At 38.9% G+C, this 72,089-nt stretch overlaps 2 protein-coding genes across 2 annotated transcripts; both read right to left on the bottom strand.

The window, feature by feature from the left end:
• Positions 1 to 1,274: 1,274 nt before the first annotated feature.
• LOC139732691 (uncharacterized) lies at positions 1,275 to 8,842 on the bottom strand. Its single transcript, XM_071643546.1, has 4 exons — positions 8,740 to 8,842; positions 5,100 to 5,280; positions 3,334 to 3,563; positions 1,275 to 1,348 (listed from the first exon to the last, which is right to left on the bottom strand). Exons 1-4 carry the CDS (start codon positions 8,840 to 8,842, stop codon positions 1,275 to 1,277), a joined length of 588 nt encoding a protein of 195 aa, XP_071499647.1.
• Positions 8,843 to 44,290: 35,448 nt separating this feature from the next.
• On the bottom strand, positions 44,291 to 71,795 carry LOC139732675 (membrane progestin receptor beta-like). The gene is made up of 3 exons (XM_071643530.1): positions 71,655 to 71,795; positions 60,961 to 61,131; positions 44,291 to 46,342 (listed from the first exon to the last, which is right to left on the bottom strand). Exons 2-3 carry the CDS (start codon positions 61,087 to 61,089, stop codon positions 45,437 to 45,439), a joined length of 1,035 nt encoding a protein of 344 aa, XP_071499631.1. The 5' UTR covers positions 61,090 to 61,131; positions 71,655 to 71,795; the 3' UTR covers positions 44,291 to 45,436.
• Between the last annotated feature and the right edge of the window lie 294 nt (positions 71,796 to 72,089).

The raw sequence follows: 72,089 nt of genomic DNA, 5'->3' as shown, positions 1-72,089 counted from the left end.
TGCGTGACCACATACGAAATAATCGCTAAAATAAATGATCACTGTATTAATAATTACGTGACCATCAGGACTTTTTTTACGAATCTCGTTCGTGATGGACGCAAACAATGACACGACGGGAATGAGAAATATCAAATAACGTAAATAATCTGCAATCACAGAACTATTTTGCGGATCATTTATAACATCGGCAATTAAAATTATTTGTGAATGCGCACAGAAAATGGATCTGTGGGAAGATCGCGTCAGTGATCAACTTAGTAATCCAGACCAGGCGTTCTTCAGGGTATCGGCGACTCTTTGGTACCATCGACTGCAATCTTTTCTTTCATCTGACTTCTTGAGGTGATCTGGGTAAAAATAATACCAGATGTATTACAATCATCATTAGAAGCAGTAAAAGCCGCATCAAGACTATGTGCCAGCATTACAGATGAAGGTATCATTATTACTGCCCTACAATATGTACAGTGTAACTGTATTTTTTTTCCTTTCAAAGTGAAAATTCATCGAACAAACAGTTTTGTGCTTAAATATAGAATTCATTGAAGCGGCGGTTGGTTGGTGCTGAAGAGTTTGACAATTAGACCAGCTAAATAATTTACCGCTTCGAAATAATCATGTACTTCCTATAGTATTTCTTCTGATACTTCTGCCACTGCCAGCATTTTGTCGAACTTTTCTTAAAGATGAATATGAACAAACACGTTACACATTGACAGGAGATGTACAAGGTAAGCAAAATTGACAATTCAATGACGTTACAAATGTTGTCCCTAACAAAATAGACGAATCTAGTGTGCTTTAATATGCTTTGTGATATCTTGTGAGTTACCAAAATAATTTCGTTGGAGAAACGTCCGAACCAAAGCATAGTGTATAGTAATGTATGATAGGCTCACCAAATTGTTCTCTCTAGCCAAGTTGGTGAAGATTTGAACATTCATTTTGGACAACGCTACAGAGTTCAATTTATAACAGCACACTAACCGCATATTAGTATTGATAATAGTTCAAGTTCAAGTTGTTTTATTTCATCTCCAACAAATTGAGGATGCATAAGATCCATATGCATTGTTGACAAATTTTGAGAAGAGCAAAATTTTTACAGCGTATTCTCATGATAACTGAAAACACCTCTTTCTCTTCTGTCCTTCTTGGGAGTGGTCACAGCCTCTCGTTGGTTGCTTGATCCAGCTGTCTTCCTGATAAAGATGTCCACACTTGAACGCGAGTGGCACGAAATATACTGGAAGCATGAGGAGTCTCCTACGTCACTTCTTGATATCCTCGGCTTGACTGCCGCTGCTGTAGATTGTGTCTCCTGATTCACTACAAACTAGAACAACTTCAAAATGGTAGACACAAAGAAAAAAAAACAAGCAAAAAGCGATTTCTCTCCTTTTGGCAGGAGGAACTTCAAATGTTAACGCGCATCAAGCAGCTCTGCGCGCTTCTTTGAGCAATGGTGACCAATTTCGAGTGCAGCTAGCATGCCGCTATGCACGACCACGTGAAATAGGAAAATAGAACAGACAAAACATAGTCACGACATATTATTATATAAAGACACCTGACAACATCTAAATCATCACAAATACCGACCTGACGCGAACGTAATAACCTCTGCAGGAAGTGTCGTTCGAGAATCCGTCGTGGTGATCGGCATGCTCGTTGTTGCCGTGGTGTAGCTCTCTGTATGCTGGGCAGTCGTAACTTGTGTTGTTGTTATGCCGGCAGGCGAGTAGTCTGTGGTTTCAGATTCCATGCTGATAGTAGAAGCTAGATGATTAGTTGTCTGTGTAGTAACTGGTTGCATGGACATCTCTTCCGTGGGACTGCTTTGTGACGTCAGATCATTCGTGATAGTCATCTCACCGGCTATCGTCGTCGAGATGCTGGTTGTGCTTTTTGTTAAAGTCGTTTCTAGGCTCTTTCCTCTGTTGATGCAGGCATATTTGAGGTAACGGGTGGTGTACTCGTTGAAACCACAGTGAAAACGTTGGAAGTGCCGTCAATGGAGGTTGTCAGAAACGGAGTTGTGGTGGTGGAAGCCATTATTGTAGTAGATGTGGTGGTTAATGGACTATATCCTGTGGTCGGAGTGGTTGCTGACGTGCTCGCTTAAAAGATAATAGTATTAATTTTAAGCCAGTGTATACAGTATCGGGTGTCACTTCATTTGTAGTCTTTGCTCAAAGTTCTCGGTATCTAATTAGCACATAATGATAGCTTTCAAACACTTTAGTAATTCTAATGTTCGCTATAACTAAAATCATTTTATGAGACCAGTAAAATTTCCGCAGTCTTTGGTCTTATTTTGGCCTATTTGGCTGAGGTGCCCTTTCAGACTCAACTGCCCTGAATAAACACCAATGATGGGGAGCAGCAAACCTGAAAACTTTTTTCTTGTCTCAAGTTTGCTAACTACTGAAATGGACAATTGTGGACACTTAACTAACATTGCTGAATCTTGATACATGCATGTTATCTTCGCTTACTGTCCATGTTTACTCCGGGGGAAAAAAATGTTCGAAAAGGGAAAAATTAGATTACAAATCACAATCAACCTGCCAAAACATGTGCTTTCTTCTATAAAGTCTATGTGCATGTCGCAAATATATTGCTTGAACGATGATTCTCCAAATACACTACAAGTGCACATGATTTTTGTTTTTTGATTTAAGAGAGGTACTATCTTCTGCGCAAGTAGTTTTTAGATTTCTTTAAGCGCCAACTCCATCCAACCTGGCCGTCGGTGGTGATGACGAGATCAAAGCGAGGAAGCATGTCTAAAATGTTTTTTGTTGGTTTGTTTGTTCGTTGAACTTTCGAAAGTTTTGACAGAAGCAGGTGCATTAATAGATAAATACCCACGTGTGATGTAGGTCTATGCTGTCATAATCTCAATCTTCAGCACTGATTATTAATTATACAATTGTACTGTATTTTTTCTCTCGCTGTATACGTATGTATGTGTATGTGTGTTCATTTTATTATGCAAATTCTCGTATGTGGTCATGTAAAGGAACGCACGACAGCTATAATTGCATATCGTGGGTAACTATATTTTACTTCACGTTATTACACAGAAGACTCGCGTTTGAAACTTTATATTCTTCGCAACAACTCTGATATCAAGATGAGCGAGCCAAAATCAGTGCAAATCTTGCCATCAACACCTGTGAGGGATAATTCTGAAAAGCTACAAAGTGATGATGTCCTTTGCACTTCTTTCTTCTATGTAGTGAAGTGTTACAATTACATGTATTTTGATTACAAAGTCACAAGAACATTGACGAGTAGGCATACAAGTCCCAAACCGTTACTTACTTGCGTTGTAGTGACATATATAGTAGCGTGTGGAGCTGTCGCATTCATCATGATGCCACTGGCCAGAATCATCCCTGTCCATGTAAACGCACACGGGATTTTCAGTACCACTGTAGGTGTCCATAAAATTGGTATAGTACACGCTGCTTACACCGCCAAATTTCACCGAAGTGTAGGCTGTGCCAGTTCCATCGAGAATCTGCTGGACCCCGATCCAAGCCTTCTCTGCTCTAATGAGTGCAGTTATATGGAAAGTTAAAACAAACAAACAAACGAATAAACAAACAAAACAAAACAAAACATAGATGATTGGTAACATAATTCTAGAAGCTGATGTCACACGTCAACAAATGTACACACAAACAAACGGCTACATCTTGGGTATTGCTTTTCTTTTGTTTTGTAGATTGAAAACCTATTCGCATTTCTAACAAAAACACTGTCATCTTGACTCAGCCCTACACTTTGCAAGAACATTTTTATATTTCATATAGGTTTATATAAACCCCCTTCCATTAGATATCACCATAAAATGTTAGGGCAAAGATACACTTTAACTACCTCCCAAACAGTGTAGCCCTATATGCATTTACACACATAACATAAACTACCTTTCTTATAATACTCAAATGACTTTTTCATTATAGTCCAAAGAGTCACGGCGTCTTTTTCCCAAACTTAACACTCAGTTATCATTATTGATGTTTGTTCCTTCCGGAGAGAACTCTCTAAAATTGAGGCCATGACTGCACGTCGTGCATCATTACGATACGATGACGTTCGTTTATCACAATAAATAAAAGGTACAAGGAGATTATCTCACTTGAGTATTTTTAGGTGTTTTGCTCCAAAGCATATAACTTATGTTTGATTGATTTATTTGGTTGATTTGCCTCCTTATTTGAGGAGGGATTTTATTCAAGCGCTTTCAGTAATTAATACATTAATCAAAATTTCACAACATTTTACAACATAAAGTTCATTAACTGCAGAAGGAGGAAAAAAAATGATATAAGGTTACAGAGAGAAATGACAAACTATGACTCAAATTACAAATAGGCCTACATGAATATCATGGGGGAACATAGACATCGGTATAGTTTAACAGCTAGAAAGTGCAGATAGTTGCCAGTGCTAGACAAGAGGGCGTATATGATTCATACACGCTGTTTAAGGTTTAGTAAAGTGCATGTGTTGCTATAGTGTGTGCACGTGCTATAGTGAGGATACAATCTGTGACAAACTGAGCTAACTCACCGCCCTAGTCATAATAAATCAATCAATCAAATTATACTGCGACAAAATATATTTAGTTAAGACTGGTTTAAACGACAATAAAGAGGCACAAGATTTTACGTGCTCAAAGAGGGTATTATCTATATCATAATGTCGAATCGCCCTTTTAGCACATCTTTAAGCTTAGGTGAATTTCTTATAGATGATAATCATGAGAACAACTTGCTGGCTGTGAAGGAATATGTTCATTAGGAAACAAGATATTTGGAAAAGGGAGTAAAGTAATGATGAACACGTTTGTACATGGATATAGCCGTTTGGTACAAGTTAGTACCATGAGCCTTGCGAATATTTAAACCATGGACAAGATTGTACCACCTTCATGAATTCGGGCCGTTATGTCGAAGAATAGAATGAGATTGAATGATGTGAAAATTTGTGTTCTTTCCTTTCACTGAAATAATCGTTATTGTCTTCATCCTTGTCACCACTTTCCAGACGATGACATAAAAGGTTTAATTATCACATACCCTATGGTCGGCAGATATGAATTTAAAAAATCGTTGTGATTCTCGTCAATGACCACGGCCAATTCAGCTCCCATGGCGATGCAGTCAGAACTCGCTGACAGCGCAGTCTCTCTGTCGAACGAAAACCAGAAGCACTCCGTTGTAGTTGATGTCTGGTAGGGAACCATGTTGGCTGGACATTCTGTAATAAAGAAAAAAAAACCAACAGTGACAACAAAATTAATGTTTAGGTGATTACGGCGTTGGGATTAAACGATTTTGAAAGCTGGATGCTAGTTATGAAACTGCCTTCAGACGGCCAAGGTCGAAGGTTGCTCTCTAGCGTAACCTGGGCCAAGAGTAATAGAGCTTAGTAGCTGATGGGCTACGGAGGATGCTCTTGCAGAAGCAATATACTCAAATCTCACCGGGCTTGAAACTAGTTCGCGACTAGTTCGCGACTCTAGATTTTGCTAGTTGCAGAGACGTCTGAAAATTACAGAGTCTCCGATTAGTCGCCAGTTAGTCGCAAGAAATTTGAACATGTTCGATTTTTCGCGAAGTCTCCGCAACGTCTCCATCAGTCGCGGAGAAGTCGCAGAGACTAATCATATCCGCGACTGCTGAGACGTCTCCGCGACGTCTCCGCGATGTCTCAGAGACGTCTCAGAGACGTCGCCGAGACCTGCCGGAGACCAGAAAAACTGGTGAGAGGTCTCCGCGACGTCTCCGCGACTCAAAGACCCCGTTTACAGTGCGAAGCTCGGCCGCGGCTCGGGCCAGCCCCGCTTCAGTGTAAACGCGCAAAAGGCCAAGTGCGAGGCCAAAATTGGCCTCGCATTTGGCCTCGCTCTGGAGGTGGTCTCGGCCGCGGCCGAGCCCGGCCTTTTTTTTTGTGTAAACGTAAACTGGGCCAAATGCGCGGCCAATTTTAGTCTGCCTTCCAAACCCTCTGCCTGTACTATTTCGCTGTTCAGGATGTTAACCCCCTCAACGTCGAAAACTAGTATAGTTTACGGTGGTTTTGTCCTGGAAAGGATTTTTTCCTTCGGCAAAGGCCTTTGCCAGAACGGCGACTTCGTCGCCACGGAATTCAGTTGGCAAAGGGTCTGAAAACCAGACAATACAAAATTGCGTTTGTTTACAAGCAGAGCGCCACTACGACAAAATATTGAAAGGTTTGAATCAAAAGCGCGGCCGAGCCTAGCAGTGTAAAAGGACAAAATTGCGAGGCTCGGCCGCGCAATTGAGGCCGGGCTGTAAACGGGGTCTAGACGCTGTTTGACCCACTTAAAAACCACGTGACCTATCTGCGTGCTGACATCCTGTCTAGATCAAGTCAGGTGATCCTGCAACGGCTCCCTCATATTTGAAATTTGTTGGCACCTGCCATAACTCGTGTCAGAGACGTCTCCTTGGTGAGACCGCAAGACATTCTTATGTTGGAGACGTCTCCGCGACTGCTGCGACTGATAAGTTGGAGACGTCGCGGAGAAGTCTCCGTTGGTGAGATACTAGCTTTAGGAAAGACTCTAAAAATGAGATTTGATTAACTCATTATCATCCTGTCGTCTGCCTTTGCGGTCGAATCTCCTTTAAAAAAGTAACAACAAACACTAGAATATTGAAGATCCTACATAGAGCATTGACGTGTTGGAGTATTAACGGTTTAATGGCAAGAAAGGCAGTGAAATAACTGAACGCCGAGCTGAACACGTAAAACACAAATCCCCTGTCGCTAACAACAGCATGACTGCCCTACGCTGAACAGACTGCAAAAGAAAACGGAAATCATCGAGGCTGACGGTGGGTAAAGGCCCTACACATATCCTATATAGTCAGGGAAGTCAGCAAATGAGCCAAGGGAGGTGGAACTGACCATACCCTATATGCGCCTCCCTGAAGAACCTAATTGTGTCCCTCCTCAGGGGAATCAATGATCGCCTTTTGGTTAATGACGCTGACCATGAAAATGAAGACACAGCATAGCTCATCAGCACATGCAATACCCCCACTCCATAATCTGCAGCCATGAGCAAAAACGAAAAATGGCTCGCAAGAGTCTCATACACATGATACGCTCAGTTCCAAAAGACGACAAAATAATATGTGTTGCTCGCAGTCTTATTGCCCTCGTTTAAAGGGGCTGTACTTTCGTGGCCACTTACGTTATCGGACCTTATGGGGCTGGACAGTGGTATAATTTGCCGTTACAACAATGACATTGTAAGCCAACTGAAAGAGAAACAGGAATTCCAGCTCCACTAGACTGCCAGACTTGACGGTCTCTTTCAACAATTAGTCTTTCATCTAATGACACTCTGTCTGTATTTTGGTCCTGAGAGGAGGACTGCAACAAAATGAAGACGAAGACAATCGAAAAATACAGATATCTGACTGGGGGAATATATGCCTCAATGCCATGACACCTGTTCACTATGAAGAATAGATTACTATTGGCCGTGGAATCACTTTAGTCTGTTATTAAACTGACCGTCCAATATTGAAAGTAGGATACTGACGATATTATGCCTCAGCTAGCTATTTATCTCCAGCCCTGGATCCAAAGAAACGCTGGAAACTATTACTACTCCAGGAAAGGAAGACCCGGACATCGAGGGGATACCCCTGAGATTTTCAAGAAGGGATGGCAACATACTGTAATATGGCATACGACTAAGGATGGACCAGCTCATCAGGATCACAAGGGTGCTAACAATGCGATAGACAGAGCATCCTGTGACACCTGTGGCGCCTATTCACACTATCTAAGTTTGCATTATACCAGTGGTGTTTAGACTTCCAACCATTTCGTAGCGGGATCACTGTCCGTTAATGTGAAGGTTGCTTCTTGCGTTTGTGATGTCTGAAGACGAGAAACAAAGTCCTTGAAGTGATGCAGTGTCTCTACTTTTCAGGGGGACATTTCATGAAGCATTTTGTCCGATTTTTTTTCTAGTAAATTGTGACAAGCTACTGAAATCCTTGCATCTGATTGGTTGAGAGCAAATCTGTTCGACAAATTTGTCTGACAAAACGCTTCATGAAATGCCCCCAGATGGCTGCTAACTCGCAACTTTTAATGTACCAGACATATTACGATAATCTCTTCAGCTACCAAAGCTTTCAGACTGACCATCAGCGTGCGAAAAGAGAAGGTGATGTTCCAGCCTGTTTCTTGCATTGCTCCCCCTCTGCCCTGCATCTAAATCGAGGGCACTGTACAACATTATATACCCCTTGCACGCCAAGTGAGTGTGTACAGGGATTTCTTAGGAAAGGCGTGTTTGCCCCTGATCGTAAGTGCTGAGCGTGAAAAGAAAGAAGACCAATCCCACCGTCTGCAACAATCTGGTAGATTGAATGAGCAAGCGTCACCCCTTTGATGAGTTGTCATTTCAGAATTTTCCACATCAGCAGCATCAGCGCTAAGAAGTGGATTAGCTCCATTCTACATTGATTCAGAATTGAAACACAAATATTACAAAACGCATTGTAACATTTTATAAACATGGCAGAGTGAGTTTCAAGAGATATTGTAAATGCGTGTCTTCCCATCATTAACTTTAAAGCTCTAAATAGTCCGATTATTACAGGTTTGACGATATCATGTGGTGGTAATTAATCTATTTGTTACTTTCTTTATTCCCTACTTCCTCACCAGTGAAGGTATTGAATCCTTGTGGAGGTTCCTGGCACACCACGCCGACGGGGAGAAAGGTCGAACACCAGTTATCACTCCACTCTCCAGTCGATGTGGTCATCCTCACACAGTCTTCATTTCCGTAGCGCTCATCGGGATCGGACCCTCCCCAAGCTGAAAATGAGATCGGTTGGTTGTTCATTATGGTCCGGTGGTCGTCTTCCACTGCAGAGTCACTTACACCGAGCCAGAAGACGCTATAAATGACCAATTGATTAATAGATTTATACGTAAGTACATGACAATGCATACACACAGGCACACATAGACCTACATACACAAATAGTATACGTGAATAAATTAAGAAATATGGAGAACTAAAAATATTGCATTTGGCATCAGAATTTTTGGTACACACCTCTTCTTGTTTGCCTATCAATTCTCGAAATTTTGTGGTATTTCCTGAAGATCAGATACCATACTTCATCTATTAATTTCCAATTACACATCTATCCTCCTGCTAAGTAACTAAGAATGAATAAAAACATACGATTATTGTCGGTGTGATAAATGCTCACGATAATGTACCAGTACATGGTCGATATCCACGTTTAAATTTGATGCTCCTGGAGGGTTTTTTCTAGAGCGGAGAGTTATTCTTATCTACATATTTTCTTTCTGACTATGTAACTCTTAAACAATATGGTGATATGAATTATATCACATCAGATAAACTCATGAAAGAAAGACAAAACGTCTGTGCTGGCATTCCATGATTAATGGGTGCGTGGAACTTTGTCTGTTATAATCTCCTAAACTAAAATTGATTAAATAGTTTTAATATGGTAGTTGTTGCATTGAATTACAAATTAAGAGGAGCTATATCTCTTTTGATATATATGATGAAACTAAACATACTCGTAGCTGGAGGATGATATAACACTTTGTACAAAGGCATTTTCATCGGTGTCGAAAATGGATGGGACGTCTCCATCATACTGTGATCGGCATATCCGCCTGGCGTCCACAAACTTTCCCTCCTTTTCGCCGTGGAGATGATAGCAGTATCCAGTATAGGGACTTAGTAAGCCGTTAGAGCAGAATTGGGACTCTGATGCAGATAAAGGGGGAAATGGGCATGTGATGGATAGAAAGTAAGTCATGAGTACACACCAATTGAGAAGGAACATTACATAAAGAATTTATGTAATGATATGTGAATTAATGGACGTGGTTTTATCATGATTCAAAGTATTGATTATGAACACACACTACTTTATGTGAAAGGTTTGCTGTACCTCGAAAGCAACAATTTTGGATGGCATTTTCTGTATTCTAAGTCAGAGAAAAAAAACCGCTCACAACTGATGAATATTGTCGAACAAACTATCATTATCAGATCATTAAAAGTAATTGAAGACGGACACGCGGTGAACAAGCACCGAATCAAGTTGACTTAGGACTGATGCACAGAATAATAAAACAAAATATTCATACACTCTATACAAATGCTGCGAAAATCAGCAGCATTGTCACATCTACATGCAATATTTTGTTATGTGTCCTAAAAAAGTTGCATTGAGCGTTTGTTCTTTATTTTCTTTAAATGCGTGAAAGGATGGTCAAGGTCTCTCGGGATTACCAGTCTAACACAATCAACAAACGTTGATGAGCACACACACACACACACACACACACACACACTAAGTCACATGGATGGCCATCAGCACCTGTGATATTGAAATCCAAATTGCTTTTGAGTATAAATGGTTATCATGCCCTGATGTCTTTCCGTACTTACCCACTATAGGAAACAAAATGACTGTCAGTTGCCATAAAACAACAGTAGCTGAAGCTGTAGCCATATCCCAAGTGTAGCAGCGTAGTCCTTCTTCAACGAAAAAGGCCTAATAGACCACTAGTCTTCTAACAGCGAGCGGTATCTTTCTGCCCTCCTCTTTGATAACGATCTCTTTCACAACACAGATAAATACCTTCATATTTACATCTAACATCTAGCGTTAAGATAAAGTGGCAGAGGAGACATGCGTGCGACCTCATTGTCTCTAGGACAATAATCAGTCATCCGTGTTTCATCGATTGCAGGAGTCTTTGGTAATACAAAACTTTAGATTCCAGTGAGTAGACGGAAGGGCAAGGACTGCACATCGGTTGAGCAGTTTCAATTAAGCGCATGACTACGGATGACTAGAAGTTGATCTAACAATGTCAGGACAATAGAAACTTTCGCAATCTCTACGGTTCTAAGAACTATTAAAACAACTTTAAAACAAGGGTTGTTGTTGGTAATGAAATAAGTTTGTGTGTACTTCAGGAATGACGCATCTATTCGCTAATCAACGAAAAGATTCGATAAGGAGAGTTCTCTCGGAACAGCGAACAATGTGATACTGCCTGATACCGGTTGAATGCCTCATCATCTCATTATAAGTTACTCTTATAGGACTATTTTGTCTGAATAATCAAGTGCATCTACGTGTGTGGGTGTTGTTGGTGTGAATGTATGTTTGTGTGTATGATCGTGCGTGTCTTATGTGTTTATTTCAACTACTGCAGACAAAATAACAAATCACAGTTTTTATATGACATTTTCAACATTTTCAACGGCATTTTCCACAGCTAAAAAAAGAAAGACCAAAAGCAGAATGTACTTGTTTTAACCTGTCCTGATATTGCCTTTACAGCATAATAAGGACAGACAGATTCACTCATTTTTACATATCTGATTAAAATTTATTACTAAGATGAATAAGTGTACATTATAGTCTGTATATAATTGAGACACAGTATTGATTATGCAGCTTTGTTTCTTTGTGTCCATGGCGACTGGGAAACGAACAGCTGTGGGTACGAACCCTTCAATTAAATTTCCCACTTGAAACGAAGGAGGAAAGCCGAAAACAGAAGTAGTAGCCCAATCAATGGAAAGGTGAAGAGAACATGTCCATTCGTGTGACTTGTCACCCTGCAGCAAGTGTGCTTTATCGCAGGTCACGTGCATGCTTCAACTTATCGAGGTGTTTGCATTCGCGAACAAAAAAAAGAAGAAGAAACAAATGGCTATTTCATCCATCTTTTCACACAAATAAAGACTATTTTCACGGAGTCTTTGGATATCATAGCAACAACATCCGTACGTGTTCATTGTTAAACGCAAAATACCGAACCCTGTATAGGCCTACATTATATATTCATCGATCAGTCAATATGCCCGTCTTCATAAATATGAATGACTTGTCTATACACAGGAGAAATAATGGGAAAGTGCGGCAGTTTGTCTATAAAGGTACAGCATCAGCTAATCACAAGCCAGTTCAGCAAAGGAATCTGGACAGATATTGCACCTTTTTACAGAGCCTCGATATAGAATGGTGTTGACGATTAGACATGATGGTAAGGACATCCTTTTATTTGAACGTCGTCGTCGTGTCAGTGGCTGTACATTGCATAACTGGTAAGTTCTCTGTTAACTTCTGCTGCCTAACTTTAATATAGTGACGTAATCAAAGCAGCGAATAATCTTGAGAGCCACGCATTTTGTTTCTGATCGTGATCAACCTTAACATTCTGCAGATATTACGAAAATCAAGTTGTTAAAAAAACATTTTTAAAATGTATAGTCCCCTGCTGCAAAAATATGTAGACTAATCTCACCCTCCCCCTCCCCCCCTCTCTCTTGTGTTTAGCAATTACAACTTGTGTCACAAATGTTGTCTTTAGCTAAACCATCTGTTATCACACTTCTAACTTCTTCAAAATATTCCTTCAGTACTCTAACCGTGATTTCCAGTGATTCTCCTTATCATTTATTGTTGCTGTCATTTCCTATTACTGACTCTCATCTTCCGGCACCAAGAGTGTCATGTGCAGCAATTTCTGAAAGAAGAGCTATCTAAAATTTAGAATGATAGGAAGAACATTGTGGAATGTACAGTCTTCAAAAATATCCATAACACCTATCAGAATGATGAATTGATGAACTCCTTTGTGGAGACAATTATGAGCTCCCTCGTGGAGACTTAATGAGCTCCTTTGTGGAGACAATATGAGCTCCCTCGTGATGGAGACGATATGAGCTCCCTCGTGGAGACTTGGTATATCTAATATTCTTGTTTATATCTCCCTAAGATTTATAATATTTGTGTGGGGCAAAATATTTGTATAGGGCCTCATTTTTTTTCTCTCTCTCTTCTTTCCTTCTTTAAAACAACAACAACAACTATCTGAATCAGCGTGGTCAATATTCGGCAACGTATTGATTATCATTTTCCCTTTGGAAAAGACAATCCTGCAGTTAAACCATTGTCAACAAGAAGTTCGAGCAATAATGACAATTGGACATTCCGTAGAAGATCTCCAAATTCGCAACAGACCTTGTCACAATATCTTCGTTATTTTGTTGAGAGAGGAAAATCCATGTATTTGCATCGAAAAAGATCTCTACATGAAATTTACGATATACTGTGTTATATAATCCTACCATATAGCAAAAACGATAGAACCAGAACGACCGACTTCTTCCACGTTGTTTATGCTCTGCCGAACGACGGACTTCTACGCTGTTTACGCTTCGCTGTAGATCATGGAACAACGTGTTGTAGCTCTATGGCTAGCTAGATAAGGGATGACCACATTAAGTAACGAGTCTGTATGTGACCAGTAATTTTTTGTATGTTTCTTTATCATTATCTTGTACCTGCATCATTCTTCTCCGTTATTGAGATGCCGCATTTTGTGCCGGCGGGTCGAGAAGTCCTCACACAGGCTATTGCTACTACATGCATTCAGAGATAGAGAGCAACTTTGTGGCGGGACGTGCAACGTGTTGGTCGCACTACGGCGGCGATATTCCCTCCATATTTACGGCCGATGAGAATGAGTTTCTTCAAAACTTGATAGCTTCCCGTGGTACCTATGAGTGAGTTGACTGCATAGTCAGTATAGTTCATATAACTGCAACTAAATTAAGCAGGGTTCCCATTTGGCCGAGATGGAGTGGCGAGTTATGACGAGTTGTGGCGAGTTGTGGCGAGTTGTGGCGAGTTGCACTTATAGTAAGTCGCGTAGAGCTCTTCATGTTATAGGAACTCGGGGTAACTTGCGACAACTCGACACGGCTCGGCGTTACTCGGCGCAACTTTTATTGTGCATAAAGTCGTGGGCAATCCCTCAATTTTTGAACATGTTTAAAAATGTTACCAACTCGTTGCAACTCGTGCTAAACTCGTACTACACTCGCATTGCTCGTAACAAGCTCGATATGAACTCTGTATAACTCGCCTCCTTCAAGTATATCCGAGTGCTACGCGAGTTTCAAAGAGTGGAGTACGAGCACTACGAGTGTGTAAATGCCAGTAGGGGCTTAGTGTTCTATGAGATTAGTGCGAGTTTAGAAAATGAAAGTCATCATACATTTCACAGGCCAGCTGACATGTCAGGATACTCTCGCTCTGCATATAGGCTCACACGAATTCGCTGTAAGTCGCCGAACTCGTTCTAAACTCGCACGAATCTCATGGTCAACTGAGCCTGACTCGCAGCACAGTCTATAGTGCTCGTAATCCAGTCTTGGAAACTCGTATAGCACTCGGGTATACTTGAAGGAGGTGAGTTATCACGAGTTATATAAAGTTCATCTTCAGCTTGCTACGAGTATATGCGATTGTCTTACGAGTTTAGCACGGGTTGGTAAACTTTTGAACGTGTCTAGAAATTTAGGACTTGCTCGCGACTTCAAGCAGAGTTGCGCCGAGTTACACCGAGCCGCGTTGAGTTGTCGCGAGTTTTCCCGAATTACATGAAGAGCTTTAAGCGAATTATCACGAGTGCCTCCCCTTTAGGCAACTCGCCATGACTCGCCACTACAATTCGGCTAGTGAGAAGCAATTTTCACGTTAGTTTAAGCGAGTTGAAGCTCGCGCTAGATCGCCATCACTTGAGACTATAAAACTCGACTAAGTGAGAACGTAGCTTGGATCATGTTAATCATTTGTTGAAATTTTGTAGTTGAATGAATCATATTATATCTTCTGCAAAATACAACCACTCTATGCGTATTCAAATGGAAAGGATTGTAATGACCAAGCCTATATTCGGATTTTGTTCAATGTTGATACCAATCGTGATTTTTGGAGTTACAGACTGATGTATGGCTTCATTCAACATTTGTTTTGTGGTCTTTCTAATCTCTCTTACTTTCAAAGTCAGGAGTAGTTATACTAGTCTCTATAGGTAGGGAGAATTAATTAACACCTACTAATTAGCGTTAATTAGGAGTTCCGGTGATGAGTAAAAGTGACTTCCGTTATGAATTAGTCATTTTCCTGTTTATGACGATGTGACTCAAACCCGTTTCCGGAGGGGGAAGCGTGTTGTTTATGAAATGAAATCATGAATATGCGTCGGTACTTTGTTGGTGAATATTGCTGCACTAATTGTATAGTGCAGTTTAGCTTGATGAGGAATGCGGTATAATGGTCATTGTTAACTTACACGATGTGTCCAGCCACGATAAATGGTAATGCACGGCGGTCAAGTGTATCCAGGCACAAGCTTGCAATTCCAGTGTATATTCCACACATGAGCAGAATGGAAGTGTACATCATTCAGGATGGTATAAAGAGAGATCAAGTTCATATAGAGATAGCCTCAACCAAAAAGCTATGTAAGGAATGAAGAAACCACATGATGAAGATATCAGCAGTGAGTGACTATCCCTTTATAGTGCAAGACTGTAAAATAGCATAGTTTATACAAAGTATGACTAGATGATGATGCACGGTGATGATGCCAGAAAGAGAGGGAAATAGTTCTTATCCATGTATTTTCTCCTTGATCAAAAAATGGTTGGCTAAGACAATTCCAGGTGGGATGATGAGGAATCAGTATAATGCAGTATAACGGTCAATGGTCACTGATGTGTCCAGCCACGATAAATGGTAATGCACGGTGGGTATCCGAACAGTGATCAAACGTGTATCCAGGCACAAGCTTGCAATTCCGATGTATATTCTACGCATGGACAGAATGCAAGTGAACATCATTCAGGATGGTATAAAGAGAGATCAAGTTCATATAGCGATAGCCTACAAGAGAATGTCGAGGCGATCAGAGTTTCACTTTACCTCGCTGTGCACATTGTATAGGAAGAACAAGCCTGGTTCAGGACAGGAGACCAAGAAAAATTTCCAAGTAGCCACGATGAAGAAGTTCTTTGTGAGAGTTTAAAACAAGAGTCCAAGACAGGAAGGTCTTGTCAGAGAGAGAGAAAGAGAGATGATGAAGGTGTGGGTGAAGGGGACCAAAGGCTATGCCTAATTTCAATGACCAGTTGTGGTGGAAATAACGATGATGTCTGGTTGGTCGGAAGTATCACCAAGAGCTGACCAATTGGAACGAAGAAAAGGTCTACTTCAACATACCCGTTACAAGATGCCACTATGTTATTGGTCAAATGTCTTCAAAGTTTTATATTCGTGTTGTCGAATCGACTCCAAGGCAATTCTACGAACAGAATGTGTATAAAGGGGGTGCGCGAAGGGCGCACTTCTCAAGATTTGGTGAGTGTGAGACATGTTAAGTGAGGGACATGTTATTCATTTAAAAAGGGAAAAGTATGGGACTGGATTGAGGTGAAATAGGGCTGTAAATAAGATATCGTGGCTGTGAGTAATGATTATACATGAATTTGCACGAACAAATATTGTGTATTGGTCTTTCCATTAATCAGACAGGACAACATTTTTTTTTTTAATTGGAAATTTGGCAGGAAAGGGGAAAAAAGGTAATTTTTTGTTTTGTTTTGTTTCATGGTAATTGAAGACGTTAACAGGTGGTAGCAACGTTTCACATGTGAAAGAATGGACACATGATGTGCATGCATGTATAGTAAAAATAACATACTATACAATGATACCTGTTGAATATATATTAGTACAAAGGGATCCAAAGCCCGACCAGGACTTGTACTCATATGAGCATGTCATGATGTGCCTGTTATCAGATGAAATATGTTTATGAGACACCTTGTGAACATTCAAATATGAATCTCTGCACACAGGGGCCCTTACCCCCCCCCCCCCCCCCCGATACTACTAGTATTAAACCGTGCATACCACCACGACTTGTATCTTGAATGTAGATATTTTCGGCAATGTTGACAGCATGGGTCATGCGGGATAGACGGTTTGCATTGGCTTCTATTGGTTTTGATATCAATCACCATATTCTTTGGCAGAGTCTAGTATATGTTTTGTATCATAGGCTCCAAGGAAGACTGCAGATTTTGTAACCGTAACTACCGAAGACTCTCTTACATAATTACGTGTGTGTGTAAAGAAGTGAGTGGAGCATTTCTCATAGATGATTATACGTGCCAATTGTATGTTTAGGCTTATACTTTGCATGGATAGCTTGATGTGTTCGGGATTCTTGAGAATGGACTTAGCACGGCTATCTCCAATTTCAATTTTATTTCATTTTTTTCGTTCTCCAGTTCGTCATTAACTTTGAACGTATAATCATGACACCACGTACCCAACCAAATGCCCATCATTAGCGCATCAAAGCTTCCAAGCTCATGAAATTATTTACATCTTAGGATTTTAAAAATGCAATAAAACGTCATGGGTATGACATGCCTGGTGAAAATACTGTAATGTTTACTTGTTACTGTTTTTTTTTTCTAAATTGACATGATGATAAGGTCATACTTGCAAAAAAGAAAAGAAAAAGAGAGTCATTCATAACTAATTATGCTTTATCTCTTTTCTCTTCTATTTTTTTCATATCTCTCATGTATGCCTGTATGATAATTATTGTTATCCACATGTTTTTGAAATAAAAAAAGAAATACATCAAGGAAAAAAATATATAGTTTGAAGATACGACAGCCTTGAAAGGGAAGAGGGAAAATGGGCAAAAGAAAACCGAAAAAAATGTGAGTGAATATAATATGGCGGGCAATACAAACTTGTGGAGGAGATTGCTATGGTTAAGGAACCTGATATACAGAGCGTATATACATGTGACAAGAGGAAGATAAAAACATCTTCAGGATTATTTTATACGATCGCTGAAGTGTTGGCTCTGAGAGACGAACTCTTCGAAGAGTTGGAACGACAACTCCGCTGATTGATCTTCACGAGGACAATGTCAGGAAGATTCCTGGCAGAATTTCCACAATCACCCGAGCGCAGGTACGTTTACATTGTTTATTCTATCTTTTTGTAGGGTCGTTATTTTAGTTTTTATTTCACGTGTATTACGTGTGTAAGACTGTCAAAACGAGAGTACAAGGTTGCAACACGCAAATGGCGTGTATGCTCGACGCGACTTTTCTCTTCCAAGTGAGTATCAGTCATAGTGTTGATGCTAACACTGTCTGTAGCATATTATAACGACAGTTGGGGGAATATCGAACCTGGTACGAGTATACGAGTCATGTCGGAGGAGCGCGGAGCAATGAATGCCGGCTTAACACTGGTAGCAGCAACGACGCGACGCTTCGAAATCGGAGAATGCCCTTATTAATGTGATAATCCCTGACGTAGCAGGCTATATCATCATCCGTCTTACACATCTATTACCATCCATGCTCCGGTAAAAAGATGTAAAGTCAATGTACCGGATCTTCTCACCTTTTTAAGTTTAGACTCGTTATATAAACTAATAGATTTTGTGCTTGTACATCCCAATGGTATGCTTCACAGGGGTTTGGAGGTACGAGACATGGTTTGGCGAACTTCCTTTCAGTACAGTTGTACAATAATATCGTTGTATGCAAACTCCATCACACCCTTGAAGTTGTGCGCGATGACTGTACTGCCTCTATTTTCTTCATTACCGAACAGCCACTACCGACTGGCAAAATTCGTTGCCAGTGTCTTCTACCTCGAATACCTCTTTTTCTTCTACTTCTTATTTTTTTCTTCTTCCTCTGTGGTTCCAAGGGGTAAGGACTCCGGAGCAACAATTCGGAGCTCGCTTTCTCTGCAACATAGTAATTTAGGATGTGCATTCCGCATTCTTGCGTGCATTCAAAGTCAAATTATACAAACTTGGAAGCACCTTTCGTTTTGGTGCAGCGTTTCTTTCTGTTCTTCTTTATGCTTTTCATTTTTCTTTTCCTTCCTGTGCTGTATATGAGGCTGGTCCATTTCATCGCTCACAACTCCAACATCATTGACTTCATCTGTGTACGTGCGGTTCTCTCCCCTCCCCAAATACACTATCTCCTCGGACTTGATATTATCTAACTTCCACGTAGCGTCAAAGGGCTGCATATATTTTTATATTTTTTATATCTTTTTAAAATTTTACAAACCATACACAGAATCCGACCACACTCGTGAACCGTTTAGTATTTCCTCAGCAGATTGAAATTACGTAATAATACTGTTATAAATGTGGAAATTCGTCATATTTCCAACAGACTCTCGTTTCTTTTGGGGTGCGAAAACAATGATCGTTCTCTACATTTCAGCTGCTCTTATTGCAATGTCGCAATGTTACTTCTTGCGTGCCGAACAGTGTTTACCGTGGTAAAAGTTGCAAACATTCTCACGCTTGTGCTCAAACTTTGCATCGTACCACTTCACACACTTCTAATAGAAGTAAGATCTGCGATAAAATGCGTTGAGGGGGGTAACCAAGTCGAAGTGTTCGTTATGCCAATAGAGGTATATGGCATGATATAGGTCTTTAAAATATACAATCATGCTCAAATCGGCTTCCGAAATGACAATTACTCTGTAGTTTCTCGTTTTGGGAGTGTTTTCATAAGATTGGACCTCTTTTGGACCGCATTTCCCACACGGGACATTTACTTCTCTATGCAAATCTCTCGCGAAGTCCGCTAGTTGTTCATAACTTTGCCTTAATGAATACCAGTCTTGGGTCATTTCTTTTTGTATAATGTGAGCGATTCACATCACTATCGCTCTCCACTCCCCGATTTTATTTGGATGATGCTACGCATTTTCAGCAACTCTTAATTGAGGTTCAGAACCCATTGATTTGATTTCTTTCTCTCATCAGGCAGGGCAAAATGACATTGGTGTGACATTAAACGTCCAAATTTCATCGAGTGACATCTCATCTTGTGATTTGAGCGATGACTGAAATTTGGTACTGATTGCATCGCGCCTCAAATGGTTCTTCCCAACGAAAGACATGCTGATTGGCTTATCCAGTTCAGAAATATTAAAGACAACTCTTACGAAATCTCTGTCCCGAGCACCACTCAACCACGTCATCTATAATATTGTCGAACAGCCTATTCACACGAGGCAGCATGGCAATCATGGGACCGTTTCTCCCGACCTGATAAAAAACAAACAAACAAACAAAACCAAAACCAAAAACAAAAACAAAAACAAAAGCAAAAACAAAAACAAAAACAAAAACAAAAACAAAAACAAAACAAAAACAAACTATACAATCAGTCATGGTGGCATTTTACCCATTACTATGTCTTTGACTGACCTTTCTCACATTGCAAATTGGCATTAGACTTTGTAGTTCCTCAGCTTGCCGCTTCCTGCCTACGGTGGATGATGCACTCTCTCCATTTCCCGATGTTTGAGGTTTCGAAGCGGCTGCTACCAGTGTTAAGCCGGCATTCGTTGCTCCGCGCTCCCCCGACATGACTCGTATTCTCGGACCAGTTTCGATATTCCCCCAACTGTCATTATCTATGAAATGGAATATGCTACAGCCAGTGTTAGCATCAACACTATGACTTACTCACTTCGAAGAGAAAAGTCGCAAACGACCCTAAAATAACGACCCTACAAAAAGATAGAATAAACAATGTAAACGTACCTGCACTCGGGTGATTGTGGAAATTCTGCCAGGAATCTTCTTGACATTGTCCTCGTGAAGATCAATCAGCGGAGTTGTGGTTCCAACTCTTCGTAGAGTTCGTATCTCAGAGCCAACACTTAAGCGATCATATAAAATAATCCTGAAGATGTTTTTATTTTCCTCTTGTCACATGTATATACGCTCTGTAGGTTCCTTAACAATACCAATCTTCTCCACAAGTTTGTATTGCCCTCCATATATTCACTCACATTTTTCCGTTTTCTTTTGCCCATTTTCTGTTTTTTTCCCCTTCCCTATCAAGGCTGTCGTATCTTCAAACTATATGCTTTTTTGACGACAGTCTTCTGCTTTCACACTCCCAATGCATGCGCCATAATTCAGTCAGATCATTTGATCCGTTTTATCCCGAGTGGTTCCCAATTGACGTGTTCTCTTATTCTTTTTTTTTAAACTTTGATTTGTACACGTATATCTCAGTTATATTTGGATGTACACACTGTATGTTTTATTGTCCTGAAAACTAAAAGAAATGACTGTATTTCATTTGTACTATGTTCTATGCAAGAAATTCCCAATGAACTCATTTGAATTGAATTGAATTGAATCACAACTCACCGAGATCCCCAGAGGGCTGACCACTGTCACCTCCTTTGACCGATAACATAGTGGCATCTTGTAACGGGTATGTCCGGAGTACTCGTAGACCTTTTCTTCGTTCCAATTAGCCAGCTCTTGGTGATGCTTCCGACCAACAAGACATCATCGTCATTTCCACCACAACTGGTCATTGAAATTAGGCATAGCCTTTGGTCCCCTTCACCCACACCTTCATCATCTCTCTTTCTCTCTCTCTGACAAGACCTTCCTGTCTTGGACTCTTGTTTTAAACTCTCACAAAGATTTTCTTCATCGTGGCTACTTGGAAATTTTTCTTGGTCTCCTGTCCTGAACCGGGCTTGTTCTTCCTATAAAATGTGCACAGCGAGGTAAAGTGAAACTCTGATCGCCTCGACATTCTCTTGTAGGCTATCGCTATATGAACTTGATCTCTCTTTATACCATCCTGAATTATGTTCACTTGCATTCTGTCCAGGTGTGGAATATACATCGGAATTGCAAGCTTGTGCATGGATACACTTTTGATCACTGTTCGGATACCCACCGTGCATTACCATTTATCGTGGCTGGACACATCAGTGACCATTGACCGTTATACTGCATTATATTGATTCCTCATCATCCTACCTGGAATTGTCTGAGCCAACCATTTTGATCAAGGAGAAAATACATGGATAAGAACTTTTTTCCTCTGTGAGGAATATACATTGGAATTGCAAGCTTGTGCCTGGATATACTTGACCGCCGTGCATTACCATTTATCGTGACTGGACGCATCGTGTAAGTTAACAATGACCATTATACTGCATTCCTCATCAAGCAAAACTGCACTACACATTAGTGCAGCAATATTCACCGACAAAGTTGATACCGATGCATAATCATGATTTCATTTCATAAACAACACGCTTCCCCCTCCGGAAACGGGTTTGAGTCACATCGTCATAAACAGGAAAATTAAGAATTCATAACGGAAGTCACTTTTACTCATCACCAGAACTCCTAATTAACGCTAATTAGTAGGTGTTGATTGATTCTCCCTGCCTATACAGACTAGTATAACTACTGTCAGGTTCCCTTTATTGATACCTCAAAAGAAAATGCGAATATACTGCATAATCACAGAAACAAATTTCCAAGAATTGGACAAATTACTAGAAGAAACAACAAGAACTCCATAAAGTGGAAATGATAACGATGACAGTGTCTTGATGGTGGTATGATAATCAACTAATTAGGTTAAGTGTTTACTTATTGACAGCATCATTGTCATGTACTGAGCAAACCTGTAACACGTAGATTATGGGAAGAGGTACATGCTCAAGTTGAGAAATCTTGACTTTTATTTGTAACGACCTGACGGGGGTATAATGTTGGATATTAAATGAGGCAAACGACGTACAAATGTATAAGGTAGGGCCCATTCCACAAATTGGGTCCATAGTGTAAAGAAATTTGAGACGACCAATTTCACTGCGTTTTCGAAATCTACCTTGATTGATCAACGACCTGTGAAAGCCAATCCATGATTTCTAATGTATAGTGCAGGTTAATAACCAAGGAGGTACTAGAATAACCCTCGCAATCATTACATTGACAACATTAAATACGAAGGCGAATGGTGTAGAGTTCCCCTTTGTTTTGATTTGTATGATTACTTAATGTTGAAGAAAAATGAAGAGCTTGAATGCGCAGAATTAAACATCATTTCGTCTACAGCACGTACTAGCTAGGTGTCACCGACTTGGCGGTTGAAGATGAGTTTCGTACGCTTATAGGAAATCATATCATCACCTACGAGAATTGGAGATTTAAAGAACCAAATAATTTTTACTACGGAGAGAAGGATTGTGGTCGAATTCACAGGAGCGACGGTGGCTGGAGCGACTACCCATGTTTGGTGTCTATTACAGATATTGGTCTTGTGTGCCAGGTGCTACCTACTGGCATTGATCAACACACAGGTTGGAAAGAGGATGAATCACGTTATAAAATCGGTCAGATGACTATCATAGTCAGACGAGGAATAAAGTATAGGCCCTTAACTCAGAAAAGAGAGTCCATTGGTATCAACATAATTATGTGCTTTAATTGCTTGAATTGTTAATATCAATTTTGTTATCAATTTTATTAATGCTATACATCGGGTAAATGTTTGAAGTTTATTCTAGAGAGCGAGGTACAAATCTTTCTTCCACCTCCCTGACTCAACTATTCAGGTAATATTGGGTTCAGATATTATCCGAAAGTGATTTTCTATTGTTACCTGTTTCAGCAATGGTCAGAAATGTGGAATGGAAAATTCAGCCAAGGAGGTTCAAGTGAATGGAGTCACAACCGTCTTATTTCCTTCACTAGATATTCGATGCAGCCGCTCAAAAATATATGAAGCATGTGACAAACAGGATCTGCCGCTCAGATACGAAGACAATTGACTCGTGTCTCATTGCATAATCACCAGCCACTTTCAAAGGAAGATATGTCTTTGTGATGGTAATTACTTTTCGCTATTCCATCTTATAAAAGGTAGGTGGTACAGACATGAGGATGCGCGAATAGAAATTGAGCAAAAAACAAAATAAAACGCTGAAATAAAGATGAAAATTACTCGACTGGGCATACCCGGGCAATAATTTGATATATCTATCCATAAAGAATTATACTTGAAGATTATTCCATATTAGTTTCATTTGTGGAAATTAAGCGGAAAAGTGATAAACCAGGATGGTACAGTTTTAAGCATTATCACACGATAAAGCTCTGATTTACACTTTTGCACAAATTTCTGCACGGGATTGACTTTTGTTTTACAGGCTTTATCATTAAGTGAAATTCCGTTTCATTTAATAAATAAATAAGCAAAATATGGCCAACATTATGATAACGTTCAAAATGAATCTTCAGATTGCTCAGAAAGACGGCGGTGTCGAACATCGATCATCAAAGGCACAAGTGTACCTGTGGAATTCTTTTGTACATCAATGGAAATCTGACAACTGTTTGAATAATTACAGCAAGTTGGAACTCCATGTATAAAACCTCCTTGGTTCAACAAAACGCCACATTTCATACGAATCACAAGTCATCCGTTTGTTCATGAATCTGATTTCTCTTAGAATTAAATCACTATAGGTATTTTAAAGCAGTTTGTAAAGTCAAATTCTCAATGTGATCAGATCCTGAGTAATTGAAAGGATTCAACTACCGACCGAACGAGTCACATGAACCTCTGCGTGGGTGTATTGAGTCTGTTGGATGGATTGATTCAGCGAGGTAATTGGTTCCAGGAAACAAACCATCAACAACATCTTCAACTGTATATACATGTATGACCATTGTCAACATGGGGGATAGAATAACACATACAACCTGTTAGATGTCATACTTGATAAGACAGAGAAATAACGTCTCATACCAATTACGTATCATACCAGCAATACTACCACCCATTATTTTATAGGGCCGGCATATCCCGAGGCATCTTGTTGACTCCTGAATAATACTAGAAAAAAAAGTTAATCATAGATTGACGTTTCCTTGAAATTTGAATTAGTACGCTTTTTATCGTGTGCTCTGACCTCGTCCTACTCTGGCTACTTTGCTAGGATGTCCGGCTTACATGCTTCCATATACCACGGCGTCTGGGGTAGAGTGCTCCTGGGTTTCACGCGTCAAAAAATCGGCAGTAGCAGCGAACGAGGACTGCGCCTCTAAGTCGACTGAGTTAGCAGTGATCACAGACTTGGACCACAATGACTTCTTTGCTTCATATCTGCCGACTTTAGGGTATGATAGTAACATTATACATTATGATAATCCGCTGAATAGCAAAACAAACAAACAAACAAACAAACAAACACAGCAGCCTAGAAACACACACACACACACACACACACACACACACACACACACACACACAAAGGAGTCCAAGGGGTTTAAGCCCCCTAGCCCCCCCCCCCCGCCCAGATCCGCCACTCTAAAGTAAGAGTCACTTCTTGTTAGCGCGTTCATTTTTCATATCAGTTATTGACAACATCCGCTTTCTGAAAGTATTTCATCTTTTTTTTTTTTCAGATTCACCATACGGATTATAGTGCATTACAAGAAGCTTAGGTTTTGTAAACCATGATACATTAGTATCGCGATAAAAATAGATTCTTCGTAATCATGTTTCATATACATTCAGTGCTGTCACTGACATTTGCCTTATTGTAAGACACATGTCATAATTTTTCTGTATGTTGAACTGTTTGTGATTTTTTTGTTTTGTTATGTTTTGTTAGCGTGACGAGAGCATGGCTCGGCGTGCAGCTGGTTGCCGATCCTACAGGGGACGTCATTGAGTACGTTTCGGTGGAGTTTGATTCCCTCGTAGCCGTGCCCTACACCGATTTCTTCTCACCATTCATAGGGACGGATAACCCTGTCTGCGTTGCTATGGACACCAGTATTAACGGACAGTGGATCCAACTACCTTGTGAAGACGAGATCAACTATTATATTTGTCGCCAAAAGAACCGTAAATTCCAGTTCATTTGATGCAAATCATAGATGTAATATGTTTGGTATCAGAAATCTACTTCTCTATGTGAAGGAAAGTCATTTATTGGAAGATCCCCACATGAATGTTGGTTATAAGTTAGGATGAAATCTATATAAAAAAATAGAATCACTAATTCTACTAGCAACGTCTCCCCCCCCCCCCCTCTCTCTCCCTCTCCCTCTCTCTGATTTCGCCAGGAGAGCAATCCGAGCAGCGTGAGCAGAGATAGAGTTTTATAAAGCAATCATTCTAGAAATAATAGACTGCTATGTTTTGTATGTCTCTGGGAGTACGGATCCAACGATAGCTCACTCTTGATTTTGGCTTTGAGTGTGAACTCGTCTCATTGGACCTGTCATAAGACAATAAAATTTAAAGGACATACTTTCTTTGTCATCTATATTCTTATTGATTCATATTCCAAAATATCACTTTGACAATATCAATCTGACCATAAAAATTGTTTAACTATTGCCATGATGATCATTAATAGGTATTATTATGACATAATAAGATTCAATGGCCCGAATTCACGAAGATGGGAACCATGGTTTAAACCATGGACAAAAACCATGGAGCGCCAAGTGTCGCATGGAATATTTCGTTACGAAATCAGTCTTTTCGTCGATGAAATGATTATTTTGTAACGAAATAACAACGTTATGTAACTAAATGAACATTTCGTCCACGAAATGATAATTTCGTTAACGAAACAGTCATTTTGTCGACGAAATTACTAATTTCGTAATGAAATATTCCATGCGACACTTGGCGCTCCATGGTTTTTGTCCATGGTTTAAACCATAGTTTCATTTGTACCACCTTCGTGAATTCGGACCAATGAGTATTCCTCGAAAATTCACCGATTTCTTTTTTTTTCATTTAGAAATGGAAACCTTGGGCAGCTTTTTTTTTCATACAAAATAATAAAAGGACGATAAGTAGACACGCTCGGTCTGTTAGACAGAGTTGCAAGGAGGTTACACGTACACCTGCTGTACAGGTTTTTAGTCCAGACGATTTGTAATGTAATCATCCATTCAAAAGCAACTGAGATATTAATGTCCTCATTAGTAGACTCCAATAACCAAAGAGCTCGAATTTTATACTTCAAAGAATCATACAGCAATAACATATGATTATAATCAACAAGTCCTTAATTAAGAATCAATAAATAATGCAGATAGGCGTGAGTAAATAAGGGATTGGAAACTACAGTATCATGGTGATTTTCTCAAGTACCATGTTAGGAAAAACAAACAGACAAATAAAAACAAACAAACAAATAAACAATATTTTCGAAGGAAGGGTAGTACTGTTATGATAACATATTTTCAATACGGCCTATTAGAAAAAAAAAAGATTAATGCGTCTCGGACAATATACGTATTGATATTCAAACGTAAAGATACCTTACGAGAAATGATAACCGGCGTAGATTTAGGAAAATCTTATTCATCATGAACATGCATGAAACCATCTTAAATTTTATGTGAACAATGTATAGGGGCTCCGTTTCAATGCCATCTACGTCTGAGTCAGACATCGAGAAATTGCTCTTTTTTCTGACACAGGTACTGCAGTGTCCCCTTTAGAGCCTACTTTGGCCATGAAAGCAACGCTGCAGTCCAATAAAACAATCCCAATTATGAAAACTGGACCATCAGCAGGCATTAGTACCACCACCAGCCCGCTATCCCTTGGTCCAACGAGATCATACTCAGACTCCGATGAAAGCTCAACGCATCAGGTGCTCTTCACAAGTCACATTGCTTCCACGGACAGAACGCTCACGTCAGAAAGGCTGAACACCAGCACGGAGTTACAAGGTTTGTGTGTTTCTGGGCAATCCTGTAAATAGCCTGCATGTTAGTATAGCATTCGACAGCTAGCTGCTGATGTGTCACTGTTCTATCCTGTCTTCTTCTCTCGTAAGAGCACAAAGTGGTCACAGCATCAAGCGCGCAACACAATTATTCTTTTCAGTTGATTTTGTGATATATATATATATATATATATATATATATATATATATGTATGTATTTAGATTGTTTATCTAACTGAATGTAGTCCAGGGGGTGTTTCATAAACTTAGGAGCGACTGGTGATTGGTTCTTGTGCTAAATTATGGAAATTCTGATAAGTATAGCACATCAGAACTGATCACCAGTCTCTCGTAAGTTGTTCGTAACTTTACGAACAGCTTTATGAAACCGGGCCCTAGGCCCCATTTCATAAAAGATGCTAGGATGTCAACTCTTGCTGGAATGACAATTTCCAATAGTAACAGCCAATCAGGAAGCTGGATTCTTGTCATTACCATAACAACTGCCATTCCAGCAAGAATTGTTATCATATCAACTTTTTATGAAATGGGGGCCCAGGTCATTCATTGGTCAATCAGGCCCTGTCTATGACAGCTGTAATTTGTTTCAAATCGGATGCAGATTCTTTCTCTAATTCAGTCTACAAAGGCAGAAAGAATTGGGCAAGACCCTAAAATTTCGGACATCATTCTCTCTTCCTGGAAGACCGCAATACACCGTCGAGGACCATCCAACCCATCGCCTATACCGCATTCATGTCAACTCAGGCAGCTCAAAACCGGTCATTAACACGAGGATGACAGGATACAAACGTTATTCAGGAGAATGTTTACTGTCACGAGCCGACACTTTTGGGTAGAATTTATATTTGTTGAATTATTATGAAATATCCCCTTTCCCTTCGTGGTGCTTCTTAACTAATCCCATTAACGAAGTAGCAGCGCATATCTCTTTGGTGAACTATTTTCGCAAATTGAATAAAAATCGGGGATTTCTGTAAGTACACTTTGAGGTAACTATTATGATTCTGTCCGCATTATTGACAAGAAATTAAGAGAGGTTCAAGATCTGATTCATAGCATCCAGCCCAGCCCAAAATGTATAATCCCATCATGTTTCACTTCATTCTTGGTGCGTGGTAGCAACGAGAGCGGTTAGAACTCTAAATCACGAATGATGATGAGATTATCTTACTATGTATTTATACTTCAGTCATGCTGCGTCCATAACAGGCATGCTCTTGAATATAAGCGCAAAGAGAGTTGTGTGTTTTGGTTGACAGGCAGTAATTTTGTATAGAATCCTGTATAAATGTTTTGCAATTTGCGATCGGCTGGGAAACTCGTTTCTGTATGAATACTATGTAAATCTCAATACATCTATACCAACTCTTCTAAAGATACGTGATTTAATGGGATCATTTTAATGGAACATTTTCTCCGGGCTCCTTCTATCCTCAGAGACAACAGCGTGGACTCGTTGGATGTGTTGCTGTGAAAACCGTGACTGTATGGTGGAAAACTCAATTGAACATTCTAAAATGACCCATTTAAGAGAACAGATGATGATGTTATCGGTAATAATGTAGTACGTTCTAAGCTCAGGGCTTGGAATGCTATCTCGAGGAGGTGATAAGTCCTTCGACTTCTTCTCGAGACTTATACAGAATGGTATGAATTTACTGCTTTTAGGGGCATTGTCGAGATCCTGAGGGGCGATGATATGAACAAGGAAAAGGAAAGAGAGGGAGACTAATTGCTTTGTGAGTGTATGGAACAGGATATTAATATTTAATGAATATCTGTTAAGAAAATATCGTGATGCAAAATAATGTAAGAAATATAATAGAGACCTGCAAATGGTACGATTCTTTTACAACAACAGGCCTAATTAATCTCTGAGAAAGGACAATTTGGACACTCTTAGTCGAACAATGACACCCACAGGTCTAAAGAAATATAGAGGGAGAGAGAGAGAGAGAAAGAGAGAGAGAGAGAGAGATGGGGGGGGAGAAACGATCAGTGCAATGAACAGTCGTGACATCTTGAGTCAACGTCAATTTGTAACCTTCTTAATAAACCTCTCCACTCCTAAAAAGGAACAGAACCCCATTTACACAAACAGAATCACTTAGATAATTACATGAAGTCGAAACAAATACTTGAATTTCTTTCGGCTTTCGGCGACGGAAGAGACGGACATCACAATCAATTTGATAGATAGATTATGCTTCTCATGCCAGGAGACTGTTACAGAAAATCATAACACGTGTTTCTCTCGTAGTTATCATAATTTGACATAAAAATTAAATGATTTGTTGGGTTTTTTTGGTCCAGGATTGTGTCAGACAATTTTGAATAGTGCCTGAATACACACGAGACTAGCCATTTGTCACTGAGATGTTTCATATTTCGTTGTTCCCAGTCACTCTAGATAGGAGAGTGTGTGAAAGTATCATTGTCATAATAATCATGTATAAGAGAGAAATTGATGCACTAACCTAATGAGACAAGTGAACATGGAGTAGGTGATCTGATTTAAAACATAATGTGTATATCTACCGTGAAAGTAATTACGTACGAGGAATGTGTCTGGAATGGAAAGAAAATCATGGCTTTCATATATCTTAACCTTCATTCAAGAATATGTCATGAATATAATATTCTCAATCAGTATTATACTATGAATGTTATACATTCCTAATAAGCCTTGTGAATATAATAATCCAAATTCAAATACATTTTTATATCGAAAGTCCGTCATGGTATCTAACTTTCAGTGTTGTTGATCTCTATGTATCCCCTGTAACTTTATGACGTCATGATGACAGTTAAGTTTAAATTGAGAATTATACGCCATGTCATCCCTCAACAGGAATGTATTTGTGAAGTATCAAATGAGAAGAGTATCATATTATTATTTTTTTCTTGTTCTTCCCCACCATATAAATATCCATGTTCCTTCTTTAGACCAATGCTGTCATAATGGCTGTAACTTGTGTTTACTTCATACTGACCATTAAAGTTGTTGATACTGTACCCTTTCGTCTTGGTTCATTTCTTTGTACTAGTATGCACCCGATACTCTCAAAACAAAACAAAGAAAAACAAAACAAATACAAATCCTAAGCCTGCCTATATTCAACAAACTTCCATGCTCTCTTCATATTGAATTGTCAGTTTTGTATTGTTTTGGTTTTATATCCGTAATAGAGTCACAATGATATTGTGTATTTTTGAGTGTTTCTTTTTTTTCCTGTAGTTCCTGCTTAACACCCGCAAAACCTTTTTGTACTGTCACTGTTTATGGTACTTAGATTCCAAATTGTATGGACATTATGACTAATAATCCAATTCTAACAACTACCGAGTGACATAAAATAAATGTACTGGTGTTTACTTTAGGTTCTTATAGTTCCATAAGTACTCTGTTGATAAAATCCCCGGTAGCTCAATGACGAAATGTCGCAGTCATGACAGTCATCATAAAAGGAAAAAAATGAGGGAAATTTGATCCAAATAATGATTATGGAGAAGATTTTCCTTGCCCTTTCTTCGCAGCAAAACCTTGCCCTTTAAAATATAATACCTTGTAATATCTGCCAGACGAAGAATTACAAGGTAAAATATTTCATGGGAAATTTTTAACGATGCTTTGTTTACCAGCCCAGATGTGCACTACAATTATTATTTCATCCAAGGTTTTTATTCAATAATCGATAAACCAATATGTAGGGCTGTCATACTCGACTGAGATCGTGCATTAAATTAGCTCGGTGTATTCGTTTCCAAGGTTCAGTTTCTAGTGGCGCCGAAAACCGAAGTAGGTTACTCGTTGGAAACAATAACTGTGTGTGTGTGTGTGTGTATGTGTATGTGTGTGTGTGTGTGTGTGTGTGTGTGTGTGTGTGTGTGTGTGTGTGTGTGGATGTGTGTGTGTGCGCGCACGCGCGTATGTGCGTGTGTGCGTGTGTGTGTGTGTGTGCATGTATATGTGCATGCGAATGGATTTTCCTAAAGTTAATTTTACGGACTTAAAAAAAGATGAAAAAAGAAAGGGCAGATAGGTGGTATACATACAGTATAGGTGTATAGTTCGATGAAACCAAAGATGAGCACTAAAAACCGAGTCTTCTGATGCTGGCAATACAGGTTACTATGTATGTGTATATCTGTGGCTGCTGATAAAATGTTGTGCATGTATACTAGTATAGATAAGTATATGCACAAGTATCATAGACATGCATATGTATTGTTAAGGCACAGGACGTAGATCTACATAGTTACATGAAATGGGGAAAAACGATGGGAGACGATTGATGCAGATGTATTATATGTGGAATTCTCATTTTTCTTATTTATTTATTTATTTATTTATTTGTTTATTTATTCATTTTTATTTATTTATCTATTTCTGTTATCATCATTTTCTTTTTGCCTTTTTTGTTCTTTTGTTTTTTGTTTTGTTTTGTTTTGTTTTGTTTTGGTTTTTTTGGGGGGTGGGGCTTTTTATACACTATGGTTTGCACGTAATATTTTTTTCCGAAAGTAAACCCCACAAGGTTATTTGATTTATTTGTTTTATTGTATTTAAAGGGTTTCAGAAAGATAAGATATATAAGTTTATACAAGCCCACGATTGACTTCGTAATTATTTCTGGATGTATCAATACTAATATTGAGTTATTTCTTTTATGAAGGGTTTCCTCTGTTGATTAGACAGGAGGAAGGAATTGTTAAGGTGTTATTGTTTTAATAGGGTTTCACTGCAGTGAAGGTGCAAAAAAAGTGACAGAACGGCCGGTGATCCATTAAGGTAGGTGAAGTTTCTCCAGCTGCGTAACGATTGTTATAGGTATATTGGTTTGTGATATCTCGTCAAAGATTGTCTATTTTGTTATTGTAACATGCTTGGAGCTGCAGAATGGTGATTTTTATTCACTGTAGCGGAAGTTGCTTAAGAAGTGTGAAGACAATTTTGGTTTGACAGCGTGTATATCATTTTGTTAATAGGTTGCTAGACGTAAAACTCTGTATATACAAAGTAATGGGAAATTGAAGAAAAGTAAATAATTCATGATTTTTAGATATTTCTTTGCAAGAGTTTTATCATAAGTGGTGACTATCAATTTGATATCATAACTATGGTTTGTATAGAGTAACACAGGCGTGAGTTTGTATAGGAGGGGATATCAATCCTTTTTGTGTGGGGGTGTGTGTGTGTGTGTTTTCACTCTTACTATGTGTTAAGATAAAGCTGTTTGTATATTTAAGGGTAAATATTGCCTGGGTTGTTATAGAATATAATTTTATGGAACAGATTTTCTGTTTAATGCAACAACAACAACAACAGTCATATACTTCAAGACTTCGATTACATTTGAACGGGTAACTTTAAGTCTATATACAATTAGTCACTTTAGAGACATTCGATACTGCGTAATGGGAAATATGTAGGAAATAATTAAAAAAGCCCGAACGTTTGCCCTTCAGCAAGGCACTTTGTCTATATTGCTGCTCTCCACCCAGGAGTATAAATTAATGAGTAAGGTGAGGAAGTTTATGTCGGTTGATCAGAGAATCCTCGAATTATATCCGAGCCGGGCCAGCCTTCCCACTCCATTATAGTATCCCTACTCTACCGGATCTTTAAGTTTATTTTGACGGAATTCGGGGAAAAATAAAGACTGGATTTGAATATAGTTAGCCTATTCGTTACGTGGTTTCCCAACAGGGTGCCGATATAGGCCTACAGGGAGCTTCACGAATTAACGATCTCAACGAAAGAGAAGATTCGTAATTCCAGATGGTGTCAAATTAGAATGGAAATCTTTCATTTCAAAACATCAATGAAAAAAAGTCGATAGCGTGAGCAACAGAGTTTGTACTCACGATCAACCTGAATAAGGCCTTTCTCTATTTATCTCTTTCAAGGGGTTATACTTTGCAAAATCACACAAAGACCGACTTCGTATTGTTGCTTTCATGAAAATATCACCACATGCCTCTGCGGCGAAATTAAAGACAAAAGCACGTTCACTGCTATAAAAGAAGATTCTTACTTTTTCATTCTACAATATTAGAAAAATGTTATGAAGAGTAAAAATGAGATAACTCTTTCATAATTACCAAAGGTCAAGGAAGCCTTGTCAAATGTCATGCAAATCATATTGATGAATCTACTTTGAATGGGCGTGCATCGCATGATGATATCGCGCAAATGTCTGATGCATGACTGATGCATGACATCGGATGTAGGCTACACTTCATAGTATATAGTTTACAAACAAATAAAAATCGGGGTCATATGCATTATTAGGAGTAACGGCTGATCGCTGAGTTTTTCAAAGGTTTTTGAAAGACAAAACAAATTAATTAAGAATTTAGGGATATTTTTACCGCGCATAGAAAAAAAAACAACACTCCACTTAGACTATCGAAATTAGCAATATGTGGTTTAAACTTTATTATATTCCACATACTAAGAATGTTGCAATAGGATTGGTCCAGAGCTGACCACGTGATGAAACGTAGTTTTGCCCATCACATCACCTGATAAGAAAAGTTCGTTACACTCTATGTTGATAGTCCCTTTTGTTTCGCTGATCTCCACACAGTCCACACAGTCCTAACGCAAGATGAGTACGCGCGAAATAAAAGTGCGTTGCACTGTGGACTATCATGTGACCTAGGTCACTTGATAGTACACAGTGCAACGCACTTTCACTTCGGTGCCACGCGGTGCGCGCAGCAAATTTATTGTTTTGTCATCTACGCGCACACGTAGCGTAAGACCTAAGGATACCATTTAAAGACAGCTAAAGCGGTTTCAGATGTGGAATAAATTAGGAATTTTAGGACCCTAGATGTGAAATATAAAGCAAATAATCAACTTTTAGTTTCAGGCAATGAGACAAACTATCACTTCCTCGGCGATCTGAATGTGTACGCTATCTTTCCTCAGCTGCGCTTCGGAAAGATAGCTACATCCAGATCGCCTCGGAAGTGATAGTTTGTCCCATCACCTTCACAAACGTTGATTATTTGCTTACTATCACTAACTCCTTGATTTCCACAAATGTCTAATTTGAGGTCAGATTTGATGAAATCTCTACCATAAGGACTTACTCAGTTTATAAATGTCATTGTGAACTTGGTCTGGCATTTTGATCTATCAAGAAACAAAACAACGAAAAAAAAAAAACTTGCACACTTTTCTCTTTTATTTGATGACACAAAAAAGCAAACGAACTATACTTAAACCGGTTCCATGACATTACTCCTTCGACGATTGCTCCCATGAAATATCTGCATGCTATGAAGCCAAACATAAATTCTACCCGTGGACAAACATAACCCTATAACCCTAATCTTAATCCTCACATCAAACCTAAAACCCTATCACAACAGTAACCCTATAACCCTAAATCCTAAGCAGGAACAAAATAATGTCATGTCATCATTTTCATTAAACCAGCGATGAAACGATACAATGATCTCGCTTTCGTCTCAACTGGTAATAATATTAGTACTTCCTCAATTCCCCTACCCAGCTATGAACGCTGCAGCTAGCCGTCTGTGAATGAATTTGTAATTACAGCACTAGGGATAGTGCGCCACCTGCGACGGGATTAGGCAGACTGCCTCCCTTGCACTCTGCGCATTTTGAAAACGGGCAAGAGACAGATGTTCAAACCAAGTCAGCAGGGACATTGAATGAAACACAAATATCCCAGCTATGGAAACCTGATCTAGAATGTTTTCTATGATTTGCATATAGGTAGTATACTGTTAACACTGGTGACCTCTAGTGGCTGTATAATCAGTATAAACATTATTTTCTACACCAAGACTGTCTTGAGAGATTCAAACTGTATGTGTGTGTGTGTTTGACTGTGATGTCAGTGATGAACACCAGGTATTTGTAATATGGAAATACCAATTAAATGTGTGTCAGGAGAGAAATTTATCTTTGATTTTGCCAGTGAAGTGAAATCGAATCTGTTTGAGTTTGCAAAAGATTTAGAGCTTTAAAGTTGTCCTATAGAAAGCCACTAGGTCAAACTGCAAGAGATTGACTGTCTGGAAATTTATATCAAATGAGACAAAGTAAAAGTTAAAGAATAAACTGGCATAGCAACAGCATGTCTAGATCAGTCAAAGTCAGACAGGGCAGTCACATGAAATGAGACAAAGCAAAAGTTAAAGAAATAGCATGGCAACAGCATCCCCGGTATTATGTATTAACTCAGACTATAGAAATTGAGTGAATAGAGGTGTTATGTAATAGCTCCCATCCAGGTGGTGGCTAGGAATGTTCTCTAGCTCAGTCGAGACTCAGCTATGTCAGTGTTTTTAGGGTGTTGGTTGTAGTTTATTGTTCACAAGTTCATGAGTAAAGATGTTATGTAACAGCAGTCTAGACGATGGCTAGACATATTGTGTAGAGTTTCAATAGGGCTATATTTAAGCATGATGATTGGAAGATCCTTTTTGTGTAGAAAAGGCATGAAAAAGCAAGTGTATGGGAGTGTAAGGGACTTTAGTGTTAATCTCTATGGTTAGGGAAGCTAATAAAAAGCTCAGTAATGTAGAGGATCGAGGAGAAACACTTCAATCAGACATCCAGCATAGATCTCTGCTTAGGCAGCAGTCGTTTTTCTGGGGGTTTTCCACGTCGGTGAGATGCGAGCTCCAGCTGCTGATAACTTGGGCAGTTATGATCCGAACTTTGGTATGGAGCTCAATCTCCATTCGTGCTTTGATTATTTCATTGCAAACTTAAACAATTTGGACTCTTTGGTGTCTTATATCTTCAAGTGTACCCTAACTAGTATTCTGAATCAAAGTTGTTTGTTATCTGTGTGCATACTATGATGGCTTAAAATTGCAGTTAATTCCCATCTCATTCATTCAGGGCCCTGTTGAATGAAACTTCCAGATCAAACGTAAGTTCAAATTAATAATCAAACGTAAGTGTTAAAAAAAAAAAAATCAAGCAACTCAAGTTTGATTTTTATAGAGTTTTATGTAACATGATTTATGCTTGATCCCGAATTATGTTTGTTTCTTACGATTGATTTGAACTTATGTTTGATTTTGACATAAAAACATTCATGTAACAGGGCCCTGGTCTCTTCTCCGCCACTCTCTCATTCACTCAGTCAACTTCATACATGTCTCTTTTTTCCCTCCTCTTAAGCCTCTCCGACCTGAATTCTGTTCTCCCAGTTGACTTATTACATAAGCCACCAGGTTCCGGTAGGGAACAGGTTAGCAGTGAGTGGGTGCTAAAGAATGTTCACTTTAACATGTTTCAGCAATACATAATTATTATCACATCAATCATCTGTCTCTATAGTACAATACACTGTATAAACATTGATTCACTATACATACTCATCATCAGCCCATTTCTCTAACACACAACGCACTCCTAAAATGTTATACTAGTACTGCAACTCAAATGCAACATGGAAGAAAATAAGACAAAGTCCACATACATGACACTTGTATTTACTGATAAAACTTTATTCTACATTGTTCCATTGCATTGTACATGACTGTACATTGCACATACAGCTGGGGATAAATGAATCCAAATTAGGATTTGCCATATTTTTCCATACAAAATAATTGATATAATCTCTAATAAAGTACCCTTTTATTCCAAAATAAGTAGAACAAATCAACACTAATGTTCTGAGAAGTAAATTAAATATCAAGGCAGAATTACACGCACTTGGTAGGAAGTCCCTTTCTCTTCATGATTCCATAATGTCAACTATCTTCACATCATCCAGTCACTTTGTTATAAAAGTTATACAGTAGTAGTTGTACATGGAATAAAGATTACTCTCATTTAATAGCAATAAGGGATATCAGGACACTCTATATGCCGCGTACATATCATAACCCTTTATCTGTTCATTTGACTCAACATTTAATTCAAACCAAGTCTTTACCAGTCTGCTCCAGAGTATTTGTTAAAGGTAGACTCTACATATATAAACTGTATGGCATCAACTGAGTACTGTGTAGCTTGTTTATCAGTAAACAGCTCAATAATCTTTGCATATTTGAATATCCAAATACAGGAACTATTATGGATGTGACTTTAAGCCTATTATGTAAATTTGGAAAACCAATCACAAGACCTACAAATAAGTCTTCTCTGTTATTGTCTTTAAAGAAGACATTTTGCAAGTTAAAGACAAAGAAAGGATAACAATAGAGAGAAAAAAAATCTATGCCCTACAAAATTGTGAAGTCACATGCTCCTCACCAACGTTGGATTCCATTGAAATATTGTACATATTGCATAATGCATAAACTATCACATGTCCCAAAACACATTATAGTGCCAAATCTCTACTGGGAAGAAATGCTTGTATCTTATCATAGGACAAAAGTAATACTTATTTAGTGAGATAGATTTGTGTTATCCATTGTACAGACTTACTTTTTTTTTCATTGCTGCAGATATTATAGCTGTGATTACATGCACTATATGATAAGCACATACTGAACTTGTAACAATACAAATTACTTGTATTGTAATACTATTCTGTTTTGACATTGCAAAGAACATATATTTCTGCAAAGGTACATAATGCCAGTGTTCCTCTGCTCTGTTTAATGGAATTTGATGAACCTGATTCACTTTGTGATGGTCCTTTTAATGCCATCTAATAATCTTTATATACTTTACACAAATCCAAATTTGTTTTCTTCACAGATACACACAAAGTCAGATACAACACTAGGAGAGTATATTATCAAATGAACTTACATTTACAAAGATCTCCTTGAAACTGTCCTACTATTATCTTTCTAAAGATGTAAGCCTGGAATTAACGCAAAAATTTGGAGAGCGAAAGGTAAAAATGACATCTCTTCTGTATTTCAAATCTGCTAGCATTCGCTTTCTCATATCAAATTATTGCAAAAGTAACATCTAGTGTCCCTTTACATGTATGTCACTTGATTTAATGTAAATGGTAAAATTTTCCCCCGGTATGGTCTGCCTTGATACAAATCAAGAAAAAATGTGACACAGGTACATGTGTATGCATCTAACAAGACAGAAATGCAAATATCACAGAACAGCAAATGCACGTTTGGTAATGTAAAACTGAGCTGCAAAACGCAGAAGTGCAAGCAGCCTCTGGACATAAAGCAGCCAAATAGATTCTAATTGCCTGTGATTGAAGCTTGTGATCCACCTTTCTATCTTATCATCATTACACACACACATCCCTTTCTCTTCAGTCTTTCCATATAGATATATATGATTGCAAGTTTTCACACAGGATATATGCTTACATACAACACTACTGGAGGAAGTGCAACAAGTACTTTGGGCATTCATGTCTTCACACAGCGCATTCAGCTGTATGAATTACACGTAAATGTGCACACACATTTGATTTTCAACAGAAATGAAATAAATCACATGACGATGGAAGAAGTTCCATTATGGATCTGACACTCACACTACACAATTCACAGCTGAAACAACTTGGAATTGTTGTCACTTTATTCTGGCACCTAAATGTTACTGAATTTCCTCAGCTATCCTTTTACCGCTAATTACAACATAAACACCAAAATATGAGCTGTTAAACTGGCTATCTTATGACTTCCAATATATATATATATATATATATACACTTGGTGATTCTGATGTACCTGATGTCAACCGAGTGAACTTGTTGCAATACTTCTATATATATATATATATATATCACTCTTCCTTACAGCCAGAGTTATGAAAAGCATCATTGAGACACTTATGTTTCTTTTGAGTATTAATATTTGAATGAAATAATTAAAGGACACACATAGAAACAGGCCATGTTGGTAAACAAATGGAACAAGAAAGCACTCAAAAACTGACACACAATTATTCCATTTCAAAGTGGAAAAATGAAACACACCACCAGACAGAGACACAAAATGTGTTACAGTGATGTACTTGCAACCCAATTCACCACATACATTATGATGTTGTATCATGCAATTTTACTGCTCAACCTTTATTGAGCATACTATGATTTACACCAAGCTCTGAATTCTCAAAATTGGAGGATAGTACAGGAAATGTTATTCCTGTCTGGGTTTATTACTGTAAAGTAATTTTTGCACAATCTTACAGGTATAACATACTCCATTCCGTCCTATTGAAATTACATAGACATCTTTACAGTGTCATAAGTGTCACTCCATGTTATGACAAAACAAATTATATGAATTATACAACAATTAATCAAATACATCTTTTCATCAGTCTCCAGCAAACAAAATGTTTTGTTGCCTTCTGACTTCATAGAATAGATTACACTGTACTTATGCCATTTTGAAGAACAAAGACAAATTAGTCAATGACACCATCATGCCAATCAGTAATTCAATTTTGATTGTATACATTATTTCACAATATCAACATAATATGTAGGAAATTTAAAATTCCATGGAGGGTGTATTGATGACAGTGCATTTTCACAAGTCTAGTATTGGTGGTACATGCTGTCCTGTTTGTTATGAATGCACATGAGCCAAACACAATGAAGAGCAATTAAATAGAAATGATGGCAAATTGCTCTGCAGATCACTGAGTTTGTGGCACCCTGATTTGCATTGCACTTTCTCATCCTAAACTGTATTTTGACAAAGGTTCTGTCATGGCTCAAACCGATTCGTCTCAACCAATGAAACATGTAGGAAGTATACTGACAATTGACACAAGTACGCTGTTTTACCAGCAAAAATTATAATGTACCATTAAAAATCCCCAAGATACATTGTATGAGTATGATGATAAAGCATATCTTGTGGGTTTGTAGCAAAATCCTCTTTTCTCACATATTTTGTATGCAATGGATCATTGGGATCAGTGCCACTTGTGACAGCAGTGTCAGATGTTAATATAAAAGAATCCATGTGATGATGTGGTTGCCTTCATTTGTGCTTTCTATAACACACTCAAGCATATAAAACATCATATTCTACATACACAGAGACAAAGGAAATAGCTGCCTTGAATGGTCACAACATCCATACATGTAGACAATAACAAATAAAAAAACCCCGCACAATTGGTGCTTTAAGTTGAATTCGTTTTAAAAAAAAAAATCACAAAGGTTCCATTTTTTAGCTCATAGGGAAATTATGCAGTATAGTGTGTTATCAAGCAAATTCAAAACAAGGTTTGAATGACTTTAATATAAAACAGAATTTGACCTTTGACTATGCGCTCCAGGAAGGAGGCAACATACCCCACCGGTTACAGCTAGCCAACTTTGGAGTAGATAGACAAGCATCACAAGCATGGAAGTTTGACTGCTGGATGCAGGGAGTACTAGCCATCACACACAGACAGCATCTCCTGCTGTCAACAGTTATCATGTGGAGAAGAACTGATTCGCTGATTCTCAGCATGACACAAGTTTATCTCAGATAAGTGAAATATCATACTCAAATATGAGCTTTTCTGTTCATACTATAGAAACATTTTCATCTTGATAGTCACTTCTTTCTGAATGCTGCATCAGGTATACATTCTGCAAATATGAAAGAGAGGAAAATTGCAACTGTATGGTAATATGCAGCTGCACTGAATCATGTCAACAACCCTGATCCTGCAAATATATACAGTACTAAACTTTTTGAGGAAAACATATGCACACTTAAAATAAAACAAACAAACAAATAAACTTCGATATTGGTACAAGAACACAGCAAATATTTGCAAACAAAAACATAAATTAAAGAATTTAGAAAACTGCATAATGTATTGTATGTAAAAATCATTGAAAATTATTTTAGCCAATATCAAATATCACTTTCTGTATCATATACATTCTTTTTAAACAAAGCATATATTACACAAACATCCACAGAACAAAAAGTACAACACTAAAAAAGATTGACAAAAGTTTTAGGATAGCTCTTTTCATCACATGACAATTGTGATTTTGACAAATTGCGCTCATAATGGGGTTTTCCATAATCAGTAACTTCAATACATACATGGAACAGTTGCATTTTAGTCCCATGAATTAACTCACTTTCTAATGAATAAGCTCCAATCACTGCTTTGAAGATGTGTGCTGTATAGTATATTAAACATAGACTTACCATCCCTATCATACTTAAATCACAGAGTGAGGAAGGTTACTTTCTACATTAACATGCAACTGGCAGTTCAGGTGACTTTGTTTCATAATTTAATGCACACTTATTTTGCCCTTTTACCAAAATGGGACTTCTCTTGACCAAAAATGTGTTGGTATGGGAGTTACATGAATACAGATTGTGCATCTTCCTCTGAGCAAACAGCAACACAGTTATCTGAGTTGAGCCTATAAAGCAATGAAGAAATGTTTCCCGATGTCTTTTTCTGTTTTCATAATACATTGAGATGCTCCATACAATAATAAAAGAAGATTTCTATATGAAACAAAACCAGCTATTCCTCTATCAATTCCCTACGTAATGCATATGGCATGTATCAAACTTTTTAGACAACCACACCAAGTAGTGAACTTCTCTGCCATATCATAGAGATATTCTCTCAAAGCAAAGAAAGTTATAGTACGGTATCTGAATATAAAGCGCTACACATAACAGGTGCTGCATAAAACTATTACCCTATAGGTACAGCAGAAGATATTTGAATACACAAAAATCCCTTTTCCAATTATATAGTTTCTATTAGTAATAAGCCTTTGGACTATCTCTATCATGTGTATGTACATGCATCATGACTTTAAATAGATGACTGTACACCATATAAAATGTACCAAAGTACTGCTAGGACTTTGCCAAGGACTCATAAATTTGGCAGACAAGGTCTATATATGACACAAAGAGATGTTGCTTACTAGGACAATTAACAATGGGCTGTGGATGGAGCTCTAGCTCTAGAACTTGCTACACACGTGTCACTCGATTGTTTTCACTATATCTGCCCTTACACTATATCAATGATCATGAGCACATGCATTTTCCCTGTTCTGATGACTGCTGAATGAGTATTTTAGCTTCAGTACTGCCTACAGTGTATCAGTGATACTATTTTAGCTTTAAGCATTGACCTTTTCATCTTTGGGAACATGTATCTTTGCAATCTTTTTTATAATCCTATTTCTGCAGGCATCACAGCCATGATGCTGCAGACAAGGCTACCACGGTTACATAAGTAGCAGAGAATGATGCCCAGAGCATATTTCCTCCAGACTACCAATTGGACATGGATGCTTGAGGCTCTGAAGACACACTTGATGAAGGCAGCATCATCTGCACAAAGATGTACCTCAACTGCCATCAACAGTGCTACAAATTTTCAAGACTTCCATCTTCTTTCCTACAGTTACTTTGAAATGTACACAGAATGGACCAGTAAAAGGGACATCTATGGAGTTATCATCCCACATTTCCATGATGACCTACATAAATGCACATGTACTGAGATGATAGTCAATACACATACACAGGGTATGTCCATCAATATGCGTAGACCTACATTACTTCCCCCAACACCAACTGGAACCTCTCTTGCATGCTATCCTTCTTCTACATGTACCTTGATGCTAATCTGCTCCATTCCCTATTAATGGACATGCTTGAAGGTAAATCATTTTATCAAATGCAGAATTTGCATAATAAACCATGCTCTACAGGCCAATCAGGGTTGACACTCAATTGCGTTTGAATGTCACAGTCACCACTTTCACATTTAGGGAGTTAATATTACACAATACAAACATTCACACTATTTGGACAATAACAATAACCAGTGTGATTATATGATATAGCTGTACAAGTCATTTGTATCCATAGGTTGATGTGCACTACAGGATGTACTTTGGGACACTTCGACTCCCAACAGTCATAAGATAAAACTAGAGCAAATTTTGTCAAACAATATTTCTTGACATGCCAGTTAAGTTGTTTTGTTTACATCGTATGTAAATGGCTCTAGTTTTATCTTATGACTGTTGGGAGTCGAAGTGTCCCAAAGTACATCCTGTAGTGCACATCGACCTATGGATACAAATGACTTGTACAGCTATATCATATAATCACACTGGTTATTGTTATTGTCCAAATAGTGTGAATGTTTGTATTGTTTCAAACCAAAATCCCTAACATTTGAATGTCATGCCCAAAAGTGCCTGTCTTGAGATCATTTTTCTTGTTCATATAATGCTCAGATTTTTTTTTTTTCCAACAGGCTACATGAACATATTGCTTGATTAAAATTAATATGTGACCACAAACCTGCTATTAATACCAATAATACTGATGAAGGAAAAGCAAAACTACAAATTGTGCATACTTTTCACTTTTCACTTGAGCCTTGTTTTGATATACTTGAAATCTAGTGCAAATGGATCAATGGATCTAATCAAAACTTTCCTGTCATGGTAACTGAACAAGTATTTCATATTTCCTCATTGACTCCACCCTATTACTATGTTCAATGGCCCAGAAATATGTGGGCGATAATTTGTGCGGTGTGATTTTACAAAGGGTTATGCACTTGTTAATCGTATTCCCGACCCCTGGGTACCTGGGGGATGGCCAGGTCTCGCATCGAGTCGCCTTTTTAGGATGGTACAGTAACCAACCTGGTTACAGTCAAGTACCCGACAGGCTGGGCAATAGTTGAGTGGAAATCCCTGGCCAACTCCCTGACGGACCATATTTGAGGCACTCAAAAAAAAAAAAAAAAAAAAAAAAAAAATCCACAACTAAATATCTGTCCTTAAACCCCGGTACATTCCTAACCCACCTGGACAAGATAAATGAATTTCCCCAAACAAATCATGGTATATTCTCTCCTCACAAAACTCAGCATATTCCCAACCGACCCACGCTACAAAAAGAAGAAGAAGAAGAAGAAGAAAAAAAACTGAAATCTCTTCCCACTTTGGATGCAAGTTTTGCCTAAACCTGGATACCCTGGGATCACATCTACCCCTAATTTTATGCATTCTGCAGAGGAAATTCATGACATGATCAATGATATAGCTCAATATACACTCGGTTTTCAGTAAATAAAGTTTGGTCTTCTGGTGATGGAGTGTTGGTAGGGTTCTCCAGGCATGACAGGAGGAAGTGCAAGAAGCTCAATACAACTTTTTGGTCCCAATGATACTCAGGAAGTGCTGTGAGAACTGAATACTGCCCATATGCTCTGAGAAAGTTACAGCCATGCCAACCATCTATAAACTGTGAAATAAGACTGCTGTATTAAGTAAATAGGGCTAGGAATGGCTGACACTCATCCCTATTCCTAACCTTCACACCAATCTATCAGATTAAAGTGACTACCATAAAATTCATGAACTTTGTGGACTGTAGCAACAGCATTTCAGATCTACACCGTAATCTAATTGAAATATATACTAGATATTTTAACTATTTGAGAAATGATGTGCAATGCCACAGACACTGTTCCCACTAATGACATACAGATTACATCCGAAAACTCAATAAAACCTATGGCACTTTGAATATGCCTCTCTGCACCGTAACTATAGGCTATCTTACTTGAATTACTTGATACATGAGTTTCATGACTAGCAATGATATCTCTACTACAATAGAAGAATGTAAGGGATAAATGTATGTGGAGTTCACTACACTGCAAACTATCTATTCATAAACCTGCAAACTGTCATCTACTATGTTATCTAGTGTATATCAAGGCAATAAGAGCAGTATTACATTCCCTTAATACATGACCTAGTGCATGAGAACTTTTCTCATCAGCATTTGATTATTTTAAAATGCATGAGGCATAAGCCCAAAATATGCAAGGTGAGACAATTTCACCTTCATTCTTAACATGCAATGAGTTATAAAAGCTTGCATTAATCTCTTCGGAAAGATATTTTTTGCCACACTTTATACCTAAAGGCGAACAGTGTGATAACATCAGCAACCACTAAGATAGCTATGTGTTTCACAGTGCTAACAACGGACGGGGAATAAAGATTGGAGTAGTCTTCTCGCCGATGCAGAAAGTCAAGATGTACAGCTTGCATTTGGAAATAAGTGACCAGTGCCATGGCCACATGAAACATCTGGTGGCCATGTCCCAGAATATCAAACTTGCCTGGCTCAAGTTTCTGTGGGTAGGGTGCTGCAAAGAAGAAGACACTGGGGGCGATAAGAACCACCTGTAGGAAGTGAAAGTAAAGGGCACGGTCCAGGGGTTCATCTGTGAAGAGGCTCCCAATCAGGCGGTGGTAGATGGGCATGATGATGAGCACGTAACCCGCCCCAACTGAGCCCAACTGCCACAGCTTCCGTGCAAACGGGTATGGGCGCTTGTAGCGGTACTTGGCGTAACTGCAGCAGAAGCATACCATGTAGCAGAGGAACAGCAGCGTGGGCATGAAGAATGGCTCTGCCCAGTTATAGAAAGAGGGAAGCGCTGAGAAGTGGATGTGAGCCAGTGAGCCACCAAAGCCATATATACTCATACCGAGGTAGTCAATGAACCAACAGGTGTAATGCGTCAGTTCACTGTGAGAGTGGAAGAGGTGAGCCACAGCACTCATGAGAGGATAGGTACAGCAGCTGGCACAGAAGACAATGAAGAGCAGTGCGTAGGGATCATTATGAAGATCTAGAGGAGCACACAACTTGAGTGACTGGTAGAATAGGATGGAGAAGGCTGCTGCATGCGTCCAGACATTCAGACTCTCATTATGCACCTCCATGAAGCTCTTGGCATAGTAGGTTAAGGCATGGTGTGGCTCCCGGTAACCATACTGAAAAGAAAACAAGAAAAAATAGGTTGTTCATTATAAAACTGCATGTCTACAGTAATGCAAATTTAAATTCAAGAACATACAAAATTACAATCACAAAATTACAAATCAGCAAATTGTGTTTGACAAATGGCATTGGTCAAAGGATAGACAGCCCCCTTGAAGAAGGGTTTCTTGTCATTGCATCCATTCTTTCAAAATAGGATCATGGCCTGAAAGATTAAATGAACTTTAAATAGCATCTTAAGACCTAGACTGTCTGTTAAACCCACAAATGTAAAAACGCCCACAAATGTAAAAACGCCCACAAATGTAAAAATACATCGCCCACAAATGTAGAAAATCGACCACAAATGTAAAAATTTAACATCGCCCACAAGTGTAGAAAATGCCCACTAATGTAGAAATGATTTCAAACATCGCCCACAAATGTAAAAACGACAAGTACTATAGTACTATAGTACGTTGATATAAAATAATAGACTCACTTCTCTAGGATAGCAGTGCACTTCTTGTAAAATAATGTGTACACGTGTACGGAGACGAGTGCGTGTGTGTGGGGAGTTCGGCGGGGGAGATGTGTGTGCATGTGTCTGTCTGTGTGTTATGGTGTGCTCCATGCATCAACTCAAATATTGTCAAATCTGCCCTAGCGGCCACCTGTCTATAATGGCCACTGAAAAAAACCCCACACAAAATTGCTGTATCATAGACCCTTTATATAGTGGTCACCTACCTAATAAGGCCAGTGGCCACTCATTTTGAGTCCCAAGGTGAATTCTATTAAAGTCTGCATACAGTATCATATAGCTGCCATAAAAATGTAAAATGAACTGTTAATTCAGCCATTAATGTGTTGGCTTTTACGTTCATTGCATGAATTCTACGGAGTCTTAGCTCAGCCATAATCACACAGACATAATTGCCAAATGCAGATCTTCACCATGAAAAGCTGTCTTACCACTAACTTGACTAGACCTACATGTAGGCTTCAGTAATGTCGCTCTGAATAGATGCTACAAAGGCAAAGACAGCTCCTAACAACATCTTAACAAATTACAAGTATACAATTACAAATTCTGGGAAAACAACAACAACAACAACCCAACATAATCATATTATGGGACCACCAATGTTATCTTGTTATAAAACCCAATACCTCTTCATGAATGTACTGAAAAAGAGTTCGGTAACTACAGCAGAGCTGCGCTACAATGACCCGCATACACGAACTCGGCCATGTAAGGGATAACTACTGTAAAAGTGGATATTTTCGTGCTACTAATTTTTCACTCTCAGACGGGTAAGAAGGGTGTTTCATGTTTTTAATTCCGCAGAATGAAAGCATAATTACTGGAACATATATATGGCAAGCAAAATTATATGCATCCTTTTATTTTTGTGCTAATTTCTGGTTGCGTGAAATGCGTGAAAATTTCAACACCACTAAAATTTCCACTTTTACAGTACATGTACCTTGGTAATCGAACGCGTGCTCTGGTGGAGGCACGGCCAGGTAATTGTGACCTTTGACCGTGCAAGGAATTTTGGCCCGAGCCTGGCACTGCTATCGTTCACAAACTATTTGATCAGCGCCAGGCCTGAGCCTGGCCCATGCCTGGCACTAGCTTACAGCAGTGCTAAAATAGTCAAAGCCTGGGGCAGGCCACTTTGGCTAGATTCCATTCATAAACTCAAAATTTTACGACTTTGCTCGGGCCTTGCTCAAGCCAGAAAGCTACTGAAACAATCATACAATCAGGGTCACTTTTCTTTCCCAGTTGGAACTTTTTTCCCTTAAAATGCTGGTCTTCAGAAATATCACTTGTAAATGGTAATTTATATCATACCTTACAAACGTAGTTCAACCTATAACTAAAGAGCATGATACTACAATGTATGTTGCTTGCTTTGTATTTGGCATATCAAAGGCACAAAGCTTGTTCTACATATGAATTTGATGAAATTTCTTCTATTTTTCGTTTACTTGACTTTACTGACACATCTACAATGTATCTTAAAACTAGAGCACTCGCACTCGAGCACATGTATCCCCTGAACCCGTCTTCTATACCCCATCTGGATTACTTTCTAGGCGAGAATGTTGTATAATATGGCAACTGTCGCAGGATACAATAAAATCCGACAAGAAATGAGGCTAGTATAACAGCACATACAAGGAATATGACATATCATCCTATAAAAGTTTGAACAATGAGAGGGCTGGCAATGAAAACTTTGTTGCCTAGAATAACTCCCCATAAATCTCCATAGCAAGTCTGAATAAAATCCGACAAGAACTGTGGCTTATAGAGCATACAAGAAATGTGACATGGCCTCCAAGTCGAAACACTGAGGGTGCCGTCACCACAAACTGTTGTGTCCTTCACGTAGAATGACCAGCCATACACCTCTTTAGCAAGCCTGAGTAAAATCCAGTAACAATCAAGTTATTGCCTAAATAAGCATGCATTTTTGCAAATTTTGACATGATCAGGGTGACCTTTGACCCTGTAAAAGGTGGAACAGTGAGGGCAGTATTATCAATCTATTGTAGGTGTATAGATTTGACTATGATACATTTACATACCAAACTGGGAAAAAAAAATGGTCAAGAAACAAGGCCAGCGTCGCAAACACACGCAGACCCTGTTACATTTACCTTTTCATGTATTAAGACGGAACAAGCGAGGGCGCCACCACCAAAAACAATATAGCCATTTTCATTTCACTATCATGCACCTTTTTGACAAATTTGAAGAAAATCTGACAAGAAATGTGGCTGATAGAGCACACACAAGAAATGTGCATTGACATTCAAGTCGGAACACTGAGGGCGCCGTCACCACAAACTGTTGTGTCCTTCATGTCTAAATGACCACCCATACACCTCCTTAGGAAGTCTGAATAAAATCCGTTGAGTAACAATCAAGTTATTGCATAAATAAGCACTTTTGCAAATTTTGACATGATCAGGGTGACCTTTGACCCTGTAAAAGGTGGGACAGTGAGGGCAGCATTATCAATGGGTATAGGTGTATAGATTTGACTATGGGTGCGTTCGAGCGCTCTAAAGCCAACCAAAGCGAACTGAACTAAAGCGTATCGTACCGTACTGTGCCAGTTTGGGAGCGTTCAAATGCTCTGTGGAGAAAGCGTACCTCTCGAGTTATTTTTAGAAAAGTTCACGCTTGTTTGTAGCAAGAAGGTCATTCACCTTGCGCTTGACCTACTTACAGCTGTCCCGAACAAAGAGAATGATGTTTTTGCATTGTGACGTATGCGCATGATACGCGCATGGTTTACAACAAACTTTTGGTACGTTTTGGTACGCTTTTGGAGCACATCGGGAAGTGGTCCACTTTTGGCTCGGTACAGTACGGTACGGTACACTTTAGGAGCGTTCGAACGCTCCTGTAGCGCGGTACGGTACGGTACAGTTCACTTTAGGAGAGCGCTTGAACGCACCCTATGATACATGTACATACCAAATTTGAAAAAAAATCAGTAGAGAAACAAGGCCAGCGTCGCACAGTCGCCACACACAGGCAGACCCTTTTAAATTTACCTTTTTCATACAATGTTGTATTCATCAAATACAGACGGAACAAGCAAAGGTGCCATCACCAAAAATGATAGGCGTCTTTGCTTTACCATTTATACACCTTCATGCCAAATTTGAAGATGATCGAAGAAGAACTGCAGCCAGTAGAGCGCTCACAAGAAAATCTCTGCAGCGGGCTGATGTGGCGCAACGAGGCCAAATCCATAGTATCCTCCGAACTCTGTTCGGGGGATACAATAAGTGAATTTGAATACCATGACATCTCACTCCAAATTTCGATCTCACATGGGGCTTTTTGGGGGGTCTTTTTCTATACCAGCCTTTCATTTATGGTGTACACTTGATAACAATGCTACATTGTAGTGTCAAGCAACTGCCACAGAGGAGACACTACAAGCATGTAGGATAATATTGTACTGTGATACACAGATCAAATCATTTCCCTATTAGGACCTAAATCATGGCAAGGTTGAAATAATGATTGAGGGTTTGGCATTACTATGCCTTTGGTCCAACAGTGCTTCTGGGGAAAAATGTACTTTAATTCAAGCGATAGTCAATGCCTACAAATATTTGCCTTTATCTGCAGCAGGAAAATACTTTTTATAAAACTATGTACACTGTAGGTAGACATAAGGCCAAGTAAAAAAAGAAAGCAGTTTCTCGTCCGGGTTTTTTGAGCAAGGCGATGAGGGAGGTCCTTACTATTTGATATCTTACTATTTTTTCGAGGATTGTCAAAATGAAAGTAATATGTGTTTCTCGTCCGGTAATTCTGAGAAAGGTAATGAGAGAGGGCTTTACTATTTTCTATATCCAATTTATGAAATGAAATATCACTCTGGTAGCTGTGTTATGAAAGACCAGGTCCCAAGTGTACGTCTTGCCTGCACTCTGTGCATTTTCAAACAAATAGATATATGTTCCATACTTGAAATGAAACTTCATGCATGCAGATATACATTTGCTTTTACTTTCCACTGCAGATGTCAAGGGAAAATGACCATCTTAATACTGGTATTTAGTGTTGTAATGGCATTTCTGATACCAGTGTACTTGCAATTCTGATGTATTGTGCTATTAATTGAAACAGGTATAAAACATATTTTTCAACAAATGTACGACTGAAATAAATTCCATGATATTCAAAACACTGCGTTATTTATCATTGGTGTTTGTGACTTTTTGTGTCCACACAGCTGGTAATGTACGTGTATCTGCATCTCTTCACAGTACAATTGTAGCACATTCCACTGGAAACTGGCTTGTACAATTGCAGATGGATGTCAAAATGATACTGATATGGCATTATAGCATTAAACATTTAAAGATGTTTCTTCATGTTCTAAAAAGACATTTGATAATCACTCATCATTTGGATGATGAATGATTGTATACCACACTACAGGTGATACGAATCACGGCCGTGTCCGTGAATTTACATCGTAAAGAAAAGTATCCCGCAGAAATACGAGACAAACCAGAATCCGCGGAAAAGTCATTTATTTTGTAGATACACCCATTTAATAATTCTACATTTGCTGGAAAAGCGCATTCATTTTCTCTTCAAAATAGAACAATACATCGCCGGCAGATGCAACGTTACAGAGCAGAGTGTACGGGCCTCTACACATTCGAATGTGTTCATACGTGCGTGCAGACAGCTGACAGACCAGGGGATGGGGACCCTGACAGCTACAGACACGCATACGCGGCCGGCACGGCCACTGCACTGGCACCGTACCTTCCGACACTGCACACACATGCACATAGTCACAATGACATGAAAATGTATACAAACTCGATACAATCCTCACAAGCATTTGTACAGTACAATTCATCCGCTTAAAATATGAGAAACGGGGAAAAATACGAACAATGCGCGAAATATGCGTGGAATATCAGCGATTGTTCGCAGTTAAGTTGCCACTATCGCGTTCACAACGTACCGAGTGCGCTGTACATCACAGCCCAGGCCCGCCCGCGCCCAACCAACTACAGTTCGACTGCTTTTATCGGTAATTCCTTCTTGCCGAGCTCGCAGTGTGAAATGCATGCGTTATTACATACGCACTACGGAAGCTACAGTCTGTACAGCTATACTACAGCTAAGTAGAGGACGCAAGGCGTAATTAGAAATGAGACATCACGATTGGTAGGTGAATTGTCGATTTTTTTTTTTCGGCGGCCGAAAAAATAGTAAATATCAAAAAAGTCGATGCGGCAACTGAAAATCGATGCGGGCGGGGAGCGGGCTGGGACGAGAATTATGAATTTCTTGGTATTTTCAGCGCCATTTTGAAAATAGTAAATAGTAAAAACATCGATGCGGCGGCCAAAATCGATGCGCGCGAGGACGAGAAACTGGTTTCTTTTTTTACTTGGCCTAATCCTGTCTTTGCAATTTAATGAGTTATTTTGTTTTTCCTCTTTATAAATCTGAGGGCAGTATCTTGATCCTGTCCTACGGTCTCTACATGTCTCTAATCTATTGAGACCAATGTGTACGGGTGAGGCGATTGAAGGTACTGTTTACCATCGGGAGCAGTGATTTAAAAAAAATGTTCCGAGATATATCACATTTGATGCATATATGTGTAGGTCAGTTGTATATCACAAAACATCCCAACATGTAAAAATTTCCTAATCAAGCGTAAAACAAAGGAGATATCACAATTTTTCTGACTAAACCATTACTGTATATCGTAATCAGTTTAGTCTAGAATCCTTTTTATTAGAACTATTGTTTACATTTTGTATGTTCAACAATACTACAGACATTGTAACATTGACATTTAAATTCATGAAATTCTTCCGTCAAGATGTTTTCATTGCAACTGATTGACAAATTGCCCTACATCGATGTAAATAAGCTCTGAATTGATCAGTGTTTTAGTAGTAGCCACTATAGAAAATCATGGACGTACAAGCTTGTACATACTTGAGCAGGATTCAAACCTACGACCTCCTATCCCGATCACCGCACAGGCATCATCTCCACTAGACCACCGAGCTTTCGCCCGACAGCAAGTGTTAGTTCTAATCCTTACAGCATCCAGTGGGTACTGTTCATTATTCAAATTCATTAAATTCTTCCGTCGGGATGTTTTCATTGCAACTGAATGACAAATTGCCCTACATAGACATAAATAAGCACGGAATTGATCAGTATTTTAGTAATAGCCATGATAAAAAATCATGGGCATACATACATCACTCGAGCAGGATTCGAACCTATGACCTCCTGATCACCGGACAGGCGTCATCTCCACTACACTACCAAGCTTTCGCCCGGCAGCAAGTGTTGGTTCTAATCCTTAAAGCATGCAGCGGGTACTGCTTTATTCTTCAAATTCATGAAATTCTTCCGTCGAGATGTTTTCATTGCAACTGATTGACAAATTGCCCTACTTGTACATCTGTACATCGACGTAAGGCAGCACCTGCTGCTACCCGGTGCATGCTATAAGGATTAGAACCAACACTTCCTGTCGGGCGAAAGCTCAGTGGTCTAGTGGATATGACGCCTGTCTGGTGATCAGGAGGTCGTAGGTTCGAATCCTGCTCGAGTATGTATGCCCATGATTTTTTTATCAGTGTCGATGTAGGGCAGTTTGTCAATCAGTTGCAATGATAACATTGACATACTGATTCAAATTTTTACATTGGTTGTTTCTATCCCTAAATCACATTACTGAACTATTTTGAAACTCTAAAGCTGAGTTTTTGTTTCATCTGCAAATGGTAGATACTGCCTTCAATACTATCTTTGGCAAATCCATAGTACTATACCCAAATAATCTCAAATGATAAACTGTTAAACAGTTTAATCATTTGAGATAATTTTGGTATACAGCTGCCGTTTGTTTGGTACCATTTAGAAGATAGGTATCACAATTTATGTACGTAAATAAAATCACAATATGTACAATGTAGTACTGTGGTATTAAAAAAAGTAGTTGGTAGAAGTTTAAGGACAAGTCCACCTACATGTAGATTGAGTGAAGGCAACAATATTACCTGTAGTAGAATACATCAGTGAAAGTTTGGGGAAAATCGAACAATCCGTTCAAAAGTTACACATTTTTAAAGATAATAAAAAGTTTTGGTACCTCAAAAGTTTCCCTGAATTTCCTTGTCTTAGTTTGTGTTTCAGGTTAAAGTACCTTTCATATAACTAACACTGTGAGACTTACTCGCCCCAAAGTGCTCTCATGTCTTAGTAATCATGCAATTAACTGCGACCAGCAGCCCCATACGCATAGTGACCAGCAGCCCCATACGCATAGCGTAATGGGGCTTCGCACTGTAGCATTTAGGATCATGACAGATTTAGTATCGCGGGTAAATATCATCTTAAAATCCAAAACTTTCTTCAATTTGAAGACTTACCAGTTAAGTTGAAGTATTGAAAACAGGCTTCGGGCAACGTTTGGTTCTGCCAATAGTCCCTTTCTGTTCGAATTGATGACTGAATGTGACTCAGTCGAGAGGACCTTGGGAGAGCTACATACACTGAATACTACAGCCAGTGCATGCGAACACATCACATGCGCACAAATTTCAAATCCATGAACGGATAAGATAAGATAAGATTTCCAGATAAAAGAAGGCCGGATAATCGAGGTCGAACTGTATAGAGGCTTGCAATGCACGTGTGACTCAATCAAGCGTGGCACGCGTGTGTCTACACTGCTAGAATCGCGCTGATTGGTTGTTGATTCTGTGTCTGGCCTCGTTGCGACCGACGTAAATCTGGGCAAGACCCGTTCCAGATTTCTACGCTACGGCAGGCTGCCCGCTGTTACTATAGTAACATGTCGATTTTGCGCACGGACCACAATTTCTACGTCTGTGCTGAGGATGCGAAAACCGCCTATTATGGCTGTGTGAAGGAAATAATAACAAAAAAACGCACATGGACCTTCCTTTCTGAATATTTGTTCACCATATCACTGCAATTGTGACACATTTTTTTGTTTTGTTTTGTTTTGTTTTTTTAATGGGGTTTTGAGTGAACTGCATGAAATTCATGCATCCTAGCAGGGTAGATAACCCTGCATTGGTTCCTGACCAGATTTGGGGGTCTTACGGTGATATCGGTCGCAAGGAGGCTCTGCTAGCACTAAAACGAGCACATGAACCCCCAATTTTTACAAATGTTCTGCATTAAGTAACCCTTCTTCTACAATTTTAATAAAGTTTCGTAAAAATGACATGAGTTTTGAATGTCCAGCATGACATTCATGAACCCCTCCTAATCAGGGCACCCACAATAGGTACATAACCAGATTTTGGGGTCCTATGACGATTTCTATCATATGCGGGGTGCTGCCAGCACAAAAACTAGCCGACGAACCTCCACTTTTTATCATTTTTCTGGAATAAGTAAACCTTTTTCTACAATTTGGTAAAGTTTTGTGAAAATTACATGGGTTTTGAATGTGCAGTGTGAGATTTATGAACCCACCCTGTCAAGGCATCCCTGCAAAGGTTCCTGACCAGATTTTGGGGACTTACGATGATGTATGTCACATGGGGGCGCTGTTAGCACAAAAACGAGCACATGAACCCCACCTTTTTATTGTTTTTCTGGAATTAGTAAGCCTTCTTCTACAATTTGGTCAAGTTTTGTGAAAATGACATGGGTTTCAAATGTACAGCATAAGTTTTATGAACCTTGTCCTTTAGCTCACCCCTAACAGAAAACGTCGATGAGAACGATTTGAGAGATTTCGGTGTTTTCTGCCACGTGAGGGCGCTGCTTGCTCGAGAATGAGAGTGTAAACCCTAACTTTGAAACGTTTTCCTCGTTTTGGGTACCTTTTTCAGCAATTCTTGCAAATTTTGAGGAAATAACGTGGATTTTGAAAGAATTATGGGGATTTAAGTTTGTCAAGATGACTAACTTTACAAGATCCTGTAACGCTATCATTTTGGTACAGGACGGCAGATTAGTCATATTCTTCAAAGTCCCGTAGAAGAAAAACAAGCACATGAACCTATGGTTTTATTTACATATTATTTGGGCTTCGGATGGGTCAAAGTGACGGTATGGAAAGTTTGAAGAAGATGACATGGACTTCACTTTAACTGAGGAATGTCCTTAAAGGACCCTTCATAAACATAAGGATTGAGAAAATGCAACAATATTAGTAGAACACATCAGTGAAAGTTTGAGGAAAATTGCACAATCGATTCAAAAGTTATGAATTTTTTAAATTTTTGTGTTGGAACCGCTGGATGAGGAGACTACTACAGCTTGTGAGTCATATGCGTACAACAGTATAAAGAAAATGTAAAAGAAAATTCAACATATTTTCACTTTTTTGGCATAATAAAAGTGCACTTGACTTGCCTCTTTCTAAAGGCAGGGGGAATAATATTACCCATAACATTTGTCGGTAACGAGTCAGGGGAATGTGTACCTTTTTCAAAAGATGGAATTTTGTGAAATTCTCTTTATATATTCCTTATATTGTTGTACGCATGTGACATCTAAGTTATTCATACACTGCAGTAGTCTTCTCATCCAGCGGGTACTGCACAAAAACTTCAAAAATTCATAACTTTTGAACGGATTGTCTGATTTTCCTCAAACTTTCAATGATGTGTTCTACTAAATATTGCTACATTCTCTCAATCCTTATGTTTATGAAGGTGAACTTGTCCTTTAAAACCCCATTACAGTACGAAATATTCTTCCTAGGCACTGACTACAGTAATAAAAAATTTCATGCAGTATGATTGAAACTAGAGTGGGGGTGGGAGGTTGGGGGAGGGGGCACCATGCTCATTTCAACAAATGAGCACCGACGTACATTTTATTTCATGGATGGCAAGTTTGCACTCATGCAAGCAGGGTCTCGGCATGGATTACCAATGATCAGCATCCTTTGTGGTTGCCATTGGTTATTGTAAAGGTTCAGTAAAACATAATTCTGTTGGGTTTTTGTGCCATTTTCTTTGAAACCATTACTACAGTAGGAAAAATAGGGGTTTCTGCGAAGGCACAAATAATGCCACTCTAAACAAACTGTGGCTGTAGTGACATACCATGAATGCTGTATACAATGTATGTGGTACAGACAGGTGCATGATGGTACATGTACAGTTAGCTGTGACATTAAAGAAACATGCTCTCCGGCTAATCGAGTATTCCGCTTAATCAGGTAAGAAATGCTCTGCCTGACACTATTTAATTAAGCAGTGTACTGTACTCTACCATTTTGTGTCATTTCCTTCCTTGCGTTCATGGCTGATTTTGCCAGCCATGATTGATGTGGAGTGACTGCATCAAACATACTAGTCTTTTTTGGTAGTGCTAATAATCTAGCACGGAAGTTGAAATCATACCTTAGTTATACTACGGCTTTATCTTGGCTACTATAATGCTTCTGTTTGAAGTATCTTGCTGCACAATCTTGTATCTTGTGCAAAATTTATGACTCAATAAAGCTAAATGCCCTGGTAGTAAAAAAAGGGCACACTTTGCAGTCAAGTTGATCCAAGCAACCAGATTGTCCTTTGTGTCTTCACCCAGTCTCTAAATTGGGCGCAGGTGTGTTATCTTCACAAGCAATCAAATTACAGTGTTGCACTGGACCTGGGCTTGTGCTGGTGTTGAACAAAGTAATGGGGCATTGCCACTGAAGGGCTCAGTGGCAAAAGGTCTCTTTTGGCTCTTGACTACAAGTACATGTACATGTTCATGTATTTCAGTCACATGTAAAACAAAGATTTTCAACAAATAAGTGCTGGAGACATTAAAAGAAATATTCAAGTGGGCCCCTTAGGAAAAATGACACCAATTTACAGGATGCATGTCATGAGAATGACACTTATGAGTCATACAGCCCACGAGTTACACAGCCCACAAGTCATACAACCAACAAATCATACAGTCCACTAGTTATACAGCCCATGAGTTCAACACTTGAAGTGAACAAAGCCCACGAGTTTGACATCAAGTAAAAGAGGCCAACAAGTTATACAGAGCATAAGTTCAACACAAGGCAAATAAAGCCCATGGATGAGTTTGACACGTAATGCAAAAAAGAACACCAAACCCCCCCCCAAAAAAAAAAAAAAAAAAAAAACCAGGCTCATGAGACTGACACTATGCAAAAAAAAAAAAAGCTCATGAGACAGACATTACGCAAACAAAGCCCACGAGACCAACACTACGCAAGAGGCTCACAAGACTGACACTAGACACAGAAGGCTCACAAGCCTGACAGGATTTACAGCACCATCTATAAAACAAGTAAGAGTGAGTACTGGTATAGGAAGTCCCGATAGTGGCATAAGGAAGAAATGAAATAATTTGAATATGCTGGGTTGATTTGAAAAAAAGTTTGAAAGGCTACTCTTCTCAGAAATTCTCTACAGAACTGACAAATTAATGTTGCTTCAATTGCATAATGAGAAGGTAGGACTGCAGACAAGAATACATTATCATCCCAAAACATTCATGAACATGCAAATTATGGGTTGTCAAGCAATATTGCAATATATACATGTACCATACTGCCAGTGTTTTCATTATTTTCGGCTGGGAGTGATAGGGAACACTGATAATGACATGTTCATACGTAGTTACATGAAGATCAGATACAAAGTCAATGAATTATGATGTAAATAAATGTAAATGCAATCGTCTACCAAGGTATTTGTAATGATTCTGGAAAAGAAGATGCATCCATGAAAAGAGCTGTTTACTCCTTTAAAAATGTATTGTTATGAGGAGAATAATATTACAAACACAAGCCACAAATTCAGGATGCATCGCTGCGATATAAAAAGCTTTGATCAATTGAATTTTTAAAAATTAATTGGTGACAATGTCGCTTCCTGTAGCGTGACAGAACTGGCTCCTTATGCAACACCTGCAAAAATATATACTTGCAAGTTGTCATTGATAGATTGCGCTGTTGAATTATTTACAATCTTGTGCTCAATGGTGTGATGAAAGTACACACCGTAGTACGGCGTATGTTATTTTCCCCTTTTATATCATTAGTGCAACACCCTCTACAGATACAAGTACTTGTAGTTGTATAGATGGCACTGTTCATCCCGTTGGTCTCGTGGGCCTTCTTTGCCTAGTGTCAGTTTTGTGAGGCTCTTTTGCGTAGTGTCGGTCTTGTGGGCTTTGTTTGTGTAGTGCTGTTCTCGTGAGCCCTTTTTAAGTAGTGTCGAACTCATGGGCTTTTATATTCCTAGTGTCAAACTCATGGGCTTTGTGACTCGTGGCCCTACAATGAATAATGTCGGTTTCATGGGATGACCCCAATTTACCAGCCCATACCACACTATACGCTCACCATTCCTGTACAACCAATCTGACAGAAACCATATTTTGCCTAAGATATTGATATCAATCAACATTTTGGTCAATCCCTTGAACAATTTCTAATATCATGATAATTCATCATTTACGTGATTTATTGCATCATGATGAAATCTGGCATTCAATCCTACGGTGTACGTAGTTCCATTTTAAATATCTTAATAGCAACTCAATCCTTGGCTTTTCTGTCGGTACCTTGTCCACATAGAGCTTCCCTTGCCTCTCTTCATGAATTGTACCATCATATATGCCATCCAGTCATTATATTTGACAAAACCAACAACAACAAAATGAAACAAAACAGGAGACCAGGGGAAGTTGTACAGTACTGTCAACATATGGTATCTACTGAAACAACTGATACAGTTTAGTCGGCCGTATCAACACAGTCACTGATCGTGATTTACGTTGTTGCTGTAGTAGCAATGGCTTGGCTAGGTTCGTGCAGTAAAACAATTTTTTGAAAATTATCCCAAAACTAAGGGCTCCGGTGGAATCAACTTGCATTTGCATTCAACAAATCATTGATCCTGTTGGTCCTTCTAAGGTAAAATATGAAATGGTTAAAAAAAAAAAAAGAGCTGTATAAATTTGCAAAACTTTACACTTGATTTAATAGAAACGAGGTTGTGTGTATGTGCTGTTTTGCCATCTCTTAGCTTTTACACTGCAATCCTGTGATCCTCTTTGCTTGGCTGTGAGACAATAATTCTGCAGTTTGTAAGTCCAACAAATACCTCAGAGCATCACTCACTGGCCAAGCTGAGTGTAATGACACATCTCTGCTTCAGTGCAGGTTAAATATTAACTACTGAAAAGTTGACAAATAAATGGATAACCAGCAGGCTCAATGTGGGTGTAGATCATCTGAAAAGCCATTTTGGTTTCTACAGATCACCCTACATTATCAAGGAAAACTATACCTTTCATGCAACTTGAGTGTTTTAGCAAATATTTGAATGTGTCTACACAGTTTTTGAGTTTTTTTTTTTTTGAGTTTTTGAGTAAAATTGTTCAAAGCAGCTGAAATTGATAACTCTTGAACTTTGACTGGCTTTACAATCTTGTAAAGGAACACAAGACTTGTGTTCCTTCTCTTGAGAAGGAACACAAGTCTTAAATTGCACTTCCACATCAAATTCAAGATGGCTTTAATAGGGGAAAGTCAATGGTAGAGGTTTCTTCAAAATCAAACCTAAAAATGACAATGTTCTTGAATCTTACAACCTTGTATAATGGCTTTAAGGGGGAAGGTATTGCAGTTGCTACAATAGCAACCCAAAACACAATTTGCAACTGTACTCTATGGTCTTGGGGAACATATTGGTCTAATCATTACTATGCACAGGGCTTGGAAACGATAATTATGCTTGTTTGTAGGTAAAAATAAAACAACTGTTTCTTGTGCAGCAAAAAAATTCAGCAATGGGATACTGTACAACACATGCTGACTCTGATTAACAAGATACAGTACAATGCATTCACAGTGTAGCCACAATTTTTCCTTTGGTTCTTATAAGTTTAGACATTAGAAATGATAATTATGTTTTTGTTTGTTAGTAAAACACGGAACTGTCTTTGCGCATTTAAAGAACCTCAGCAAGGGGGTGATGAACATTCTGACCCTGATCAACAACGTAGTCAAGATGTAATGCATGCATCCACAATCTTTACTTTAGTTCTTATAGGTTTAGACCTTACCTTCACAAATGGTTCCTGAAAGATAACCGGTACTTCCTCTACACTTCTTGTATTAAAGCTTGCAGACCCCTGGTATCCATCCTTAGATGCCCCTCCAAGTAGGCGACGAAAGTTGACATTTTCCCACATGGTCACTGCGTCTCACAACTATTCCAAGATGTCCGCCAAGGTCTATGTAATCAAGTAGTCACAAGAAAATAACAAGGATACCCGTAATCACATTGTAATTACTAGAAATAGTTAAATGTTGTTGAATATCAAGTCTCACATTACTCAGTTTACAATGAAGTTTGTAGGGGCACACTTGTCTTGACAATATGAACAATCATGATACCAGTAATCATAAATGTACAGCATTAACCCTACATTTACATGTTCTTATACTAAATTTAAATCACAACAACTTCTGCAGCTGTTTTCTACTTTATATAATTTATGCATGCTTTGGGCTTGGTCATAATAGTACATAAAGGGAGGTCATGAGCCCTGATACTTTGCCCAGGACTTCCAGATGGATTATTCTGTACTGTAACTATGTTTCTTGCCATGTCAGATCATCTTTACAATGGACATGAGATACTTTCAATTTGATAGTATTCACGCATTCATCCTTACTTAGCAACTACTGTAGAAGCAAGATTTAAAGCTTTGAAATAATCATTGTTTGGTTAGTTGTCAAGAAAGTAGGTTACGGCTGGAAGAGTAAACATAGAAAGTCCACCTGTCTTGAGATTATTGACTGGCAAGCCATTTCAACAAGTACGGGAATGAATGCCCCTGAAGAAAACAAAAATCAATATGTTGCTCTCCATTGAAAAAACACATACTTGCAGAAACACACCCTTGCCAGTATGAATGCTTCATCTGCTTGCTTCACCAAAGCAATATCTGTGGGAAGGCTGGCTACTAGAAGGTCCCACTCAGACACTCCTACAATGAAGTCAGCATACCACATAAAGAGCTATATATGTATGTTGATACTAAGTACTGCAAAGTGCAATTGTGATTTAAATGAAAATACAAGGACAGTTGCACTGTAAAGTTGGAATTCTGTGTATGCCAGGATTTTGTACCATACAGCAACAAGAATACAGTGTGTTGTGTATTCCATACTTGGATATAATGTCAACATAGCTGCTAAACCTGCACTACAAAGTGTAAATGAGACTGACCATGACCATATTTTCAGAGGAAGTGTTGCATGGCCATTGGTGTTTTTTTCCCCCTCTTTTTTTTTTTTTGGCGGTTGTAAATTGTTTAGATGATATTGCATAGAACTATAAAAGACAACCAGCAACATTGATATCACGCCATACATGTAACTATGACAGAAGTGTGATTTGTCAAACACATCACATACAGGCAGGTTTCAGTGTACATTGTAGAAATGTAGTGTGTAAATTCCTGTCACGTAAGTCAGTCATCACTGACTTCTTCTCATCCTGTATACTACAATTGTGTACAGGGTTTTTTATTTGCTGATAATAATGAGTATGACTCAAATTGGAAACAATACAGAAGAACTACAAATTAATAAACATTTCGGCCAGATATAATCAAAATGAGAGCATAAACACTCACACACACACACCACACACACACACACACACACACACACACAAACACACATAATGGTTTAGTTCTCATTTCAGTGCCAAAAAATAGATGGGCAGTTGAAAAGCAATATCCATGGCACAAGACTTGTGAAATGGCTTTGGGATGTACACCATGGAAGGTCATGTTGGACAAATAAAGAATCTTGTATCATCACTTTCCTTACATTCTCACTATCTTGCAATTACGAGGCATCAAATTACTTTTTAAAACTAGTAAAGCACTCTGAGAGCGCAGACCTCCCCCAAGCAGCTACTTTCCACTGATGATCTTGCTCTTCCCAAAGAGATTTTTCTCCTCTCCACCACTGGGGAAAAGTTCTTCTTGGGCTCTTCATAGAGATCAGTGATTTCCACCCACAGGTATGTACATGCTGAAAAATTGCCCGATTTCCCAATAAAGAAATCTTTGTTACATCATAAACCCTCAGCTGTGCGGCGTGCCTCGCCTTAGCAGAAACTAGAGCACGCGTTTGAAAACCTAAAAAATGCACAGCTTGAACTCCCAAGTTCATTGACCCTACCTATCAAAATATAAAGAATCCTTCATAAATTCCCATAAAATTATCAGATCACTACCAAAATGTAATCATTTGTTACTTGTGTCATTCTCAACCTTTCCTGTAAGTTTCATTCAAATCTGATAACTACATTTTGAGTTATTTTGCACACAGACAAACAAACAAACAAACAAACAAACCAACTGTAACGAAAACATAACGTCCTCCCTTGGTTGAGGTAATAAATTCAACATATATACGTAATGTATTACATAGTATACCTGTACCATTTGGGGAGTCTGGAGTGATTGTTGTCTTTTTTTTCATAGTGTACATTGTATACACTGTACATCTCTACGGTACTGTTCACCTTGAGATTGCTGGAGAAAAATTGTACGACACTGTACATAGATGTGCACATGTCATTAAAAAAAAACTGCCAGGTCAGTCATAATCCTCTCTGCAATCTCTGCTCATGATTGCCATGCGACAGGAAATTTAACATGTCTGTATACTAGCGTAATATGCCGAAGTCCATTACTACTGACTTCAACAACATCTTCATAAGTCCTTCCACAATGAACTCTCTATGACAGTATGTTTCTTTTTGCATTGTAATGTATTGCAAATGTAAGACCAATTTTGGGTGACATGTCATTAAGGCAAGAAATATTTTGGTTATGAAAATTTGGAAATTGTGTATTGGGCATGCTAAATCAAAAATAATGGAGAAACAATATTTCACTTTAAACTAGATTTCCTTATTCTAAAAGAAAAACATACAGAATATGCAGCGAATAATTTTCCTGGTCAAGGACCACGATAAATTCCAAAAATTTATACTTGTATGGAGCTGTTGATTACAGTATGTACTAAAGGATGTGAAATTACGAAAATCATTTGGACTTCCCCTTTAAAGGGTGTGTACAGTTCTGGTCGAGGTGAAGATTTAGCTTTTAACGTTTTGTGAGATATTCAGAAACCACTTTATGAGATGTCAAAGAGCATGCAATTCGAAGGGGTATCAAAAGTTAATTCGATGAAAATCGGTTTTGAAATGGCTGAGATATCCAAAAACAAGGTGAAACAAAGAGGTACTAATAAAGTTGGGGCATGTCGCCTTTTATTATCACTTTTTGGGATATCTCAGCCATTTGGAAACCAATTTTCATCAAATAAATGCTGAATCCTTCTAAAATTATATGCTATTTCATATTTCGTAACAGGTTTTTCATTATCTCACTTAGGAATGTTCATAACATGAATCCCTACCTCAACCAGTACTGTACAGTCCCTTTAAAGTACATGTAGGGTAGGGTCATACTTTGGGTATAATGTTCGGGAATGTATGCAAAACATGGGCACAAATTTATTCCTTAAATAATAAAAGTAGACTGATCTGCATGTGGCAAGTCTACTCTGCAACTTCAACTTCAACTTCAATTTTATTCAAACCAAGCATATACAATGTATTTAGATTACAGGAATCACAGATCTATACAAAAATTTAGGAGTTACAATTTTGTAAATATGAATGGTTTGAGGGCCCCTTAGGAAGCAAGACTTGTGAATGGGGCCCTTAATACAAAGTACATAATTTGTATCATTGAATGTTGCTCATTGTGCCACTGAGTCCCAACTTATTCAATAAGTTGGGACTCAGTGGTACAATGAGCAACAGGCAATGATATCAAGTGATGAGCAAATCATATATTACTTATTAGACTACGTGCAATCAGATTGGTCACAGAGACTGACTGCAGACCAAAACGTCATGAAGTATAAAGTACAATGTATACTGGACTGACCACTACTGTCGACTCATGTATTTGAAAGTTGAAAATTTCACTTTAGTAGAAAAACAAAGTCACATGTCTTCGAAAAAAAAAAATAAGAGAGGTCTTTAATACTCGTACCAAAGTACGCCAAGGCAATTTCATTAAAAAGGAGATGTCACATTCACATGCTGTATCAATCCGGTACATTTCATGGAGAATTTTCCGGTTAGGGGGACCCACTCCCAGCTACACAATGTACCAGCACTATCGTGTGATCAGAACCTCCCTTGCGCGATCTGCACGTCAATGCTAAAAATTTGCACTCTTTTATTACTGAAATCAGGCCTAATCTGATCAACGAGTCTATCATGTGTTTTTTTTCTTCCTCGTAAAGCATCAAGACAAAGTAACGTAACTGAGGAATGAGACTAACCCACCACTTGATTCAGTCAAGTCACCAAGCACATGCCAAACAGAACACGTGGTGCGTTATGTTTGCTGACTCACACCTCCTTGATACCAAAGCGCGTGTTACAATGTATGCACATCATGCTTAGCAAGTGCTGTCAGCTGGTTTTCGCCCGGACAGTGCAGAGCCGCATCACCGCGCGGATTAATATCGCCTACATGAGATCGCGAGCTGCCTGATCTACAGCAAATATCACAGTTGAATATGTCTAAAATCTCCCCTTATTTGATATTTTGTCGCTTTTCGGAAGTCTGCTCATCATTACACATACCATTACATGTTCAGTTACCAATCTTTTTCCTTCCATCTTCATGATTTTGCGTTAAAGGGTTTATATGACTCGTATAAACTATGACGTACTCAACATCAAAGACGTAAGAAAATGACTGTGCAGTAGTTGTCTAAATCTCTATATTTTGAGAAATATGAGTAAAAGTAGAATAAAAGGTGGGAAAAGAAAGATTCCTCCATTGTTGCTTATATTTTATGAGTTAAAATTGACCCCATTCAAGCTTAAAATAAGAAAACATACAGCTAGAGAGACACGTAGTACTTCCATTGACATGCACACAAATTCACCGAGCAGAGTTCACAAATCCAGTCCGCGACGTCAGGCGAAATGTCCGGCTTTCTTGATGAATTGGGGGTATTCAGGCTCTACCAAAACGCCGCATTTCTGTGACCGCTTTGTATCTTCTAGAATAGCTCAAGTGACGGAACGTCACGGAACGTGGCCTCATTACAGTCTATGACTTCTGAGCTTCTCATTGATGTCTAATTGAAAAAATTGAGCCTTCGCTTTGAATTTCTACTTTAAGAGGACTGTCTAGAACCTACCGGTAGGGTGTCTGGTAGATTTTTGCAGCTGGAGAAATACAAGTCATTTCACATAAAAACATATATATCCATAATGTCTATAGTTAACATAATATGTGCAAAATTTCTCATCATATTCATAAATAATGGTGAAGTTATGAGCAAATAAAAACAGGGTATTTTTCATCCTCATGCTATTAAAACCTTGGCGAAAAAGTGGGTCGCGAGCGTAATGAAAATTCACTGTCAAGCGCACTCCAGTGGGCAGTGCTATTCGCTGCGTTCACATTCAAAGCGTGCGTGTTTCTAAGGCTAAGCGCGCATCCTTGTCAGCTAGCACACACCTATTCAGCTAGCTGTGCGAGGCCCGCTTCCATCCCGCGGCACGAACTTGTACTTGCACTCGCACGCACTGGTTTTCTCTGTGATGTCATACAGTATACGTGCATGCCAGCAATACTCAGTACATATATGCATGGTACCGCGCTATCGCACTAACTACCGTACTGCACTTATGGTTAGCTGGGAAAATATAACATGGAAAGTGAGCAACCGAGGTCGTATACAGAAAAATTTCTTGGTCCGGAGGAATTTTTACTCATTTTTTACATTCACGGTTCTCTTCCATGAGAAAGGATTCCATGAAGCTAGTCGCACCGGTACAGTGTAGTCTCCGCGGAACATATTCCCGGCCACAGACCAATTTGTACACAGGTTTACAAGACCGATGACCCATTCTAGTACAGTAACGTATCACAAATGTCAGTCTAACAGCGCGGCAGAGTAAAAGCGCACACAGTAGTGGTGCATGTGCGTCGCTATAGCTTTTGGTCTACAGATTACGTGGAGATGTGCACATGTACTCACATTACGTACCGGCGGTGCGCTATGCTGTGCGGAGGCATGCAAAACCTATGCATGCAAAACCGACTTGACTGTTATGGAGCTTCGCGTAAGTGTGCGCCGTAACCATGAGTCATGGCGTGTAACTACATGTCTAAGACTTGTAGGCCCCGCCTCGCTTAGTTCGCTGATGCTGTTACTATGCTGACAAGGGTATCTTAATCGGTATTTCGAAGGTTCATCCCGTGGAATAAGCGAAAAACCAATGCTATTTTTGGATTCAGCACCATTGAATCCTCCTACACCACCACGGCCAGTTCCACAGTCAGACAGAACTGCTGAGTTATGGCGATGTTTAGGTTTAAATCTGAATTTAGGTAGCAATGCGTCTTGATATCTGAACTCGGCCTAGGACGAGAAGAATGAGACCACCACAAGCTTTCATATGATACCAAATTTATGGGGATTTGTTCCAGGGATGAACCCACGAAAATGCCTGAAAGGTGATTTTAAGCCAAAATTGTGGGTCCACTTTTTGACCGAACGCGCGCCCTACGTTTGCCCATTGCCAAACACGCACTGAACGCATCTGGTAGTCGTAAGTTTATTTGAAAATGCTAACAGTTGTTAGCGCTTTTGCAACCAAAATGTGACTTCCGTGATATCAAATTTGTATCGAAGATAATATGATAGATTTCTCTTATTGTAAAAAAAAATGTTTTGAAGTAGTTTTGGGTAATTCCATTAAAAAGGGTCCCACTAGTTAAATGCCCCTTCCATTTGCTTCATATTGTCATTGCTTGAAAATTACATACCCTGAATCAATTTTACTTCTGAACACTCTTATTCAGGTAGGTATCTTCCTTTTCAAAGTAAAATATAGAAATTGCTTCTTCAAAGTTCCACATGAATTTTGACAAAAAGTGCAAAATCACAACGTTTTTGAGCAAAATTGAGTGACATTTTACCGTAACACCAGTTAGACAGATTTACAGCTTGTTTGAGGATTAATCTCTATTTTAAGGGGTCAAAAATGATAAAAGAAAAAAAAATTTTGAACACTATTGATATAATTCATGCATCAATTGATACACATTTGCGCATGTAAATCCCAAGAAAGACGTTTTACGTGTAAGTTTTGGTGTCCCCATAATTGCTTACACGAGAAACCTTAATTCATGAGTGTGGAATCCATATTAAGGATCAGTGTTGAACTGTTTGTTGCTATTTTGGCAGCAATCACATAGTTTAAAAGATTTCAAGAGAAAATTGGGGTAAAATAAATAAATTTGAAAAAAAAAGACCAAATTATAATTTTCACACATGGCTTTGGTGTCCCCCTAAATATTACGTCGGGGCACAGTGATAGCTAATCTTTTGTGTCTTATCACAACAATAATTGCTCCTCATTGGCATATTTTACAATGTAGAGCTCTGTGGTTTCTTTGTAAAACAGGTATCAAAAATTGACCACTCTATTAATTTGAAAAAAAAAAATGCAAAAATAATATTTGGTGTCCCCCTTACACGAGAAACATTGAAGAATCTTTTTCCTGGCCAAAAATAGGGGTTGTGTCATTTTTTCAATAGTATAGTTAATTTCTTACTTCAAAATAATCACTTCTATTGAAACAAACATAGAACTAGTTTGAATTATGTAGTAATATGCCAAAATGGATGGTTCACCGTGTAAGGGGGACACCATGGTGTCCCCTTTACATTGTGAACCAGTTTTTCCCCATACACTGCAATTTGGTGTGCTGACTTCAGGTGACTTCACTTTCAGTTTAGAATATTAATTTTCAGTCAGTTTTCAAGGGACTTACTCAATATGAATGTTTTTTAAAGTTATGTTGAACAAAAATATGATTTTCTGATTTTATTGGCAAAATAGGCATGTCACAAAGTGGGTCCCTATTTTATGGAATTACCCTTTTATGTTGTGTAAATGCATATAGACCTAGGTCAAAGATGACTTGTGAACTCGCGACTTGTGCGTGAATTTTGAAGGGATGACAAAGCGCATCGCGCTACTGACGCCCTACTACCGGGCTACCTACACGACAAATGATCTGTTGATAGTTTACATTACTTTATTTATTCTTGATACCCACTAAAATATACGACAAAGAGTCTCATAAAGACTAACTACACGCAGCCGCTGTCGTGAAGCGACAGCGGCTGCACGTCTATTCCTTCGCAGACGTTATTTTTCAGCGGTGGGTGTGCGTTTCCTTCATGAATATCTTTATTAATCGTGGAAAACTAAAATATAAGGAATCCCCGTAATCTATGATAATCATTCAATAATCGGTATGCGATTTTTTGTTTGATTACGTCAAAAACTCACCGAAATCTGTGGCTAAAGTCAGGTCTGTAAACGTCCGTATTGCTTCACTCCTCATCTGCGTGTTATTTGAATGGCATTCACTCTCCTATACTACAACTTAGCTAGTCGGGGCGGAAGTGATGAGCTAGCTATAGTTGGGATGACTCATAAAAAGGTCAAATCATTGCCGGCGCAGCACGCGCGGATACGAGTGCTGTAGCTTTATGTACGTAACACATAAAACGCACGGGCGCACAAGCGTACGTAAAACGCAACCACTTCCGGTTCCGTATGTGTGGTAGTTTGTTGATTTTGTGAAGCTCTCGAAGGAAAAGATGCCACCGCACAATCTACTCCGAAAAATTCAACAATAAGGTCTGGATACCAACAAAACGCCGAATTCAACTCAACCATCAGGAAAATACGCTGTAGGTGAGTGGTAAAAATTATCTTACTCTTAAAATCAAACAAAATAAAAGGCATTTTAAGTGATTTTGCCGTCAATAGTGACGATCGTTTACAACGTTTAAACACTAACAGTAACACATGTCAGACTGCTGTGCTTCGCACAGCGGTCTGATCGGGCTACATAAAGACCTGATAATAGACATTTGATATAGAGAGGTCTACCCCCTCTAGAATAGATACCTATTGAGTATAAACTTAACGCTGAAACATCATGACATACATACAGGTAATGCCAAATGGTTAGAGGAGACACACCTTCATTTTACCCCAGCAGGCACCTTATGAGTATGACATCTAAATCAATTTGAAGTGTAACGTTAGACCTCTGTCTGGCTCTGCTCTACTCTAGAACATCTCGCGTTAACTAGGCAGGTGTTACTATTGGGCTAACTGCGACAGCCGCCACACAGTGTGGCGGCTGCGCCGTGCTCCCATAAAAGATCTTCATGTTGAACAAACGGGTGCCTTTGCGGCGCTATATTTCCTTAAAGGACAAGTTCACCTTCATAAACATAAGGATTGAGAGAATGTAGCAATATTAGTAGAACACATCATTGAAAGTTTGAGGAAAATCGGACAATCCGTTCAAAAGTTATGAATTTTTGAAGTTTTTGTTCAGTAACCGCTGGATGAGAAGACTACTGCAGTGTGTGAAAAACTTAGATGTCACATGCGTACAACAATATAAGGAAAATATAAAGAGAATTTCACAAAATTTCATCTTATGAAAAAAGTACACATTCCCCCGACTCGTTACCGACAAATGTTATGGGTAATATTATTCCCCCTGCCTTTAGAAAGAGGCAAGTCAAGTGCTCTTTTATTATGCGAAAAAAGTGGAAATATGTTGAATTTTCTTTATATTTTCTTTATACTGTTGTACGCATATGACTCACAAGCTGTAGTAGTCTCCTCATCCAGCGGTTCCAAAACAGAAATTTTAAAAATTCATAACTTTTGCATCGATTGTCCAATTTTCCTCAAACTTTCACTGATGTGTTCTACTAATATTGTTGCATTCTCTCAATCCTTATGTTTATGAAGGTGAACTTGTCCTTTAATTTTTCAACAGAAACTAAGTAGGAATACTTACATGGGTCGATGAAACCTAAATGACTATCATCGGCGACTGTTTGATGCATTTCATTGCTTGTGATGCACAAAATGATGTCTTATAAGCAGCTCACCGATGTTCACAGAATTCACAATCACTTGCACAAGCGCACAGAATACTTAGGAACTAACATAAGCGAAACTGCGGGGAAGCCGCCAGGATCGCGCCTGGCGGCGCGGTCTCCGGGGCTACTATTGGGCTAGATCGACGTGCAGTGCCGGCTAGTTGGCTATGTCTAACATGTTACTTGATCTATTTAATTTGTTCTCTTCTTGGCTTGCTAAAACTGAAGTACAAAAATCATTGGCATTGCTACTAGCCTGACCAGACACTGTGCTGTCGCCAGCGCTGCGTGTAGTTAGCATTGCTACTAGCACAACATGCGCCCACATACCAGCTACACTCCTACAGAGTACAGTAGACAATGGTGTGCTCAAACACAGGTTGTGTCGCGAATTGCAGTACTGCCTGGCGATCAACACTCTATTTATTGCAATGTACTTAGATCTAAACATTATTGGGTACCATATAATGGAGCTAGATAATCTATATCTAGCGTTAGACACCCCTAGTCTAGTCCCAGTCGTAGAAACAGAGTTCTACTGTTTACCTACATGTACTGTGTATGTGCGGGCCACTTGACTTAGATTTTACCCTCCTCACTTTTGGTATCACGAAACGTTATTTTGAGCACACTGTGTGGAGATCCCTGAATATTATATCTCATTCTTGAACTTATCTAAAATATTGTAAAATACACTCACAGATGTCAGGTTTCCTGTCCAGTTGGCGATAAAATGGTCGAAAACATCTGGCCAGTCGTGTTACCCGTAACTAAGTAAACTGGGAGCGGCCGCCAAGTACACACACACACACTGCACTCGACTCAAGCTCTCGCGCTGAACGCGGTCCCCGCTAAACTCACGTTTACACGCACTCGACTTTACTCGGGATCGGCTCCAAAGTTGACCTCCAGTTGTTGGTAGAGCTGTATGGAAAAGCGCCACCAACCACACTACGTAGTACAGGTAATAGCGTACTAGTATACTGCTAGTAAACGAGAGAGTGAAATTGAGACGTTTACCATCTAGATCATCTTTGATTATACATGTACCACTATGCTACTCTTAGTACTTTTGAAATTTTATAGCCAAAGAGCGAATGAATACTTATATTAATATTAATTGATAAATTGTATT

The sequence above is a fragment of the Diadema antillarum genome, unplaced genomic scaffold (genome assembly GCF_040938485.1).
Source record: "Diadema antillarum isolate AM-2024a unplaced genomic scaffold, OU_Dant_1.0 seq00000442_RagTag, whole genome shotgun sequence".
Classification (NCBI taxonomy): domain Eukaryota; kingdom Metazoa; phylum Echinodermata; class Echinoidea; order Diadematoida; family Diadematidae; genus Diadema; species Diadema antillarum.
This window is presented reverse-complemented; position numbering and strand designations above follow the sequence as displayed.

What these genes read in the sequence shown, in the direction of transcription:
- LOC139732691 (XM_071643546.1), bottom strand. Translation starts at nt 8,842, where the DNA reads ATGACCACATCGACTGGAGAGTGGAGTGATAACTGGTGTTCGACCTTT. An exon ending in AGGATTCAATACCTTCACTG is followed by an intron (nt 5,281 to 8,739) that starts GTGAGGAAGTAG and finishes TCTTTATTACAG; the next exon opens with AATGTCCAGCCAACATGGTT. An exon ending in TATATGTCACTACAACGCAA is followed by an intron (nt 1,349 to 3,333) that starts GTAAGTAACGGT and finishes ACCATTTTGAAG; the next exon opens with TTGTTCTAGTTTGTAGTGAA.
- LOC139732675 (XM_071643530.1), bottom strand. Translation starts at nt 61,089, where the DNA reads ATGTGGGAAAATGTCAACTTTCGTCGCCTACTTGGAGGGGCATCTAAG. An exon ending in TTCAGGAACCATTTGTGAAG is followed by an intron (nt 46,343 to 60,960) that starts GTAAGGTCTAAA and finishes TTTTCTTTTCAG; the next exon opens with TATGGTTACCGGGAGCCACA.